The 72,089-nt window shown below is 40.6% G+C and overlaps 3 protein-coding genes across 4 annotated transcripts; 2 read left to right on the top strand and 1 right to left on the bottom strand.

Moving 5' to 3' along the window:
- The first annotated feature begins 5,942 nt into the window (after positions 1-5,942).
- Positions 5,943-9,706, top strand: LOC107822177 (uncharacterized). Its single transcript, XM_075220805.1, has 4 exons — positions 5,943-6,817; positions 6,877-6,972; positions 8,048-8,288; positions 8,879-9,706. The coding sequence occupies exons 1-4, from the start codon at positions 5,943-5,945 to the stop codon at positions 9,704-9,706; spliced, it is 2,040 nt and encodes a 679-aa protein (XP_075076906.1).
- A 13,555-nt stretch (positions 9,707-23,261) lies between these two features.
- On the bottom strand, positions 23,262-32,831 carry LOC107801218 (uncharacterized). Of its 2 annotated transcripts, none has more exons than XM_016624501.2 (14): positions 32,665-32,831; positions 32,215-32,337; positions 29,229-29,290; positions 29,011-29,098; positions 28,809-28,870; positions 28,637-28,733; positions 28,040-28,465; positions 26,938-27,525; positions 26,691-26,855; positions 26,393-26,497; positions 25,180-25,260; positions 24,333-24,480; positions 24,219-24,261; positions 23,262-23,913 (listed from the first exon to the last, which is right to left on the bottom strand). In XM_016624501.2, exons 2-14 carry the CDS (start codon positions 32,308-32,310, stop codon positions 23,781-23,783), a joined length of 2,094 nt encoding a protein of 697 aa, XP_016479987.1. In that variant the 5' UTR covers positions 32,311-32,337; positions 32,665-32,831; the 3' UTR covers positions 23,262-23,780. The 2 variants fall into 2 exon arrangements, with proteins under 2 accessions (XP_016479987.1, XP_016479988.1); XM_016624502.2 differs by having other exon boundaries at positions 26,691-26,852; positions 32,665-32,814.
- Positions 32,832-52,871: 20,040 nt separating this feature from the next.
- On the top strand, positions 52,872-53,814 carry LOC142163510 (uncharacterized). The gene is made up of 2 exons (XM_075220804.1): positions 52,872-53,689; positions 53,775-53,814. Exons 1-2 carry the CDS (start codon positions 52,872-52,874, stop codon positions 53,812-53,814), a joined length of 858 nt encoding a protein of 285 aa, XP_075076905.1.
- The last annotated feature ends 18,275 nt before the right edge of the window (positions 53,815-72,089 follow it).

Below are 72,089 nucleotides of genomic sequence, written 5' to 3'. Positions count from 1 at the left end.
ATGAGCTTGAAGTTTATTTGTCACAAGGAATTGAGAAAGTGAATCCTGACGGCTCCTTTAATATTTTGAAATGGTGGAAGGACAAAGAAAATACTTTCCGGTTCTTTCAAGGATGGCCCGAGATATTTTAACTATTCAAACTTCAACAGTGGCATCGGAGAGCGCTTTCAGTCAAGCAAGACTTCAACTCGGTGATTATAGAGTATCTATGAGGGAGAGCTTGGAAAAATCAGTACTTTTCAGAGATAGGATCCGTTCGGAAAGAGAAAATTTTGGACTTGCTGAATCACAACCAAAGGTAGATGAAGCTTACGAAGAAATGCTAGCTGAACTCGGAGGATTCTGCTTCGCCCGAAAGCGGTGATGATCAAGCTTCGTTTTTGCCACCACCAACTGAAATTCCTCCAGACCTTAATGGATTTATAAAGTTTGTAAGAGATACCATGTAACTTCTATGAACAAAAATTAGTATGTATTGTGTAACTTGTATTTTGGCACATCTTGATTAGTTTCTTTTTCTTCTCAATGGTGGTATTAGCATGTGACGACCCGACCAGTCGTCTCATGAGTTACCGCTCTATTTTCCCCATTTTTGCTTCTTTATGCTTTGTCTACCCGTTTTATGAGGTATCAAGTTGGTCGGATCGAATCCGAAATGATTTTGGTAAGGTTTGAGACACTTGGTCACTTTTAAAGAAAGTTAAGTTGGAAAAGTCATCTGGATGTTGACTTATGTGTTAGAGGGCTCGGATGTGAGTTCCGATGGTTCGGTTAGCTTTGGGAGGTTATTTGGGACTTAGGAATGTGATCGGAATGGGTTTTGGAGGGTAGGAGTAGAATTAGGCTTGAATTGACGAAGTTGATATTTGACGATTTTTGGTTGGTAGGTGAGATTTTGATATATGGATCGGAATGGAATTCCGAAGTTTCAGTAGCTTCATTATGTCATTTTGGACGTGTGTGCAAAATTTCAGATCATTCGGACGTGGTTTGGTTGGGTTTTTGATCAAAAGCGGAATTCGGAAGAATTTTAGAAAATTTGGCTTGAATCCGATGTGTTTTGGGTGATTTGATGTTATTTGAGGTGTTTTGATGATTGGAACAAGTTTGAATAAGGTTTTAGAATATGTTTGTGTCTTTGGTTGAGGTCCCGGGGGCCTCGGGTGAGTTTCGGGTGGTCGATCGGATCATTTTGAAGTTGAGAAAATTGTAGAAGTTGCAGGTTTAGCTGTTGCAGAATTTTGCCCTTCGCGATCGCGTAGGGAATCTCGCGATCGCGTAGAAGCTTTTGAGGAGGCCGTCCAGTTGTTCTTCGCATTCGCGAAGGTTGGCTTGCGATCGCATAGAGTGGAGAGGTTATTCATCGCGAACACGGGAAGGTGGTTGCGTTCGCATAGAGTTAAATGGACCTGGGGTCATGGCTGGATTTTTGTTCATTGCGAACGCAAAGGGATGTCCGCGATCGCGTAGAGTTAGTCTCCTGGGCATTGCGTTCGCAGGGCTTTTGATACGTTCGCGTAGAGTAATTTTGGGGAGCTGAGTTTTTGTGCTTCGCGATCGCGATGAAAGAATTAATGCCTGGGTAGAAGGTTTTTAAACTCGTCTTGTCCACGATTTTGGGACTTATTTCCTCCATAGTTGGCCATTTTTAGAGCTTTTTGAAGGAGATTGAAGAGGGATTCAAGGGGAAATAATTGGAGGTAAGATTCTCTAACTTAAAACTTGATTATTATGTGAATTCCACCTAGAAAATCATGGAACTTAAGCTAAATATTGAAGAAACTGGGGCTTGGAAATTTGGACTTTTGGTTGGGGATTTGGAGGACCATTTGGGGTCGGATTTGAGAACTTTTGATTTGTATGAACTCGCGGGGAGTTAAGGAATCTATTGATGTGAAAATTATTGAATTCTGAGACGTGGGCCCGGGGGTCAGGTTTTGGTAATTTCGGGATTTGTGCTAATTATTGATTGTTTTCGCTTGTACTTCGTTCCCTTAGCATATTTTGACGTCCTCGTTCTAACTTTTGATAGATTCGATGCGCGTGGAGGCCGATTCGAGGGGCAAAGGCATTGTGAGCTAGAGATCTGACCGGTTCGAGGTGAGTAATGATTGTAAATGATGTTAAACCCCGGATTTGCACATCGTAGTGCTATATTGAGGTGAGGCACACGCTGGATGACGAGCGTGAGGTCGTGTACTCTTGGGGATTGTGACTTAGTCCATCCCGAATGACTATTTTACTGCGTATTTGACTGAAATATATTTGCTATCATTATGATTTGGGCTGAATGCCATATTTGGGCTTCGTGCCAACTATTTGAACCCTTCGGCGATTTCTATTGACATTTCCTCACTGTTTTGACTATATACTTGAACTTAGTCATGTTATTTTCCATTGTTTTTGTACTTAGCCATGTTTACTCAGTTTTAATACTTAAATGATATTTTAAATGATGTTTTGGGCATAGAAACATTGTTTTACTATAACCCGAGTGGCTTGTGAGGATTTTTGACTGAGTAAGGCCGAGGGCCTATGTCGTGAGGAGACATTTGATACTGATTATGAGGCCGAGGGCCTGAGATATGTACGCCACGAGGTGACTTGATTGATATGAGGACGAGGGCCTAGTGATGATGCCACAAGGTGGCTTGATATTGCGCTTGGGCCGTAAAGGGCCCCTCCAGGAGTCTGTATACCCCCAGTGAGCGCGGGTACCTGATAGTAGGCTATATAGTTGATATTTACACCTTAATATGACCATACTTTGTTGTTGTTTTATAGATATATTTCCAACAAAATGCTCTAAATAGTGTTCTTTTGTTTAGCAAGGAATATTATATGAGAGGAAGCAACATGGAGTGTTTTGGGGGCGATAATGTGAAGAAAAACGCCCACTCAAGAAGTACCTGAACATCAAGAAGCATAAATGGTCCGGGCAAGAAGGTCACCGCGACTGCGGTGAACCGCGACAGATTAATTCAAGGAGGCAGAAAGCTCAGCGTTCACCGTGGTCGACCGTGGTTGGCCGCGACCGCGGTGAACTGTTCAATCGCTGGAAGTTGTGGACCAAAGTGTAATTTCGGGAAAACTTTTGTAAAACCCCTATAAGCTTTAGACATTCGCCCAACTGAAAAAAAGAGGCTAATTTTAGACTACTTTTGGAGGAAGAACAAGTGTGAGAAGATCAACCAAACATTAGAGTTCTTCTATCTCTTTTTGATTCTTGCAATTTTACATTATGAACAATTTAGTAGTTCTTCCTTATTTTGTTATGAGTAGCTAAAAAATTATCTAGGGTTGATGGAACCAATTGTTGGTTGAAGTTTTTTAGTCAAGTTGTTATAATCGAGCCGGATTTATGATATGATTGTTCAACTATGTTTTGTATAGTGATTAATTGAATGGGCCCTTGATTAATCGTGTCTAATCACCTTATATTGCTTGAGAAAGAATATTGGGTTAGATAGCTGTTGAACAACACCACTTTTGGGTAATTGAAGAGATTCATTACTTGAACTTAAAAGTGGGTTTAGAGATAACAAAACTTTGGTGGGATAATCTAGAGTTGTATTCCTATAGTCAGCTAGAGTAGTTCGAGAGAATGCTCTAGTAAATTATCGTAGTTGATCGAGAGGTAATTACGATAGCCCATAACTCTTAATCTTCATAGAGTATTACGACGAAATTATAGCGGAAGAGTCAAGACCTAAACTAGCAATTGGTGAAATCACTGCCCTAGACCTTTTTACCATTGAATTATCTTTGTTTTAGCTTATTGTTGTTTTTAATAAGTAGTTGAAGTCGTTAAACAAAAACCCATTCTTTATTGATCAAAAATCTTGCATCTAGAGATTGATTGAGTTGATAATAACATTGTTGGAAAGTGTAATAGATAGGTTAGTTCCCTGAGGATTCGATTCCGAACTTAAAACCGAATTATATTTGAAGCGACCGCTTTGTCTTTTAAAAGACATAGTTGGGCATTATCAAATTTTGGCGTCGTTGCCGGGGAACTAACGGTGTTATTTATTACAACTTAGAAGTAGTGTTAAAAATTATTAGTTCAAATCAAATTTCAAAGGTGCTAAACAAATTTTCATTGAAATTCTAACGTTTGAACTCTTGTGGAATTTATGTGTATGCCTAGAAATTCTTTGAGGACTGGATAACTGCTTGAAGGACTTTCAGACCCCGATAAAACATTCAGGGCATTAAACCGTGCCAATAGGAGGATCTAACAATCACAACAACCACCTCAGCTTGACCTTGACATGGGTGACGTAGAGAACGTCAACGGAAACATCAGGGACGAGCAAGCTGACCCAAAATGTCAGAGTGGTGGCACCTCTTGTGCCCGAAACTGCACTTTATGACTGGGCTCAACCCACAACTGACAACCTGGCAAAGTGGAGACATTCTAGATCACCAACAACATGCTGCATCTACTGCAAAATAAGGGATTGTTCTCCGGGTCACACATTGAAGACCCTAAGCAACATTTGAAAAATTTTCTGTCAATTTGTGTGACTCAAAGGTAGCCAAATGTGACCCCAAAAGCTATCAAGCTATTACTGTTCCCGTTCTCTGTGACTGGAGAAGCTTAGACTTGGCTGAATTCGCTCCCAGTCAATTCCATTGTCACATGGGAGGAATTAGTAAAGCAGTTTTTGAATAAATTCTACCCACCCAACAAGACTGCAAGGCAGATTGATGAAATATTACAGTACAAGAAGCAACCGATGGAGACCTTGCAAGAAACTTGGGAAAGATTTAAAGGGATGCTGGTGAAGTGTCCTCACCATGGCATTCAAGACCAGATGCTTGGCCAGAGATTCTACATGGGATTAGCTGACAATCTAAAGTCCAATGTGGATGATTCTGCTGGAAGTGCATTTTTGAGTAAGACATTCACTGAGTGCAAGGTCCTTCTGGACAAGATGTCCTAGAACTTAGGGTGGATGACTAGAGGTACAACACTGGCACCCATAGTGCATTCAGTGCCTCTTGACCCAAATAATTCGCAGACAGAGAACATGGCCACACTTCTAACACAGATGAGTATTTTGACAAAGAAGATAGATGAGATGGGTACCAAACAGGTGCATATTATTGATACGACAAATGGAGGACTGTGTACACCCTGTGTTAATCAGTCCTACGTGTGTTCATGGAGCGGAGAAGGCAAAAATCAAGGGGCAAGGGAAGATATGAATTATGTTAACAACTTTGGTGGTCAGAGATAAGGAGGACAACAGTGGAGACCTACACCAAATCAGCAATACAGACCCAACATGCCTCAGCCTGGGAGCATGCAAGCTCACGGCCAATTGGTGCCATACCACCAGAGACAACAAGGCTACCCACAAAAGAACCAGCAACAGTTGACATATCAGCCACCTTATCAATAGCAAGATAACAACATGGTAGAGATTAGGGGGATGCTCCAGCAACTCATTGTGACAAACGGTAAGATGCAAGAAAAGTTGGTAGTACATGATTCAACTATAAAGAACATTGAAACTCAGTTGGGGGCAGTTATCTATGGCTTTGAACAATGGCCCCCACAGAACATTGCCAGCGGATACAAACATTAACCCTAAGGAGCAAAACCCGAATCAGCTAATGGCAGTAAGTCTTTGGAATGGGAGAGATTTAGACAAAGAGCAGGAGGTTGCACAAGCCAACAAGGAGACTACACCAGCCACTCCAACTCCACTAGAGGTAGATGAACCAACAAATCTGGCTGAAGTGGTAGTTGAACAGGGTCAAGATGAAAAGAGTAAGGCTAAGGTAAATGAACAAGCTGCAGAACAGGTGGTGCCTCTTGTTCCATAGAACCCAACAGAGAGAAGCCAGCAAGCAGTTCACAAAGGGTGATACCTGCACCATTCCCTCAAAGATTGGTAAAACAAAAGAAGGAAGATCGATACAAGAATTTCATGGAGATGTTGTGTCAAATTCAGTTGAATATTCCTTTGATGGATGCCTTGAGGGAGATGCCAGGTTACGCAAAGATGATGAAAGACCTAATGTCACGGAAGTTTGATTTTCAGGATCTATCCACAGTGACTCTGACGCAGACCTGCAGCGCAGTAGTGACCAGACCAATGGCTCAAAAGATGTCCGACCCAAGTAGTTTCACTATTCCTTGCACAATTGGGAGTTACGCCTTTGCAAAGGCATTATGTGATTTGGGAGCCAGCATAAATTTGATGTCGTTGGCTGTATACACCAAACTGGGCATTGGCAGAGCTAGACCGACTTCGATACTGCTGCAGCTGGCCGACCGCATGGTAAAAAGACCTACTGGGATTCTTGATGAAGTATTGGTGCAAGTGGGGAAGTTCGTGTTCCCTGCAGACTTTGTTATTCTGGATTGTCAGGTAGATGAGGAGATACCTATCATTTTAGGTAGGCCATTTTTGGCCACTGGGAGAGCCCTGATTGATTGTGAGACTGGGGAATTAAAAATGAGACTGAACGATGAAGAAGTCATATTCAATGTTCAGCATTCCATGAGGAGACCCAGTGAGTATGCGAATTGCTCTCTAGTGGAGGTAGTGGATGTGATCCTGCAAGAAGATAATGTGACCCTGACTGCTAAGGATCCATTGGAGGCATGTCTAATAAATTTAAAAGAAATGGATGGTGAAGGGTTGGCTAGGTGGGTTATGGCACTGGAAGGACAAGAATTTTGGAAAAGGGAACCTCAGTTCGAGTCCCTTGAGTTAGAGAAAAGAGCTACACCCCCAGCAAAGCCATCGGTAGAGGAACCACCCAAGTTGGAGCTGAAGCTACTCCCAGCTCACCTCAGGTACGTTTTCTTAGGTCCCGATTCTACATTGCCTATGATTATATCATCCGGTTTGTTAGATATGCAGGTAGAACAGCTCTTACAGGTACTGCAGGAAAGCAAGACTACCATTGGCTGGACTATGGCAGATATAAAGGGTATCAGCCCAGCCTTCTGTATGCATAAGATTCTCTTGGAAGAAGGGCACAAACCTTCCAAAGAACATCAACGAAGGCTGAACCCGAACATGAAGGAGGTAGTAAAGAAGGAAGTGATCAAATGGTTAGATGCAGGAATCATCTTCCCCATCTCAGATAGCAATTGGGTTAGCCCTGTCCAATGTGTACCGAAAAAGGGGGGAATGACTGTTGTGCAAAACGAGAACAATGAGTTGATCTCAACTCGTACAGTCACGGGATGGCGGATTTGCATGGATTACCGAAAATTGAACACAACCACCCGGAAGGACCACTTTCCCTTACCTTTCATTGACCAAATGTTGGACAGGCTGGCCGGGCGCTCGCACTTCTGTTTCTTGGATGGTTATTTAGGGTACAACCAGATATCCATAGCCCCCGAAGATAGAGAGAAAACATCCTTCACTTGTCTATATGGCATCTTCGCCTTTCGGAGAATGCCTTTTGGGCTATGTAAAGCACCGGCGACAATTCAACGGTGCATGTTAGCCATTTTCACAGACATGGTGGAGGATATTATAGAGGTCTTTATGGATGATTTCTCCGTGGTGGGAGATTCATTCGAGGACTATCTTCACAACTTAAGAAGAATGCTCAAAAGATGTGTGGAGACAAATTTAGTGTTAAATTGGAAAAAGTGCCATTTTATGGTAGAGGAAGGGATAGTCCTGGGACACCGAGTGTCCGGTAAGGGAATTGAGGTCGACCATGCCAAGGTGGATGTGATTGAAAAACTACCACCGCCCACTTCGGTCAAGGCGGTGAGAAGTTTCCTTGGACACGCCGGGTTCTACAGGTGATTCATCAAAGATTTCTCCAAAATTGCTAACCCATTATGCAAACTCCTTGAAAAGGATCACCCTTTTGTGTTTTCTAATAAATGCAGGTTGGCATTTGAGGAGCTGAAGAAGAGATTGGTGACTACACCCATCATTGTTGCACCCAACTGGGAGCAACCGTTTGAGTTCATGTGCGACGCTAGTGACTACGCCATAGGAGCAGTCTTGGGGCAGCGACAGGGTAAACTGATGCACCCGATTTATTATGCAATCAGAACACTGAGCGGTGCACAACTCAATTACACTGTGACGGAAAAGGAGATGATGGCTGTTGTTTTTGCATTCGACAAATTCAGGTCATACTTGATTGGCTCGAAAGTTATTGTTTATACTGACCATGCAGCAATTAGGTATCTGATAGAAAAGAAAGAGTCAAAACCACGCTTGATTCGCTGGGTTCTTCTGTTACAAGAATTTGATCTGGAAATACGTGACCTAAAAGGGACAGAGAACCAAGTAGCTGACCACCTCTCAAGGTTGGAAGGAGCTGAAAAGAAGGTAGAGGTTGAGGATATAACAGTGACATTTCCGGATGAACAATTACTGGCAATGACAATGGAGGAGGCACCTTGGTATACTGATATTGCTAATTATTTAGCAAGTGGCATTGTACCTTATGAACTCTCCTCAATTCAAAAGAAAAAGTTCTTCCGTGATTGTTGATATTATTATTGGGATGAACCTCTATTGTTCAAAATATGTGTAGATAACATGATCCGGCGGTGTATCCCCGAGAGAGATCAACATTCTATTTTGCAGGCTTGCCATGCTTCACCATATGGTGGGCACTTTGGAGGAATTCGGACAGCAGCGAAGGTGTTGAAGTCAGGCTTATACTGACCTACTCTGTTCAAGGATGCTCATGTCTGGGTCAAAAGCTGCGATGAATGCCAAAGAACTGGCAACATATCTCGTAGACACGAGATGCCAATGACCACAATTCAAGAGGTGGAGATTTTTGACATGTGGGGGTTGACTTCATGGGACCATTCGTCAGCTCGTATGGTAATAAGTACATATTGGTAGCAGTTGACTATGTCTCCAAGTGGGTCGAAGCAGTGGCTCTCCCGACCAATGATGCTAAGGGGGTACTAGGCTTTTTAAAGAAGAATATTTTCACGCGTTTTGGTACCCCAAGAGCTATACTCAGTGATGGCGGGACCCATTTCTGCCATAGAGCATTCGCACGACTGCTGGAAAAATATGGAGTTCGGCATAAGGTGACCACCCCGTACCACCCACAATCAAGCGGGCAAGTTGAAGTGTTCAACATGGAGATTAAAAGTGTCCTTACAAAGACAGTGAATGCAACAAGGACTGACTGGGTAAAGAAATTGGATGACACATTGTGGGCATACCGCACAGCCTTCAAAACCCCTATTGGGATGTCACCGTACAAGTTGGTGTTTGGTAAGGCATGCCATCTCCCAGTTGAGCTAGAGCATAAAGCACTTTGGGCATTGCGACAGTTGAACTTAGACATGGAAACAACAGGCACTAACAGAGTCACAGGACTATATGAGCTCGAGGAATTCAGGTTCCAGGCCTTTGAGAGTGCTAGATTATACAAAGAAAGGATGAAGTTAATGCATGATAAGCACATCTTGGATCGAAACTTCAAACCCGGAGATCGAGTGTTGTTATACAACTCGAGATTGAGATTGTTCCCAGGTAAGTTAAAATCCCGATGGTCAGGGCCCTTCAAAGTGGTGCAATTATTTTTAAGTGGAGATGTAGAGATTGAATCAGAAGATAGGACAAACAAGTTCACAGTAAATGGGCAAAGGTTGAAACATTACCTTGGCATGTCTGATGAAAAAGGGGATAGAGTGGTAATCACTTTGGGAGAGCCCCAGTACGCGGATGAGGAGTGATGGTCAAATGCTGGCGTCGTGCCGCGACGTTAAATCAGGCGCTGTGTGGAAGGCAACCCACGAGTGTGTTAATTAGGTAATTAAAAAAAAATGCACCCAGCACCGCGACCGAGGCAAACCGCGGTGGGAGGTAAACATTCTGCCTCGGTTTTTTAATCCCACCACGACCGCGGTGGACCGCGGTAAACCGCAGTGAGGCGTAAACTTTCTGCCTCAGATTTTCCAACTCACCGCGACCGCGATGGACCGCGGTCGGTCCAGGTAAGTCCTTTTCTTTTTTATTTATTTATTTATTTTCCAACCCCAAACCCCCCCTTTTAACCCCAAAACCCATGACCCCCTCCCCCATATTACCACTTTCTCTCTCTCTAATCCCTGACCTCCCTAATCCCTAACCTCCCCAACTCCTCTCTTCTTCTTCTTCTTCTTCTTATTCTCCTTCACTCACACCACCCCTATCTTCCATTCCTCTCCTCCTTTCCCCCTTAAGGTAAGATTCTAACTCTTCTCTCTCTTTTCTTTGGCATTGTGTTGTATTGTGTTGTTATTATGTGATTTTATGTGGTGTTGAGATATAATTGTTGGTCTATATTTTTTTTCAATCTTCTTATTTTTGTTTTTCAATTTTGTCTTTGAGCTGATTGGTGAAGGGGCTGTAAATTGCATGTTTGAACGGTGTTATTGGTGGGTGATTGAATGAAGTAAGTATAGGGTGTGTTGGTGTGATAGTATACTTATTTGGGGAGGAGCTTGGATGTACCCATGAGGGCTAGATGTGTCTGGATGGCAATTTGCTCGCAAGGTGTTTGGGAAATTGCCCTAATGGGGATATAAGGAGATAGTGTGACATGGATATGGTGAAGTCTGAGTAACCATCCATAGTCACATATTTTGCAAACTCACTAATAGGAATTTCATTGTATGACAGGTACAATGAGCTCCTTCAGGAAAAGACGAAACACCAAACCTTCCATCAGTGCACCGGGCAACTCCTCACGTTCTAGGAGCCACACCAGTGCACCTTAGTTCGACAACACTCGGTTTGTCTCCAGCGCATCGGAGAATAGGTACAACCAAAAAGCAGCTAAGAAGTTACAACCAGAGGTACACATTGATCGAATGGCTTTGGAGGTGGAATGCCCCAATATGTTGGATGAGCTGCAGAGGTGTCAGCTGGACATTTTCTTCGAAGTACCGGAAAAAGCTAATGTTCAATTAGTAAGGGAGTTCTATGCAAACCTGCCAGAACATGAGAATGGGGTTGTGATGGTGCACAATACCCCGGTAAATGCATCCTTTGACGCCATACGCAGGGGTGACTTTGATCTTTATCGTACTTTTAGTGGAACAAGGGCCTTGTGGGGTACTCTTCTGGATACTATCTGTGGGCCGGACGGAGAGCACTTATGGATCAAGCACAGGATTACTCTCAACTCCCACTGTGTGAATTGGGAGGCCAAATGTTGGCTCACCATTGTCAACATTCGTTTGTTTCCATCCAGCAACACGATAGATGTTAATCTACCACGGGCGTTCGCAATCCACTGTTTTATGTCCCATACTGATTTTGATATGGCCCGGCTGATTCATGAAGAGATGTTCATTCGATCACCTGATCTTATCAAGGGTCACTACTTCCCTTCGCTAATCACCCGGCTGTGCCATTTTGCTCGAGTCCCTGAAGACCTTCGGGTTGATGGGAAATTGCCATTAAAAGCCCCATTTCGAGCGAGAAAAATTGGAATTAGACGAGAACCGGTGGTGAATGTTGATGACTCTGATGATGATTCGGCTGAGAATGATGATGATGATGATGATGAGGTAGCTGAGGTTCCCCCTCCTCCGAGAGTTGATGTGGCAGGCCCATCCCAGCCACGCCGGAGCACTCGTATGACAGCTTTAAAGTAGGATATGATTGGGTTGCGTACCTCAGTCACTGATTTGGGTGCCCGTGTTGATGCGCTGGCCGAGAGGCAAGTGAAATCGGAGAAGAAATTCTTGGGCTGGTTGAGAGCACTGGGAGGTGCATGCAACGTGAACCCAAACACTATCTCCGATCAGGAGTGAGCTTTCAGGGAAGTTCCTTAACCTCACTGTTCTTTAAATTTTAAGCCATGGGGACATGTCTTCATTTTAAGTGTGGGGTGGGGATACTTCATTGTATGTTGTAATTGTAATAATTAACTGTTGATTTTGCTTGTTTTGTCTTGCTTTGAGTGTTTTGATGAAGAGTAATAGTTTATTAGGAAAACTTAAATAGTAAATGACTTGTCCCGATGACGGATCTCTTTTGGCGGGTTCTTGAGGGACTAAGTTGGAAATGTTTTTTGGAATACGGAGACTCTTCCTGATGACGGATCCGTTAGACAATTTTCTTGAGGGAAGTAGTCTAGAGAAAAGACCAAAAAGATTTTTTATTTTATTTTTAGGTAGTGTAGTAACTCCCCCTTAGTTTTTCTTTTGGCCACGGTTCTTTTTCAAGGGTTTAGCTTGAACCGGGTATAGGTAGTTTTTATCTTTGATCCTTTTAGTTTAGGTTAGGATTAATGGGCCACGAGCGAAAAAACGATTTTGCTACACCTGAACACAATAGACACTAGAGTTCAACACCTAGCTTCATTAGTTAAATCCTGCTAGAGTGCCTTAAAATTGTACGTTTGCATCTAACTTGAACACTCAAAAGTGAATGTCTTGATAACCCAATCCGGAGTGAGTCATGTGCCATGTGTGTGTGAGTTTTACTGTGTTCCATGTTTCATATTTGATGCCTAGAACTTGCCTTGTATGTTTGCAAAGCAAAATGGTAGTCTCTTTCAGTTTTAGAAGTAATATAGGCATCTGTTGTTGAGCCAGATATATAAAGTGACCCACCTGAATACAATACATCGTAGTTAACCACGTTGAGCATATAAGCCTACTTCTTTGGAAACCACATTGCGAACCTTATCCAATTGTTTGAATAGCTGGCTGTTTGAACCCTTTTACCCCCAATAAGCACTTGAACGATAATGGAAATATGCAAAAGTAAAAGTGTGGGGTGGTGATTTGGTTTTTGAGTGGAACCATTGAAGAGAGAAAAGAGGTAGAATTGGATGCATAAAAGAAAAGGCACCACGAAGAAAATAATAATAATAATAATAATAATAATAATAATAATAATAATAATAATAATAATAATATTCTGAATGAGGGAGAAGTGGTGGCTTGTACAAATTGTACTTATTGGAAGGGGATGTGTTAAACAAATGCGGTGGAGTGCTGGTTGGCACAATTATGATCTTTAAGTTAATGTGATTGTATTAAAAAGTGCTTAGGTAGGTTAGTCACTATACCTAAATATATCATACCCGTCCCTTAGCCAACATTACAACCAAGTAAAGTCCTATTGATTTTATACTGAATGAGCTCAATTAGCGAAGTAGTACACTACGGGCAAGCCTGTGGTGCATCTTTGTGGCATGTGAACTTTCTATCTGAGAGTGAGCGAATTCCGTCTATCTCAGTTCCTACTTGTTTTAATTGTATTTATAAGTGGAACTACTCTCTTGTGTGATGTGAGGGCATGTGATTCGTAAAGGAAAGGTAAGTCTTGACTCTTGTATAGAGTAGTTTGAGTAAGTGTGGATGTGCATGGTACAAAAGATTTGACTCTTGGAGAAAAGGTTGTTCACTACTAAGTGCAAATTTTTATAAAATGTTCATGGTGTTAGTTGTTAAAGGAGAAGCTTAGGGAAGAAATCTTGATGGAGTATGGTGGATTGCTCGAGGACTAGCAATGATTTAAGTGTTGGGTGTTGATAGTAGGCTATATAGTTGATATTTACACCTTAATATGACCATACTTTGTTGTTGTTTTATAGATATATTGCCAACAAAATGCTCTAAATAGTGTTCTTTTGTTTAGCAGGGAATATTATATGAGAGGAAGCAACATGGAGTGTTTTGGGGGCGATAATGTGAAGAAAAACGCTCACTCGAGAAGTACCCGAACATCAAGAAGCATAAATGGTACGGGCAAGAAGGTCACCGCGACCGCGGCAGATTAATTCAAGGAGGCAGAAAGCTCAGCGTTCACCGCGGTTGGCCGCGACCACGGTGAACTGTTCAATCGCTGGAAGTTGTGGACCAAAGTGTAATTTTGGGGAAACTTTAGTAAAACCTTTATAAGCTTTAGACATTCGCCCAACTGAAAAAAAGAGAAGCTAATTTTATACTACTTTTGGAGAAAGAACAAGTGTGAGAAGATCAACCAAACATTAGGGTTCTTCTATCTCTTTTTGATTCTTGCAATTTTACATTATGAACAATTTAGTAGCTCTTCCTTATTTTGTTATGAGTAGCTAAACAATTATCTAGGGTTGATGGAACCAATTGTTAGTTGAAGTTTTGACTCAAGTTGTTATAATCGAGCCGGATTTATGATATGATTGTTCAACTATGTTTGTATGGTGATTAATTGAATGGGCCCTTGATTAATCGTGTCTAATCACCTTATATTGCTTGAGAAAGAATATTGGGTTAGATAGCTGTTGAACAACACCACTTTTGGGTAACTGAAGAGATTCATTACTTGAACTTAAAAGTGGGTTTAGAGATAACAAAACTTTGGTGGGATAATCTAGAGTTGTATACCTATAGTCAGCTAGAGTAGTTCGAGAGAATGCTCTAGTAAATTATCGTAGTTGATCGAGAGTTAATTACGATAGCCCATAACTCTTAATCCTCATAGAGTATTACGGCGAGATTATAGCGGAAGAGTCAAGACCTAAACTAGCAATTGGGGAAATCACTGTCCTAGACCTTTTTACCATTGAATTATCTTTGTTTAAGCTTATTGTTGTTTTTAATAAGTAGTTGAAGTTGTTAAACAAAAACCCATTCTTTATTGATCAAAAATCTTGCATCTAGAGATTGATTGAGTTGATAATAACATTGCTGGAAAGTGTAATAGATAGGTTAGTTCCCTGAGGTGAGATCAGTACTCACCTATTCTTTACCCCGTGCCTTTGTCATTTAAAAGGCATAGTTGGGCGTTATCAGTACCTATTGTGATGTGAGATTGAGCCTGATGGGCTAGTATTGTTCTATGTGATGGCCCGAGGGGCTGGTACTGTTATGAGATGTTGCCCGAGGGGCAAATTTGTTGATACTGTGCCCGAGGGGCGAACCTCTATTTGTTTACTTTACCTTAACTACCTGTCAATTACTTGTTTACTTGTTGGAAGAGGTTTCTACTTGACTTTTCACTGGTTTACTGTTTTTAAATGATTTTACTGCTTCATTATAAAATGTCTTGTGCCTTACGTGTTTTCTTACTTTCAGTCGTTATTTACATTTGTTACTCACTTAGTTGAAGTACTCACTTTACTCCCTGTACCCTGTGTGCAGAGTCAGGTGTAGCTGGTCCCGCTACCGAGTGTTGATTCATTCCAGCTTCAGGCGGATCTCGAGGAGTCTTTAGGTAGCTGTTAGCGTTCGCAGCCCGGAGCTCCTCCCTATCTCTTTTGCTTTATGTCCTTAGTTCAGTATTTAAAACTCTGTAGTTACGTTTGAGGATTTAGTGTTGTTAGATGCTCATGACTTGTGACACCCCGGTTAGGGCTGTTTTGGGTTGTTCTTTCGCGTATTTATGACATTATCTGCTACTTTGGATTATTTTATCATATTTTAGACTTATTTCTGCTAAGTAATTATAAAGAGATGTATTATTTTGTTGATTGGCTGGCATTGGCCTCACGAGAGGCGCCATCACGACCGGGTTGGGATTTTGGGTCGTGACAAGTTGGTATCAGAGCCTAGGTTACATAGGTCTCACGAGTCATGAGCAGGTTTAGTAGAGTCTCGCGGATCGGTACAGAGACGTCTGTATTTATCCTCGAGAGGCTGCAGAACCTTTAGGAAAAACTTCATATTCTTGAAATTCTTGTCGTGAGAACTTGTTTTAGCTTGAAAAGTAACTCTTTGAATTCCTTCCATGCATTCGTATGCGCACATGAGTGCTCAGTACCCGATGTGCATCGATGCCTTGTGATTCCCTAATCGAGGGGCGAGATGTGATCTCTATGCATTGATATTGGGCCAGTCTGGAGGACTCGTGGTCGGACTTTTGCCTATAGCTTGAGCCCTGAGCAGTTGATTTTGTGAGAGCGTGTTTCTGGATCCATATGTTCTGTTGTGTCCCTATTAAGGGAGGTGATGACTAGATAGTTACGTGATGAGTGTGATGTGACTGCGAGATGTATTCACATGATTTGTAAACAACGAGAAGAGTCTACTGGAGGATAGAAGGACTATTAAGTGCTCGATTTTCATCTTGATTTGAGGTATAGCCCTGAGTTATGGGTGTGTGAAGAATCTTTCCATGTTTCCTAGTTGAGAGTGTAGTAAATTTCATATTGTGGTCTGAGTTCAGACTCAGGAAGTTTAAGTGGCTGCATAATGTTTATGATGGTGGAAGGTATACAGAAATGTTAGTTTGAGGCAAAGCAGGTGGGGTTATCTCCTACGGATTGTTCGGAAGTTTGCGTAATCCCTTGTGTCATTTATTGGAACATCTCTGTTGCTAGGGAAATATATGTTTTACAATTTGAATTTGGGTTGCTCAAGAGAGTAGGCTTGACTACTACGAGAGTGAATGCGAGATTTGCAGAAGATATAAAGTACTAGATGGTCGGTGTTCCACGAGTTTATGAAGGATTGAGTTTAACCTCGCTATGGTATTATGGCAGCAATAAAGTATATGCGTTATGAGTTATTGTGTATGTTTTGGTCTATAGCTTCGAGCCAAGTGGGGGAGTCCACTATTAATTAGTCGATTGCAAGGTTATGTGCTATGTTGGTTCCAGTTTGAGGCATGCGGGTGAATCAGTCATCGGCTTCAGCGCCAATTACTTCACCTCCACCTACCCAGTTAGATAGGGGGAGGTCGATCAGGCGGTGGTCAAACCCGTTTCTATGCACTTCCGGGCAGACCCGATGCTATTGCTTCAGATGTTGTTATTACATGTATTATTTCAGTCTGCCACAGAGATGTCTCTGTATTATTTGATCCCGGTTCCACCTTTCTTATGTGTCATCATACTTTGCTTGTTATTTGGGTACACCCCGTGAGTTTCTTGCTTTACCTGTTCATGTATCTACCCCGGTGGGTGATATTGTTATTGTAGACCGTATGTACCGGCTGTGTGTGGTGACTATTGGGGGTCTGGAGACCCGAGTGGAACTATTACTATTGAGCATGGTGAATTTTGATGTCATTTTGGGCATGGATTGGTTATCTCCTTGTCGTGTTATTCTGGACTGTCATGCTAAGACAGTCATATTGGCTATACCGGGTGTGCCACGGATTGAATGGCGAGTTGTGACTGATTATGTTCCCAGTAGAGTGATCTCATTCTTGAAAGCCCAGCGTATGGTTGGGAAGGGTTGTCTTTCGTATCTAGCCTTTGTGAGGGATGCCGGTGCTCAGACTCCCAGTATTGATTCTGTTCCAGTTGTGAGGGATTTTCCCGATGTGTTTCCTATAGACCTGTCGGGCATGCCACCGGACAGGGATATTGATTTTGGTATTGACATGGTACTAGGCACTCATCCCATTTCTATTCCTCCGTATCGTATGGCACCAGCGGAGTTGAAGGAATTAAAAGAACAACTTCAGGAACTCCTTGATAAAGGGTTCATTCGGCCTAGTGTGTCACCTTGGGGTGCGCCGGTTCTATTTGTGCAGAAGAAGGATGGCACTATGAGAATGTGCATTGATTATAGGCAATTGAACAAAGTAACAATTAAGAACAAGTATCCTTTGCCTAACATTGATGATTTATTCGACCAGCTTTAGGGAGCGAGAGTGTTCTCCAAGATTGATCTCTATTCAGGTTATCACCAGTTGAAGATCAGGGACTCGGATATTCTTAAGACCGCTTTCAGGACCTAATATGGTCATTATGAGTTCTTGGTGATGTCTTTTGGGCTTACCAATGCCCTAGCAGTGTTCATGCATTTGATAAACAGTGTGTTCTAGCCTTATCTTGACTCATTTGTCATAGTCTTCATTGATGATATTCTGGTATATTCGCATAGTTAGGAGGAGCACGCGGAGCATTTGAGAGTTGTGTTGCAGAGATTGAGGGAGGAGAAACTTTATGCAAAATTCTCTAAGTGTGAGTTTTGGCTCAGTTCAGTGGCTTTCTTGGGGCACGTGGTGTCCAGCGAGGGTATTCAGGTTGATCCGAAGAAGATAGAGGCAGTTTAGAGTTGGCCCAGACTGTCCTCATCCACAGAGATTCGCAGTTTTCTTGGTTTGGCAAGCTATTATCGTCCATTTTGTTCAGGGATTCTCATCTATTGCATCACCCTTAACCAAGTTGACTCAGAAGGGTGCTTCAATTGTATTGTCGGACGAGTGTGAGGAGAGCTTTCAGAAGCTTAAGACAGCTTTGACCACAGCTTCAGTGTTGGTTTTGCCATCAGTTTCAGGTTCATATATCGTGTATTGTGATGCTTCGAGAGTTGGGATTTGTTATGTATTGATGCAGGAGGGTAGAGTTATTGCTTACGCTTCTCGTCAGCTGAAGCCCCATGAGAAGAACTACCCCGTTCATGATTTGGAGTTGGCTGCCATAGTTCATGCATTGAAGATTTGGAGGCACTACTTGTATGGCGTATCTTGTGAGGTGTTCACTGATCATCGTAGCCCCCAACACTTGTTCAAACAGAAGGATCTCAATTTGAGGAAGCGGAGATGGTTGGAGTTGCTTAAAAATTATGATATCACTATATTGTACCATCCGGAAAAGGCCAATGTAGTGGACGATGCTTTGAGCCGAAAGGCAGTAAGTATGGGAAGTTTGGCATATGTTCCAGTTGGGGAGAGACCTCTTGCAGTTGATGTTCAGGCCTTGGCCAATCGGTTCGTGAGGCTAGATATTTCGGAGCCCAATCGGGTATTGGCTTGTGTGGTTTCTCGGTCTTCTTTATATGATCATATCGGAGAGCGGCAATATGATGATACGTACTTGCGTGCTTGTGTCATTGATTTCGGAGGGTCATGGGATCAGTTTCTAACGCTTGCAGAGTTTGCTTATAACAACACCAGTCAAGTATCAAGATAGCTCCATATGAGGCTTTGTATAGGAGGCGGTGTAGATCTCCAGTTGGTTGGTTCGAGCCCGGTGAGGCTAGGTTAGTGGGGACTGATTTGGTGCAGGATGCATTGGGGAAGGTGAAGGTGATTTAGGAGAGGCTTCGTACAGGCAGTCAAGGCAAAAGAGTTATGCTGATAGGAAGGTTCGAGATGTGTCCTACATGGTTGGTGAGAAGGTTCTATTGAAGGTTTCGCCCATGAAGGGTGTTATGAGATTTGGGAAGAATGGAAAATTGAGTCCGCGATTCATTGGACCTTTTGAGGAGCTTCGGAGGATTGGGGAGGTGGCTTATGATCTTGCTTTGCCACCCAGCTTGTCGAGTGTGCATCCGGTATTTCATATTTCTATGCTCCAGAAGTATATTGGGGATCCGTCTCATGTTCTGGATTTCAGCACGGTTCAGTTGGATGATGATTCGACTTATGATGTGGAGCCAGTACCTATTTTGGGTCGTTAGGTTCAAAAGTTAAGGTCAAAGGATATAGCTTCAGTGAAAGTGCAGTGGAGAGGTTGGCCCGTGGAGAAGGATACCTGGGATATCGAGCGGGAGATGCGGAGATGATATCCTCACATGTTTGAGGCTTCAGGTACGTTTCTTGACTCGTTCAAGGACAAACATTTGTTTAAGTTGGGGAGGATGTGATGATCCAACCAGTTGTCTTATGAGTTACCGCTTTGTTTTCCCCATTTGTGCTTCTTTATGCTTTGTCTACCCGCTTTATGTGGTATCGGGTTGGTCGGATCAAATCCGGAATGATTTTGGTAAGGTTTGAGACACTTAGTCTCTTTTAAGGAAAGTTAAGTTGGAAAAGTCAATCGGATGTTGACTTATGTGTTAGAGGGATCGGATATGAGTTCCGATGGTTCAGTTAGCTTCGGAAGGTGATTTGGGACTTAGGAGTGTGATCGGAATGGGTTTTGGAGGGTCGGAGTAGAATTAGGCTTGAATTGGCGAAGTTTGTATTTTGGCGATTTCCGGTTAGTTGGCGAAATTTTGATATAGGGGTCGGAATGAAATTCCGAGAGTTTCAGTAGCTTCGTTATGTCATTTGGGATGTGTGTGCAAAATTTCAGGTCATTCAGACGTAGTTTGGTTGGGGTTTTTTATCAAAAGTGGAATTCGGAAGATTTTTAGAAAATTTGGCTTGAATACGATGTGTTTTGGGTGATTTGATATTATTTGAGGTGTTTTGATGATTGGAACAAGTTTGAATAAGGTTTTAGGATATGTTGGTGCCTTTGGTTGAGGTCCCGGGGGCCTCGGGTGAGTTTCGGGTGGTCGATCAGATCATTTTGAAGTTGAGAAAATTGCAGAAGTTGCAGGTTCAGCTGTTGCAGAGTTTTGCCCTTTGCGATCGCGTAGGCAGTCTCGCGATCGCGTAGAATCTTTTGAGGAGGCTGTCTAGTTGTTCTTCGCGTTCGCGAAGGTTGGCTTGCGATCGCATAGAGTGGAGAGGTTATTCATCGCGAACGCGGAAGGTGGTCGCGTTCGCATAGAGTTAAATGGACCTGGGGTCTTGGCTGGATTTTTGTTCATTGTGAACGTGGAGGGATGTCCGCGATCGTGTAGAGTTAGTCGCTTGGGCATCGCGTTCGCAGGGCTTTTGATGCGTGCGCTTAGAGTAATTTTGGGGAGCTGAGTTTTTGTGCTTCACGATCGCGATGAAGGAATTAATGCCTGAGCAGAAGGTTTTTAAACTCATCTTGTCCGCGATTTTGGAACTTATTTCCTCCATAGTTGGTCATTTTTAGAGCTTTTTGAAGGAGATTGAAGAGGGATTCAAGGGAAAACAATTGGAGGTAAGATTCTCGGACTTAAAACTCGATTATTATGTGAACTCCACCTAGAAAATCATGGAACTTAAGCTAAAAATTGAAGAAACTAGGGCTTGGAAATTTGGACTTTTGGTTGGGAATTTGAAGGACCATTTGGGGTCGGATTTGTGAACTTTTGATATGTATGAACTCGTGGGGAGAAAAGGAATCTATTGATGTGAAAATTATTGAATTCTGAGACGTGGGTCCGGGGGTCGGGTTTTGGTAATTTCGGGATTTGTGCCAATTATTGATTGTTTTCGCTTGTGCTTCATTCCCTTAGCATATTTTGACGTCCTCGTTCTGACTTTTGATAGATTCGATGCGCGTGGAGGCCGATTCGAGGGGAAAAGGCGTCGCGAGCTAGGGATTTGACTGGTTCGAGGTGAGTAATGATTGTAAATGATGTTAAACCCCGGATTTGCACATCGTAGTGCTATATTGAGGTGAGGCACACGTTGGATGACGAGCGTGGGGTCGTGTACTCTTGGGAATTGTGACTTAGTCCGTCCTGAATGACTATTTTACCGCGTATTTGACTAAAATCTATTTGCTATCATCATGATTTGGGTCGAATGCCATATTTGGGCTTCGTGCCAACTATTTGAACCCTTCGGGGATTTCTATTGACATTTCCTCACTGTTTTGACTATATACTTGAACTCAGTCATGTTATTTTCCATTCTTTTCGTACTCAGCCATGTTTATTCTGTTTTAATACTTAAATGATATTTTAAATGATGTTTTGGGCTGAGAAATACTATTTTACTATAACCCGAGTGGCTTGTGAGGATTTTTGACTGAGTAAGGCCGAGGGCCTAAGTTGTGAGGAGATATTTGATACTGATTATGAGGTCGAGGGTCTGAGATATGTACGCCATGAGGTGGCTTGATTGATATGAGGCCGAGGGCCTAGTGATGATGCCACGAGGTGGCTTGATATTGCGCTTAGGCCGTAAGGGGCCCCTCCAGGAGTCTGTACACCCCCAGTGAGCGCGTGTACCCATTGTGATGTGAGATTGAGCCCGAGGGGCTGGCATTATTCTATGTGATGGCCCGAGGGGCTGGTACTGTTCTAAGATGTTGCCCGAGGGGCGGATTTGTTGATACTATGCCCGAGGGGCGAACCTCTATTTGTTTACTTTATCTTAACTACCTGTCAATTACTTGTTTACTTGTCGGAAGAGGTTTTTACTTGACTTTCACTGGTTTATTGTTTTTAAATGATTTTACTGCTTCATTATATAATGCCTTGTGCCTTACGTGTTTTCTTACTTTCAGTCGTTATTTACATTTGTTACTCACTAAGTTGGAGTACTCACTTTACTCCCTGCACCATATGTGCAAATTCAAGCGTAGCTGGTCCCGCTCCCGAGTGTTGATTCATTCCAGATTCAGGCGGATCTCGAGGAGTCTTTAGGTAGTTGTTGGCGTTCGCAGCCCGGAGCTCTTCCCTATCTTTTTTCCTTTATATCCTTAGTTCAGTATTTAAAACTCTGTAGTTACGTTTGAGGATTTAGTGTTGTTAGATGCTCGTGACTTGTGACACCCCGGTTAGGGTTGTGTTGGACTGTTCTTCCGCGTATTTATGACATTATTTGCTACTTTGGATTATTTTATCATATTTTAGACTGTTTTCCTGTTGTTTAACTGGTTAACATTGAATTGGGGATAGTTGACTGACCTTGTCTTCACGAGAGGCACCATCACGACCGGGTCTGGGTTTAGAGTCGTGACATAGCACCTTGTTGTGCTCATTCCATACGGGGAGGAAGACTAAGAAAGATATTGTCATGTTTTTTTAATGCTATAATAAAATTATAACACATTGCTTTGAATATCTCTTTACAATATTTTTATCTTTAAATTTGAATTTAAAAATTTAGGTCACAATTCTATAATATAATTTATAAGGAAGTGCCTTAGATATTTTTATTTCCATCTTTTTTTCTCTAACTTCTATAAAAAAAAAATTAAAAAAAGTATCTGTTGGGCCCATGGCCCCGGGACCAGACCACTTAGCCTGGGACTATTACTTCGTGGGCCCAGCCCCGGGCCGGTTCCTACAAAAAAATCACCAAGACCGGGACCGCTAGGCCAGTTTAAATTGGGACCGACCCGAGACCGTGAGGACCAACCCACTTAAACCCGGGACCGGCCCACATGCCACCCTTAACTTCAGCACTTGTACCCAAACACGTAACTGCTTATTTATTAAATAAGTTTCAGCACTTAAAAATACTTTCCAGCACTTAATGTTTATCAACTACTTTAAATCAGCTAATCCAAACGGGCTCCTAGTGTACCCACACATCCACCTCAACATCCTCATTTCTGCTACTTTCATCTTTTGGATATGTCAGTTCATCTTTTCAAAATTTTCACTTCAAATTACTCACAAAAATTAAAAAACAACTCCAAGTTATATTTGTGCCCAAACACAACTCTATTTTCAAATACCATATTCACATGAATTTTTTTCACTTTTTATAAAATTTCGCAATTCTTATGTCCAAACGCACACTAAACTTCCTATGAAACTACAGGAACAAATTATGCCAATAATTCTGCATATTTGTTTGCCTCTTTCAAAATACTTGCACCGTATAAAACTGCACAGGTTTATTAATTATAATAAAAAAGAAATACAGATATTACATTACATCCTATTGTACTAGTAATACAAATTGTACAATACAGCTGGAATTCTTTAATGATAAACCACTGACCACAACAAGAGTAGCAAAAGCCAAAAATAAGTAAAACAATATAACTTCAAGGCAGCAAGGGAGGGATGAAAAAATAAGATTAATAAATGATTTAAAAAATAATAAAGAGAATAATACACATTTTAGGTGCAGCAGGCAAAATGCACGCAACAAGCATCAGTCTCATACGGAGGTTCCTTCTCATCGATAATTCTTTAGCTCCTTCCCGCATCTAACTACAGTTGGCAGCATCACATATAAAGAGGATCCGATGCTCGATGATGAATGTCATAACCCTTGGAAATATCTCGATCATAAAATTTTCCACAGCAAGCAGCTAATAACATATCTCCACTCAATGCTACCAGAGGAAGCAACAACACAATGCACATACGAGATGAATTTTCTTTAACCAAATGGGTTTCCTCCAGAAGAAGAGAAGGTGTTCTGGGAAGCGGGTGCAGAATATAATCCACCTGGCTGCTGATTCGAGTTTAGAGCTCCAAAAGCGTCGAAGCCAAAGCTTGCTACTCCTGGTGATCTGCATTTTGAAACGCAGTCATTGAAATTTACCTCTCAAATGTATAGATTCTACAAACTATGAAAGTAATTCATCTTGAGACGGATGAGTTGCAAGATTAAGCAATTACAAAAGGCAACCTTGGCTCAAAAGGCTACAAAATGATTTCCATATATACAGCTGAATGAAAACATGCTATACACAATAAAAAGCTAAAGAGTTTCAGTCAAAACTTCAATAATCAATCTCATGTCAGTCTAGCACTTCATTTGCTACTAATGTTCAACGATACAAGACCAAAAATGGAGCAGCAATCACAAAAGTACCTTTGTGGCATGCTACCAGCTACTTGATGCCCCATGTATGAGCCTAAAAATTAAGACATAATCAGCATCCAAATAATTGACCAGAGATCTAATACAGGGGACAAAGAATACTACCTGGTGGAACTGCTGATGCATAAGATGGTGACTGCTGAGGCATTGCCGGAGGATAAGAAGTTGGGGCACCGAGGCTGGATGTATGCAGCAATCCAGTTGGAGGGACCATGTTCGGTAATGCACCTTGTAATGATGCCATTGACGGAAACTGAACAATGAAAATCTCAATCAGATCAAGAGTGGAAAAAGTCAATTAACAAATATTCACACTAAATGAATGCTTTTTTCTCAGCCGAGCACAGGTTTTGGGGCTGTTTCAGCAAGTAGTACTCCCCAACTAATCAAATTAAACATGAATAAATAAGCAGAAAAAAGTAATTTTGAGATTTACACCTAAAAGATAAGCTCAAATGCATGTGATAAATAATACTCCCGCCGGTCCACAATAAGTGACCAATTTGCTTTTTTATTTGGGTCCAAAGTAAGTGTCCATTTATATAATCAAGACAAAATTCAATTTATTTTTACAAAATTACCCTTATGAACATATCCCTAAAAAAGTTTTCTTACTCCTCACACTAAATATTTAATTAAGGGTAGTTTAGTCATACTAGGTATTTTTGTATAGAATTTAGTATTTTGCCAAAAGTAAATTGGTCCCTTATTGTGGACCGGAGGGAGTAATTAACTAATATCACTCTAAGTTATCAATATCCCACTCTAAATCTGATTTTAATGCACAAATCCTTTTTCTTGCGAGTCAACACAAGTGGAAATCTCTTCAACAGAAGTCAACTTATCACAATAGTCACATAGGGCATAAAATCAAACACATCTGAATGCCTTGTGCATCGTAAATGATGATGAACAAATAAAACAGTCTAAAGTAATAGTATTATTTTCATACCGTTGAGGCTTGTGAAGATGGCTCGTTTATGACATCAAAAGGATTTGCTGATTTTGATGGCTGTGGCAAAGCATTTGTAGCCTGAAAAAAACTAGTGTATGAGCAAGATGCCACATAGTTAAGCATGCTGTGACCACAAACTAACAGTCAGGCATAAAATCTTCGGAAAAGGGCCAAATATAACCTTATAATATCAGAAATAGTTAAAAATTACCCTCCATTTGAGTATCCATTCACAGCTAGCCCTACCGTTATACTTTGGCCACTACTATACCCCTAATTTAAATGGAGAGACAAGTGGCATCACAATAAGTGAAGACCCATCCCCAATTTTAATACCCAATTTCAATTAAAAACGACCCTAATTTTTTTTTACCTGACCCGGCCCAAGAATTTGTACCAGATCTTTATTAAAAGGTTAACAGAGTAGGAAAGATGACTATTGGAGTTCCATAAGGTGACGAAACACTTCTGAAGATTTCCTTTTCTTTTTTCAAATTAAAAAGCTTTTTAAACAAGTTTTCTACAACTATTCAAAAAGAAAGAAATAAGTCTGGTCAGCTGCTACTGGAATACCCGCCGGTTTGCAGCCCAACATTTGAACGCACTGGAACAACCACCGGAAAGCTTTCGAGATGCGGCGGAAGAAGGAATTAGAAGAAAGCGGCCGTTGAAAACCTGATGCTTTGTCTTTTACTCTTAGACCTACAAATTGTAATTTTATAAATAAAAAAAAGACATACTACTTTGATTCACATTACCAATCATGGAGTAGTGTTCTTGGAATTGGGGAAATTGGCGTGGGTGGAAGCATTGGCAGGATGGAGGAAGTATTGGTGGTGGTGGTGGTGGTGGCAGTGAAGTATGTATTTCTGGAATGAGGAATTGGGCCACACGGAGTTTGGACGTCTTTTTTCTGATTTTAATGATGGTGAAATAAGTGTTTATACTTATGTGGGGGATTCGGTTGGATAATAGGTTAAAATTTAGGGGTAGGTTTTTTAATTGGAATTGGGTATTAAAATTGGGGATTGTTTTTGTTATTGTGATGCCATTAGTCCCGTTGTTTAAATTAAGGGTATATTAGTGCCAAAGTATAAAGGTAGGGCTACCTTGGACGGATACTCAAACGAAGGATAATTTTAACCTATTTCTGAAAGTACGAGGGTATATCCGACCCTTTTCCATAAAACTTTTGGGTTAGCACACATACCATAGACATGTTGTATTGCATTGCGAATCCATAGCCATGCTGTGGACCAGTATGCCAGCCCGGAAAAGCACCAGGAATTGAAGAATAATTTACAGCAAACAAATCCTGCACAGAAATGTACATACCTTTAAACTACAGAAAATTTTAAAATGCATCATTCTGCTGGAGAAAAAATATGAAGAACCATTACAAATTTTTTAGCCTAGACAAATGTTCATAATTTAGGCTAGAAAAATCTTCAAAATATATCAGGTGTACTAGAGTCAAAACATGAAAAAACCAATAGAAAAGAACTTACCTCAGGCAGTTGTTTCCTTCCACTAGATTTGATTTCAACAGGAGCAGCTTGAGATGCAACTGCAGAAGTGGCTCCCAGAAGGGCAGGGTTTACACCTTGAGACACTTGTGCAGTTCCCGTACTAGGAAACCCAGGTGTAGTTGCGGTAACCGAAGGATTCCACTGCTGAAAGATGATGATAATTAACAATAATCAGTAATGATACAACTAGTTGACCTCAAGGACAAGGGAAGCGCTAGGAAGCTACCTGATTTCCAGAAGGTCCACCAGCAGCTGGAGTAGAAAGCTGCGATATGGGCTGTGGGCCAGTCACAGGAAACAAGGAACTCTGCTGAGGTAGCATATTAGACCATTGTCCTCCGGGATTATTTGCGAAGCCATTACCACCACTAACCGGCGGTAGTGATGTCGGTCCAGTGGGTGCAGCTGAAGCACCACCAAATGGAAATGCTACTGAGTTTTCCACAGTTGCAGCTCCAGGAACAAAACTACTGAAGGGAGTGACTGGAGGTGCACTACCACCTGGAGGTGCTGCAGAGTGACCAGTTACAGTTGCTGGAGCAGCCAACTCTGAGAATATAGATTCCAGTAGATTGGTGTTTGAAGGAACTGGAGATGCTTTCACCTCTGCTAATGAATCAAAATTCGCCCAGTTGTCAGCAGCAGATTTTGTCGGTTGTGCAACGGGTATGGCTGTAGCAGATTGTTGTATTTGTGGGGCCAGTGCAGAAGCTGCAGGTTCAGGAACATCATCAAAATCGATTAATGAGGTTTCTGTCTTAAGTTCAACAGGGTTCCCGTTGGAGGACGTCAAGCTACTGGAAGATGCAGTCCTCTGCACAATATATTTAAAATAAGTTTAGCATCTTACTTAATTGGTAAGCATTGGGAAACGCGTAAAAGAAAGAGTATACTGGTGAAATTAATATGGTATATTTCACATATTTTGGATAAGGTGAACAATGGGAGTAGACGTAGAGAGGCATTTCAGGTAAAGCCCATGCAATTTGGAAATGCTAAGACTTATGAGAAATCTAGATGTACACTCTACTCTTCCTATTTGCTAAAGTTTTGAGAACAATCAAGAAAGAGTCTTTTATCAAATATCAAAGCCATCATTCTCCCAATATTTACTAAACTGCTAGAGGACAAATTGTCACCAAAAGATGTGTGACTAGATTCCACAACAAAGCATTGTACCATCATTCAAAAAAAAAATCAGATACCAAAGGATATCTTATGGGAAAGAATATCATAATGGACGTGTTACTAGCTAATAAAACAAAGTTTAATAGCATCATCCAAAATAATCAAATACCACATGATGCCGTATAGCATATAATCCACACCTGGGTTAGCACGGAGCCACCAGCAGCAGACCTACCACCATTGGTTTTTGGAGGTTCAATAACTCGAAGGGGAGATACACTATCTCCAAGAATCTCTCTAACAGGTCGAACCATTGGGGGACTGGATGAGTCAAGGTCGCTTTGACGATCAGGTGACATGCTTTCAAACTTGGATCCTCCATCCGAAATTCTACCATCATCAGATCTCCTTCCATTCCCGAATCTATCCTCTCGTCGCCAGTCATTGATTACTTCAGCACGTGCAGGACTTCTTTGATCATATCCAGGACTTCTCCCACCACTACTCCCACCAGGACTAGGCCTGTTGCTGTATCGTCGCTCATATACTTCCTCATTTGGTGGGCTTCGAGACCCACTTTGGTAGGTATCTGTCTTCCTGTTTTCGCTTAGGTTCTCAGCTTCAGCCTGCAGATATTAAATATTTTATATGATGGAATGTGTTCAACCAGCAGATCTCGCAAGTTTAGAAGACAGAGATCTACTAAGTGACGACATCACAGAAATTCTTCTCCTGTAAGGAGCACAATGAGCTATTATAAAATTCAAAATTGAGGATGAGCAGGATAGGATAGGCACCATTTTCCCCCTTGGTGGCTTCTCAAAGCTCCTTTCACCAGTGTATCTTCTATCCACATAGACATGCTTAATAAAATCACGAAGCCTCTCTACATTACTGAACACAACGACAATCAGAACTGTATTTTGGGTTAATAAGTATCATATACATATATTTATTAAGATCACAAACCTGCCGTCTGGAAGAGAATTACGCTGCGTGTCCCAATCCTTCAAATATATTACCTTTGCACTCTGTGAAAATGCAACCCCCACCCCCAAAAAAAGGCCACAAAAGCAGAAAAAAACAAATGAGTTGGCAACCAGCGAGGAAAGAAATATGAACATGACATCAGAAGTAGGTGTGGCTCTTATAGCAAAAGGAGCATGCATACCGCATTTCCTCCTCCTTGGAGGGCACTAACTTCTTGTGAGGTAAATTTAGCCATGGATACTGACTTCACTCTATGAGTGAACTCCCGACTGCCAGTATTTTCAAATGTAGAACAGGAAGCAATAAATTAGAGATTAAAAGGAGTTTCTAGTGCTAGGAAACATTTTAAGCACCACAGAGGAATGATGGTTGCATCATTTTATGAAAGACAGCACTTACTGTATACCGCTGCATGTTGTGCAAACAAATGTCCAGAAATTAGTGCAAACATATTGCGGGCCCTGTCAGACAGTAAAATATGAGATATAGTACTATACATCTACCTACAAAAAATATGAGATCTATTACCATACATCTGTGTTACTTTCACTAAATAAGAAGAGTAGAAGACTGTTGATAATATTTTAAAGAACCTGCCATGCAACTAAATTTAGACAAATAAGGCTACCAACTAAAGTGAAGAAGCATCCGAGAAATAACACAGGGCCCTGTACTGTATATACAATAATAAGTCATTTAGTTTGCAGCCAGTTATACAAGAATTATAATAGAAAGATTGTAATGTTGTGAATAATAATCAATGGATTACTAGATTTACTGTATTTGTTATCGGATGATAAGTTCATCCAAATAAAATCTGGATACACGGTGCAGCACTTAAAACATTCCTTTGGTTTAAAGTGGATAATGATTTGTTTCCAATAATACATTAGATCACTTAATCTAATATTAGTTTTATTAACATACACGACAAAAAGTAATTTCGTTTAATATAAATGAAATTAAATTGAGTTACACTAATTACAATTACAACTACTACTACAACGTCTCTAGGCAGTCGATTTTTTTTTAATTTCATTTTTTTGGATTCCACAAGAATTTGTCGATAATTCCGATTAAATCTTCTTGTAAGCAGATTTTCCATAGGATAAATTATAGGAATAAATGTGTGGCTCATTTAAGAATCTAAGTCGAATTGCTTTATAAAAAGAAGATACCAATGAACTTCTATGAAACGGTTTCACGGGATTCAGCCAATTCTCTTGATCATTGTATATCAATGAGAAATAGGAATCGGGATCTTTAGCATCTTGAATTCGATTCTTTATTTTGATGGTAGAAAAAAGCTTTGCTTTTGGTTTTAATTGATGTCTTTATAGTTCCAAACAAGTTGGGGTCGGCAATGTGATTCCCCATACTCCATTTAAGCTCAACCCATGTCATTATCATTACTAAAAAAAATTAATTATATCAAGGACAAAATATTTCTAAGAGGAAAACTAAAAAGAGGTATACCAAAATGTGGTATAATAAACAAATTTTGGAATCTGCTTTTGAGCATGAAACTTTTGTTATAAGAACTTTCTTTAAGTTTAATTCCAATTAAGTTTAAGCAATCATTAACTAAACAAGTAATGGTTATAGGGAATTTTTGACATTTACGTGATCTAATACATGTATTGCTAATAGGTGTTGTAATTCCACAATGAATTCAGCTTAAAATAATATTCCAATTGCAAAATAACTAATGCAAGGAATTTTTTTTGATAGGCAATGTTAATGCAATCATTATCAATATATTGCAATTAAAACTAGCACTAAATCTTCATAGTAATGTAGAATTTACTGCCAGAATTATTTCCAATAATACATCTAATCAAACGAAATGAAAGGAGAAGTGGCCGTCTTAATCTAAAATGACACCGGATATCTAGTTAAATGGGTTTCTTCTTTCTATATATGTGTGTCATACACAGACAAGTAAATTCAAACCAAAATCAAAGTGAGAATTCTCTCATCGTCAGTAAGGCATATTCAATACTTTCCAAATACAAATCATGTCTAATTATCAGCCTAACGATCTATCATAACCAGTAGAAAAAACCTTGACTTCGTTACAGATAAAGGTCAATGAACTGATGAAGAGGAATATGGAGTAAAAGCATATTAAAAACTTTCCAAATGCAAATCATGTCTATTATCAGCCCAAAGATCTATCATACATGTAGAGATTACCTACTTTAAGGACATTTGTTATTTAAACAAATTTATTCTCGACATTGCTAATCACCTAGAACCTCATTGGTGAATTCATATATTCCACATACAATAATACAAATTCCATATAACTAGATACAAGTATTACATAATACGGCCAACCAAACACTACATTAGTTTGCAAGATTATTTTTCCTATCTGTCTAACCAAGCATTTTATCATCTTATGTGGGATTTCACATTGCAATAATTTTTTTTGGCCTTCCAATGTAACGACCCCCAAGAGTCAAGAAAAGTATCTTGTCAAAAACATGCAAGGATAAGAAGAGAGTAAGGGAAAGCAGTTTCTAAAGTTAAGATAAAGCAGTGAAAGCACCATAGAGATGTATGTGTTCTGTTAAGCGGGCAATATAGGGACACAGAATATTGTGATCTTACTATATGGTTGAAGCTACTCTTCTTTAAGATAAGAAATATCTCTTCCGTCCAGATTTTTTCCCTTGGATGCATTGCATTCCTCAAACTTCATAAAATATATCCAATAATAAGTTTTGTCTCATAAATGCTTTCCTCCAAATTTATACTTGACAAGGAAATTTCTAAGGAAAACAAATCTTGAAGTATAAATAGTAAACTCTTCCTCTTAATACACTCCTTCCACATAAAGAGCATCCTCTTATTAACTGCACCTCTAGATTTCAGGAGGTTGATAACTTTCTCTTATATTAGTTATTGGAACCCACTAGATAGTTAATCGCTCCGATTACCATTTGAAGATGTCAAACACCGTCAGTGCATATAATTTAAACTCATTCCTATAATCATTGCAAACTAATTCTGGATTGAGACGTAGTTAATTGATTTATTCAACATAACAAAATTCCTATGTCATTTTTTATGTGACAATTACTATTTGACTAGTCAAAAAAAAAAATTCTCTTATTACCATGATTTTTCCAAACATTTTTTGAAATTTAACTAGGGTGACTTACAAAATTCTTTATGCAACTTCCAAAAATGTAACTTTTATTTCCAAACACTTGAAGAATCTATATTCGAATTTACAAAAAAGTTAGGTACTTTAACCCTCCCATGCACATAAAATGGGACAGAGCGAATATTAAATAGACCAGAACAGGACAGATATAGAGGATTCATATAACCGACCGTACTAATTTGAACTAAACGTGTAATTAATCAAACTTACCAAACTATTACAGTTCATACACCGTCGATTATCAGGAAGCTTAAGCAGATTCCGTATAATCCTTTCATTCTTCTCATCCTCCTTTCGATTTGCCATCTCACCAGTAATCAAAGCCCAAACTAACTGCCAAATAATCACACAAAAATTCAAACTCACTGCCAAAACTCACACAAAAAATCATCAATTCCAGTAAAAATGATCAATCGAATACATAATCATCACACAAAACTTAAAAAATTCAAACTCAATGCCAAAAATCACACAAAATCTCAAACTCAAGTAAAATGATCAAATAAATTCAAAAATTCAAAGTTATACATCATCAGATCTGGTAAAATTTACAGTCATAAAAGTTAACAACTGAAACTAAATTCAAACAGATATTCGAATATACGCTTAAAAATACGCAAAATACACATAGTTTTGATGAAAATTACGAATTTGAGTTACCTGATCGGTGGAGGAATTGGAGGAAACTAACAGCTTTCGTACAGCTCAGAATGCTTTTTTGTGTGAAAAATGTAGAGAGAGAAAGTTTAAGGGACGGAGGAAATATAGGGTGATTCGCGGATACAAGGGAGAAATTGTGAGGACTAGTCTGCTGGAAAAAAACTGAACTATAGTTTGATTTTGACCGGTTGTGGACTTGGAATGTTGTATGGGGACAGGTCATACAAGGCGGCTGTGAAATGATATAAATGCCCCTCCAAGTTATGAAATAAGCTCCCGCTGAAAAAAGATCGAACTATAAGGGTTTATTGTATGCGGTCTTACTTTGTACTTCTATATGAGACTGTTTACACGGCTCGAACTCGTAACTTCCTTGTCACATGACAACAAACTCAGAGGCGTATTCAGAATTTCAAAAGCATTAATACACTATGAGCAACAGAGACCCGAATTTTCGAGAGAGTGTTTGAGAGATATATTTTGGGTTTATAATTTTAAAGGTCAAAATGAAGACTACAAAAAGAGAAGGGAAAAAAATGTGTAACCAATATAAAAGGGAAAAATGAAATAAAAAAAGTGTATTTAATTAGAAAAAGCGGCGGAGCATGGGTATTTAACCCTATTTTTTAGTTAAAATATAATTTAAAAGAAGAAAGAGTACGGGAGCGAACCCCTGATTAAAAGATAGAAGGTGCACCTCCTTATCGATGCACTAAAATATTCACTTGAGTTTGGGTTCACCCATGTTAATTTAAGTATTTGAGCTGAAATTTACTAGTGTTATACATGATTTGGGGGAGGAGGATGGGTTATTGTGAACCTGTCCCTTCTCATATGTATTCGCTCTTGGCAGCAACTTTATCAGTTACGCCAAGGCTCCAAACTACTACGAGAGAAAAAAATATCTTTTTGTTTGTGTGATATATTTGATTCATCTTTAAATTTAGAAAATATTTGAATTTTTTTAATTGATGATATTTAACATGAATTTAGGCGTATGATTATAGAAGTTTTCCATTATGAAAAATAAGAAAATAATGACAAACAAATTAAAATGGAGAGAGTAACCTTATGGCTATTTTTCCTCTTGTATCCTGTGTGATTATTATCTTTTTAAAAACATTATTCGCTCTGTATTATTTTATATGAAAGTGTCACCATTTAGAATGCTAACAGTTATTTTTTACTGCAATTTTGTCAAACTCTTCTAAATATTTTGAATCTTTAACTATGTTGCTTATAATATTTTTATTTGGTCTTAAAAGATATACCTTTTTTTTTTTTTTTGAAAACCTTGAAGATCGAATTTATATCCCAAATTACATTGAAAATTATTAAGTGATTTATCCTCGAATTTCTTTATATAAATTGGGACTAATGGAATATACCAATATTATAGCAAAGACCCTATTTCTTTGCATTGCGTAAGGCGTTAATTTATGACTATGAATGCGTAGTTATTTGGCTCTTTCAACCATGAATTTAATGTTTTCTTAAGAGTAATAACATTAATTAGGTTGAGTTTTCATAGTTAAATGTATTAAAAACCTTGATTGTAAGTAAACTTATTACCACTAAATGCAAATTAACCCGAGGAATAGTTGGTGTTAAAATACTAGTAACAAGAATAACAGCCAAGAAGTAATACGTATTAAACACAAGACTTTTCAGCTAGGAAATACTCCAACATTTCACAATGAATATTATTTTCTTATGATGTTGGTGTTGAGAGCCGAGGCTCTGCTGGAAATCGTCTCTCTATATTCACGAGGTAGGGATAAGGTTTGTATACACATTATCTTTCTCATATTTCATTTGTAGAATTATATTGGATATGTTATTATTATTGTTATTGTTGTTGTTGTTATTGTTGTTGTTATGACGTTAATGTTGGGACCAGTGTGCGCTTACCTCAATTAATTCTATTAAATACTTGTTATCTCCCAAAAAAAATTAGTACCGAATAACTTGATACTCAAACTTAGATAGATTGGAAGAATATATACGGGGTCGTTTGGTACAATAGTGGTAAATCCTAGAACATCTCATGGGGTGGGATATCTCGTGGGATTAGCTATCCCGCCTTTTATGTGGGATAACTAACCATTTAGGGGTGGCTTGGTACACGATTCAATTATCCGAGATTATATAGTACAGGAATTATAATCCCTAGATCAATTTATCCGGCCTGGAAGGTAGGATAAAATAATATCAAGTTTGATAGGATAATGTGGGATAAGATGGGATATTTAAGATTAAGTCTTGTACTAAGTTAATACTATGTTTGGTTGACGGTATTAATTTATCTCGGAAAAAATTTATACTTGATAATTTATCTCGGATAAATTTTAAAGGAGATCTTTGATAATTTTTGAAAGAGATCATGCTTGACGTGGGTCCCATGACAGTGGAAACCGGAAAACTACGGACATTAATAATTTAATTTTTGACCTTGTAGAATCATGAAAAGTAAAAAAAGAAGAATTTTCCACAGCCAATTTTTTATTAAAAATATTGCAAAGTTATAATTAGCCACCATTACAAAGACAGCTATCTGTATTACTTGATGCTAAACTTTGTGCTTAGAAAAACTAAAAAATACTTACAATGATTGACTGACGGCACATGGACTAACTGATCAACGTTAAAATAGCAAGTATTATACTATGTAGTAATATTTTTTTTAGTTAAAACTAGTAAATTGTCATTTTAAATGAATCTCACTTTCCTGTGTTTATATTTTTATGCTTAGTACTCAACTACTCACATGCATTGCTGTCATTTGATGTCTCATTTCATGAGGATTTATCGTTATTGTGTTAAAGCTGCCAAACTTTTGAATATTTCTAGTCATCGGTATTATTCCACTGAATATCATCTAATTAATTAAATTATATCTGTATGCGGGTAAAATCGAGTCCATGATGCACCTCGGCCTCCGATAGAATAAGCCAGGCTCGAGACATGATGATAAGGGGCCGGCATCGAGGCGAAAGTCTCGTCGAGTCAGAATCTGGGGGCATGACGCCTGCCCCAAAAATTATCGGGGTCATGGTTCCAGATTGGTCTTAACCTCGAACAATTTCGAGGAGCATTATTGGACACTCAAGCATAGACAATAGAAGGCCGAAATATCCGTGACTGGCCGGATATCACGGTGGGGATCTCGGAACGTACTGATAAGGAGCCGGCAATCAGTTAATCAGAAGATTTTTTCGCCTTTACAGAGTTGTACCTAAAGTAGGACTCCTCTACTATATATAGAGGGTATGATAATTCATTTGAAATACATTGTAACACGCACTCGAAAGCAATATATTATTAGTTTATCTGTTATCAATTCATTCTCTTGTTCTTTAGTGCTGGCCGTGGTGAGCCCTGATCGAGGGTGACTACTTCACTAATGTTGGAACCACCCTACTTGTGTGGTTTGAATTTATTCTATCTTTGTTTGTTCAGTATTGACTTAATCTATCGCTTTGTATCGAATTAATCCGCGTATCCTTAAAACCACTTATAAATTTATTTGTTATCGATTTTGAGGGTAAACAGTTTGGCGCCCACCGTGGGGCTAAGGATAATAATGGCTATTTGATACAAACTTCTATAACATACCCTATTTTACACTTGTTCTTTGAAGTATCCCTAATTTCAGGCAAAAGTTCAAAATGTCGAACTCCCAGTCAGCCCCTCTGAACGTGGATGCTGAATGCGGCCACCATGGCGAGAACAACAATGTAGCGCCAAGTAGTGAGGTGCCCCCGGTTGACCTCAACAGAGTTTCAGTTGTAGACCCGATCGATGCTAGCTCGCATGTGGCCATCAATGCAAATTTGCCCACCGATTCCGCGAACAACATCCATAGGGAAGCCCGATTGGTTGCACGAAATATGCACGGTGGCGAAGATGATGAGATTAACTTGCATGTGATCTTCGAGATGTTATAGGCCCTACAGGCAGCAATAGCCTAGCTCCAGAACCAAAGCCACGTCCAAAGCAGAATTGAGCCCGAGCCATCCCGGGAAGTCATCGGCAGAAATGAATTGATCACGGAGAGGTCGAACAAAATTGAATTGGGGACCAACCCCGAGATCATAAAGATGCTCGAGGAACTAATTAAATGGATAGAAGATCGAAGCCAATGACAAAAAGGTGGAAACCTACAACTCCAGGGTCGACCAAAACCCAGGAGCAGCACCAATATTAAAGGGCATGGATTCCAAGAAGTTTGTTTAGAAACCTTTTCCTCCAAGCGCATCTCCGCAGCCGATCCCTAAGAAGTTCCGCATGCCCGAGATTCCTAAGTATAATGGAACGACCGGCCCAAATGAGCATGTGACCTCCTACACATGCGCCATCAAAGGGAATGACTTGGAGGATGATAAGATTGAGTCTGTCATGCTGAAAAAGTTCGGGGAAACTCTGTCAAAGGGAGCTATGATATGGTATCACAACCTGCCTCCTAATTCTATTGACTCGTTTGCTATGCTTGCAGATTCCTTTGTAAAAGCACGCGTCAGGGCTATTAAGATTGAGACCATGAAGTCAGACCTTTTCAAAGTGAAACAGAAGGATAATGAGATGCTCAGAGAATTCGTATTCTGGTTTCAAATGGAACGGATGGACCTACCTCCGGTCGCGGATGATTGGGTCGTTCAGTACTTCACCCAGTTACTCAATGTTCGAAGCTCATTAGCTTCACAACAGTTGAAACAAAATTTGGTAGAATACCCCGTTGTTACTTGGGCCGACGTGCACACCCGGTATCAATCAAAAATCAAGGTTAAAGATGATCAACTTGGGGCCCATTCCGGGTCCATTTATCCAGTCAGGGGGATCAAGATCAACACTGATAAAACCAAGGTCATAGAGGACATTAACGTAGTGGACAACATCAAGGTCGTACAAAGATTAACCGGGTGCATAGCCGTTTTAGGTCGATTCATTTCGAGATCCTCCGACAAGAGCCATCGGTTCTTGTCACTATTAAAGAAGAAGAAGAATTTCTCATGGACTCCGGAGTACCAACAAGCCTTTAAGGAACTCAAACGGTACCTCTCGAGCACACTTTGCTTCATACTCCGAAGGTACACGAACAGTTGTACCTATAATAGTATCTGAGGTGGCGGTAAGTGGAGTCCTGGTCCGGGAAGAGGAAGGTACGCAATATCCAATTTATTATGTTAGCAGAACTCTAGGCGAGGCCGAAACTAGATATCCTCACCTGGGGAAATTGGCGTTCGCTTTGTTAAGCACCTCTAGGAAGCTGAAACCATACTTCTAATGCCACCCCATATGTGTCGTAACTTTTTACCCATTGAGAAACATAATACATAAACCCGAACTCTCGGGAAGACTGGACAAATGGTTAGTGGAAATTAGTGGGTCGATATTGAATATCGACCCCGGACCGCCATTAAATATCAAATTTTGGCAGACTTCGTGTCTGACTTTACGTCGGCACTAATACCCGAAGTCGAAAAAGAGTTTTTGTTGAACTCGGGGACTTCGTCGGGGATCTGGACCTCTTTACGGACGGTGCTTCGAACGCAAAGGGGTATGGACTTGACATCGTGTTCAAGCCGCAGATAGGTAATGTAGTTAGACAATCTATCAGGACTGTAAAATTGACTAACAACGAGGCCGAGTATGAGGCTATGATTATAGGTCTTGAATTAGCTAAAAACTTGGGGCAGAGGTGATCGAAGCTGAGTGCGACTCCCTCCTTGTGGTGAACCAAGTCAACGACCCATTCAAGGTCAGAGAGGAACGAATGCAAAGATACCTGGATAAATTGCAAGTACATTACATGGGTTCAAGTAGTGGACTCTACAACATGTACCTCGGGATCAAAACAGCAAGGCCGACTCTCTCGCTAACTTAGGATCATCGGTCGATGATGATGAGTTCTATTTGGGGGCGGTCGTACAACTCATGAGATTGGTAGTGGAGGAAGGTCAAGCCAAGATAAACTCAATGAGCCTAAATTGGGACTATAGAAACAAATATATGGAGTATCTGAAGACCGGAAAACTGCCCCCGAATCCTAAGGAATTGAGGGCTCTGCGCACAAAGGTGGCCCAATTTAGCTTGTCTGAAGATGGTACCCTATTCAGGAGAATGTTCGATGGACCACACGAAATATGTCTAGGATCGAGAGATACCGAGTATGTTCTGAGGGAGGTCCACGAAGGCACCTGCGGAAATCATTCGGGCATCGAATCATTAGTTTGGAAAGTAATTAGAGCCGGCTACTACTGGATCGACATAAAAAAGGACGTGAAAGAGTTCGTACGAAAATGCAACGGATGTTAAAGGCACACTCTAATGATTCATCAGTCTAGGGAACTGCTATATTCGGTCTTGTCACCCTGGACTTTCATGAAATGGTGGGCGGACATCGTCGGTCCCCTTCCATGGGCACCCGGTAAGGCTCAATTTATATTGTTCATGACTGATTATTTTTCTAAATGGGTGGAAGCCCAGGCATTTGAGAAAGTCAGGGAGAAGGAAGTCATTGATTTCTTCTGGAACCACATAATATGCCGGTTCGGAATGTCGGCCGAGATCATGTGCGATAATGGGAAGCAGTTCATCGGCAGCAAAGTAAACAAGTTGTTCGAAGACCATAAAATCAAAAGGATCCTCTCAATACCCTATCACCCTAGTGGGAATGGGAAAGCAAAGTCCACAAACAAAACCATACTCCAAAACCTCAGAAATAGATTGACCGACACCAAAGGAAAATGGAAAGAAATCTTGCCCGAAGTCTTATGGGCATACCGTACGACCTCAAAGTCCAGTACCGGGGCCACCCCATTCTCGTTGGTTTATGACACCGGAGCTCTAATACTAGCAGAAGTGGGAGAATCGAGTCTTAGGTTCCGATATGCGACCAAAGAGTCAAACGACGAGGCCATGAATACGAGCCTGGAACTGTAGATGAAAGGCGTGAGGCCGCTCTCGTCTGGTTGGCCGCCCAAAAACAAAGAATCAAAAAGTATTACAATCGAATAGCCAACCTTCGGCACTTCAATGTCGGGGATTTAGTGTTAAGGAAGGTCACACTAAGCACCCAGAACCCGAGCGAAGGGAAGATGGGACTGAACTGGGAAGTTCCATATCAAATCATTAAGATCACCGGAAAAGGATCGTACAAACTCGGAGCAATGAATGGTGAGCGACTACCGAACAACTGGAACATAACTCACTTGAAGCGATACTACTGCTAAGGTATGACTCCATTCATTTCTTTTATTTTACATTTTGGACTAAAACTTACAGGTAACCATCAAGGAATGATACAATTTTTAGGCCTAAAAGCACGCGTTGCACTCTTTTTCCCTTGAACAGGTTTTGTCCCAAATAGGGTTTTCGGCAAGGTTTTTAACGAGGCAACAGTGGATCGTGCTAACTTAGAATCGAAGACCGGTTATGAACCGATGTCAAGGATCACGTCAACAGTATCTGAGGCTTCTATATGATCGGTTGCGAACACTAGGGGGCATCACCCACGGATAATGATGTTAAAAAAGGAAGAAACTTTATGCTCAAATAGTCTAAGCTCGGTCGATAGGATTCACTGTAAGGGCCAAACAGTCAAACGACCGTGCCTACATAGACCGCTCGAGCCCTGACACAAAACTTATATGCATGTGTAACCTTGTATATTGTGCACAGAAATGAAAGGGAGTTTCTACGTTGCGGATAAATATATTGTCCCTTAGAAATTTTATATTTCTTACATTTGGTCCCCTAAAGACATCAAACCCAAGGGCGACCTCACTCGAGGACTGTCTTCCAAGGTAGGTTCGGACAGTTCGGGATAACGAGGCCCGGGAGCATAAAGCCTATTAGGCAGTGCCCGAACTTTAAAGGCTATGACCATCCCAATTTGGGATGTTATCTTGGGTAAGCCCGGATGACTTGGGGTAACAAGCCCATCGGGAAACACCCAAACAAAAAAAGGCTATGGCCGTCCTAGAACGGCTTAGAGACGTCCGAGATCCGTAATCAAAACATAAGGCGTTTAAGATTTCTGAACCGGTTCAAAAGGCTACCCTCGGCAAATTATAATATAAAATATTGTAAGTACTTTGAGGATAGCTTCCAGTCATACCAAGCCCCCTATGAGTTTTAAGCGAAATAATATCAAGAACAAGGCTTATTCGAACCTCCTAACAAGACCTAATTATCACGTGCTAAGGCATTTGATATCTTTGCAATCGTAAAGGAAAAAAGCTTGAAATTATTGAAGGGAAAAAACCTTGTATATATATCAAAAGATTTTTACAAGGGCCAAACAGCCTCGATAAGAATTTTTACAAAGGCCAAACGTCCTCATAAAAAAACCAAATATAAAAAAGCAAAAACATCTGCAAATGCATCTAAGTAGCCTGGTCAACACGGAGCCCGCCTCATTACCAGGACCATCAGGGTCTTCTCCACCCCTGGATCCGCCAGAACCCTCGGAGTCTTCTTTGTCCTCAGGATAAGCCAACTTCTTGGCCTCGGCCTCAAGCCCCTTAGTTTTTTCAATCTCGGTCGATAAGTCAAAACCCTGAGCATGAACCTCCTCGAGGGCCTCCCTTCGGGACTGCCGCTTCTTGTATTCAACAATGTCTTTCAAGTGGTCCTGGGTTGCCATCTCATCGGCATCGGCCTTGGTTATTTCTGCCACCGACTTAGCCGTTTTAAGCTCCTTGGCGAGGGTCTCCCAATCGGCAACAACCGAGCTTAGTTGAGATCGGAGCTCCTTGATATTTTGGGACCGTGCCTCAGCCTTCTCCCTCGTCACTCGAAGTTGAGCTTACGACGAGGCCAATTGCGCCCGAGCGATTTTGTTTTTTGAGGCCAAGCAGTCTATTTTTCCTTTTCACTCTTCGGCCTCGACCTTGATAACATCCATCTCGGCCCTGAGCTGGTCGATCCGATCAATCTTCTGTTGTACCTATGAGTTCTGACTATTAATCACCGTGTCTAGATCATCGTCTCTAACTTCAAAGATTTTTACTTGTTCCAGGTCAGTGTGTTCTTTCTGAGCCGCGTCCAACTCGTCTCGAAGGCTCTTAGCCTCTTCTTCATGTTGCTCACTGAGAAGATTGTACATGTCTCTCTTCTTAGTGAACTCTTTGGCTTCGGCCTTGAGTTGGCTCAGCTCATCTCGATACCGGAGGAAGGTCTCGTGGTGAAGCACCGAGGCCTGAAAATATGAGAAGAAATATTAAGATCACCAATAGCCAAAGCTGAAAAATGAAAAGGTTTGGTAACACTTTACTCGGTTCACCGCCTGTTGTGCTTTGTTGGGAATCCACCTCATTCATTTTTGCCTGGTCTTCTTCGGTTACCAGGGACTAGAGGTAACTAACTACCCTAACGGGTGCGGAAAGAACCCGGGCATCCTCCGGAACAGTGATGATGATAATTGACCGCTTCCTACCAGGATCCGTACTCGGGGCAAGGAACCGATTGACCAGTCTCGGGCTCAAATTGGACCCACCTGCCCCCCAGGACAGACTTTTTCTCTATACTTCTAAGTTACCCAATTCGGTGACATCCTCCGTGGTGGTGGATTCCACGCCATCAAAATAGCTTTAGAGGGGATCGTTCGCTTAATGGACTCCCTCATTCGATCGCACCTTCGTCATTTTAGCTTCACCTAACATCGATTCTGTCAACTAAGGCAATCCTGTTATGTCAATTACACCGGACGGGGCAGAACCGGCATCTTGAGGGTTCTCAACCCTCACTACTGCACCAGCCTCTTGAACTTGAGAGGGATTGGCCTCCGTTGTTTCCCCCTTGGCTATTACCCGTTCCTCAGGGACTGATGGCTCTTGGCCCACTAAAAGTCCGTCCTCCTCAGGCTCGTCTCTAAGTTAGAGGTGTGAGTCCGAGTCAAGCACTCGGGAGTTAGAGGTTTCTTTGGACATGCAAACCAGCCTCCTTCTCGGTTTCTTTTCTCTGAGCTCGAGGAGCTTGGAGCCCTCCTACTTTCCTCTCTCCGACCTGCCCCAGAGTATGAGACTCGGCAGGAAAGTTCTCGCCACCGACTAGGGGCCTAAGCTCGACATCCCTAGGCAAGCCTGCAAAAAGAAGTAAAGGAAGTGAGAACTTTATGTTAAAAGAGGAACCTAACGCAACCTACTCGGGAAATAAATATCACCACAGGAACGGGCCTCCCACCGGCCCTTCGAAAGTTTACGCTATATGCACCCGGAGTAGGGCATCTATGAAAGATTCCCTCGACCCACTCTTTGAGTCTAGGGACAACATTTGGGACTCGATGAAGGCTGCACCACCATAAGTATCAGTGAGGAAAAGAAAGGTAAACGTAAAACTAAACATTCGAAGAAAAAGTCTACTTACGTGACATATTCCACTTATTAGTCTATAGCCAGCATTCAGCCGGAATCAAGTCTGAAGTCCTCATTCGGACAAAACGGTCTTGCCAGCCTTGATTCCGGTCATCATTGTTACTTGAGAATGGGTCTTTGTTGGCCCGGCGCACGAGCTTTATCAGCTCTCCTCGGAATAGTCGGGGACTATACAGACGAAGTAGGTGATCCACAGTGAAATAGCGGGAGTCAATTTTGCTCACAAAGAACCAGAGGAGGATCACAATCCTCCACATAGAAAGATGGATCTGATCAAGGCATACCTCGTATCTCTTGCAGAAATCTATGATGACTGGGTTCACTAGTCCCAATGTGAAGGAATAAGTGTTAACACTCAAATATCCCTCGACATGGGTGGTAATGGCCTCCTCAGGGTTGGGGACCACTATGTGTTTTTCAGCCTAATTGCAATCTTTCCGGACAGTAAGGAGGACCTCTTCAGTGATCGAGCATATTTATCTCGAGACCTCCTCACACCGATCCTACATGGAAGAAGTCTTTTCAATCTTGAAATCATCATTTACTGAGCACCCGCTGGGGACAAACATTTTTAAGGAGGGTTCAGCTACTAGTTCATAAACGGCCATGCCTGAAGCGGTTTCTTTGACCTCAATAGTCGACCTCGAAGTAGAAGGAGTTTCTTTTTGGGGAACGATTTTGGAAGTCTTTGCCATTCTTTTAGAAAGTAAAAGCGGAGGAAGATCTAGAAAAGATGAAGAATGAAAAGAAGTTGAAGGATTAGACTTGTTGGTTTGAGAGGAAGATGGGTGATAACAAAATTCTTTGCAAAAGGCCTCGAGTAACGGGTTAAAAGTGCTAAAGAGTAGTGTAATTCTAAGGGTACAACAGTCAAAGGTTTGATGTAAAGTGAAAATGAACAAAGGAGGGGATATTTATATTAGTTAGACAACGTTTCATGTCCACGGACGGCCAACCGGCGGTCGACATGCTTTTAATACCATGATGACATGACTGACGAGACGTTTTGCATTTTTTGTCATTTCTGACATGACGTATCGAAGAAGGAATCGGGGAGCTCATGTCGTTTCTCGTCAACTTAGTCTTCGAAAAATGAGGGGACTATCTGTATACGGGTAAAATTGAGCCCATGGTGCACCCCGGCGTACGACAAGATAAGCCAGGCTCGAGAAATGATGACAAGGGGCCGACATCGAGGCGAAAGTCTCGTCGAGTCAGAATTCGGGGGCATGACGCCTGCCCCCAGACTATCAGTGTCATTGTTCTGGATTGGTCTTAACATCGGACACTCAAGCATAGCCAATAGAAGGCCGAAATATTCGTGACCGGTTAGATATCATGGCGAGGATCTCGGCACGTACCGATGAGGAGCCGACAATCAGTTAATCAGAAGAATTTTTACTTTTTACAGAGTTGTACCTAAAGTAGGACTCCCATACTATATAGTGAGTTATGATAATTCATTTGGAATACATTGTAGCTTGCACTACAAAGCAATATATTATAATTTTATCTGTTATTGGTTCATTCTCTTGTTCTTTAGTGTTGGCTGTGGTGAGCCCTGATCGAGGGCGACTACTTTACTAAGGCTGGAACTACCCTACTCGTGTAGTTTGAATTTGTTCTATGACCAAATTAACTAGTTTGTTGCACATGCAGTCTGAAATGACCTTTAGGCTTACTGTGTTTACTTCAAATAGCCTGATAGAAGTGCACCATTAATTCGTTGAAAAGCCACCTGCATATTAATTTCATTAACTAGTACTGTGTAGCTTTTTAAGTTTCCTTGCAACTATATAGCTTCCCTTGAATTGTTTCATTTCTATCTTAGCAAAAACAAAAAGAACAACTTTCTTTTCTACAGTAACTACCTCTCCTTAATCGGCAGCCATGAAAAAGGTCTCTCCAAAGAAGCCTCATTTTTTCAAACCAAATCTGCCAGGTTTCAAGAATGGCCTTGTGGCTTATATACTTTTAAGAATTTCATCTTTATATATATTATATATATCTGCTATATGTATGGTTATAAAGGTGAAGGAGGGGGAATGTGAGAAACCTTGTAATAGTATATTGTCATGTCCGAAAAAAAGATATGAATCATACTTAATGACATGGCTATTTTAATTATACATATTTGTTTTACTGCAGAAAACTCTTATAGGTTTCTTGAAGTATCTGAAGGGACAAAAGAATGAACATGCAATACTTAGAAGGGGTAGTAAGAAGTAGTAGGTGAAGGTGAACGGTCGTCGATTCGAAGTGGGTTGGGCTAAATTTGCAAAAAGGATAGTTTGCAATTAGGAGATATGTTAATTTTCAGACATGAAGGAAACATGGAGTTTGAAGTTACCATATTCGAATCAAGGGACAACATTAGGGACTCGAGCGACGGCTGCACCACCACACGTATTAGTGAGAAAAAGAAAGGTAAACATAAAACTTAATATTCAAAGAAAAAGTCTACTTACGTGGCGTATTCCACTTCTCAGGGAATAGCCAGCATTCACCCAGAATCAAGTCTAAAGTCCTCACTCGGACAAAACAGTCTTGTCAGCCTCGATCCCGATCTTCATTGATACTTGAGAATGGGGCTTTGCTGGCCCGGCGCACTAGCTTTATCAGCCCCCCTTGGAATAGTCAGGGACTGTACGTACGAAGTAGGTGATCCATAGTAAAACGGCAGGAGTCAATTTTAATCACAAAGAACCGAAGGTTCACTGGTCATAATGTGAAGGGATAAGTGTAAACACTCATATATCCCTCGACATGGGTGGTAATGGCCTCCTCAAGGTTGGGGACCAATATGTGTTTATCGATCTAGTTGTAGTCTTTCCAGACAGTAGGGAGGACCTCTTTGGTGATCGAGAAGATGTATATCGATACCTCCTCACACCGACCCTGCACGGAGGAAAGCTTTTCAACCTTGAAATCATCGTTGACCGAGCACCCGCCAGGGACTAATATTTTCAAGGAAGGTTAAGCTACTACTTCATCAACGGCCACGTCCGGAGCGGTCTCTTCAACCTTAGTGGTCAGCCTCGAAGTACAAGGAGTTTCTTTATAAGGAATGGTTTTGGAAGTCTTTGCCATTTTTTATAAAGTAAAACTTGTGGAAGATCTGGAAAGGATGAAGAAAGAAAGGAAGTCGAAGGATTAGACTTATTGGCTTGAGAGGGAAATGGGTAAAAAAAAAATCTTTGCAAAAGGCCTCGAGTAACAGGGGTAAAAGTGCTAAAAGTGTTGTAACTCTAAGGGTACGACGGTAGAGGGTTTGATGTAAAGTGAAAATAAACAAACAAGGGGATATTTACAGTAGTTAGGCGACATTTCATGTCTACGGACGGCCAACCTGCTGCCGACATGCATTTAATGCCATTATGACATGACTGACGAGACGTTTCACATTTTTTGTCGTTTCTGACACGACGTATCGAAGAAGTTATCGGGGAGCTCATGTCGTTTCTCGTCAACTTAGCCTCCGAGAAACAAGGAGACTATTTGTATACCGGTAAAATCCAGCCTATGGTGCACCTCGGCGTTCGACAAGATAAGCCAGGCATGAGACATGATGACAAAGGGCCTACATCGAGGCGAAAGTCTCATCGAGTCGGAATCTGGGGGCATGATGCCTGCCCCGAGACTATCAGGGTCATGGTTCTGGATTGGTTTTAACCTCGAACAACTTCGAGGAACATTATTAGACAATCAAGCATAGCCAACAGAAGGCCGAAATATCCATGACCGGTTGGATATCACGGTGGGGATCTTGACACGTACCGATTAGGAGCCGATAATTTGTTAATCGGAAGATTTTTTTACCTTGTACAGATTTCTACCTAAAGTAGGACTCCCTTACTATATAGGGGGAGGGTATGATAATTCATTTGGAATTCATTGTAACATGCACTCCAAAGCAATAAATTATAATTTTATCTGTTATTAGTTCATTCTCTTATTCTTTAGTGCTGGCCGTGGTGAGCCCTGATCGAGGGCGACTACTTTACTAAGGCTGGAACTACCCTACTCGTGTGGTTTGAATTTATTCTATAACCAAATGAACAAATATGTTGCACATGCATTCTGAAATGACCTTTAGGCTTACTGTGGTTACATCAAATAGCCTTATAGAAGTGCACCATTAATTCTTTGAAAAACCACTTGCATATTAATTCCATTAACTAGTACTGTGCAGCTTTTTCAGTTTCTTTACAACTCTATAGCTTCCCCTGAATTGTTTCATTTCTATCTTAGCAAAAACAAAAAGAACACTTTTCTTTTCTACAGTAACTACATCTCCTAAATCAACAGCCATGAAAAAAGTCTCTCCAAAGAAGCCTCTTTTTTTCAAACCAATTTTGCCAGGTTTCTGGAATGGCCTTGTGACTTATTATACTTTTAAAATTTTCATCTTTCTATATATTATATATATATATATGCTATATGTATGGTTATAAAGGTGAAAGAGGGGGAATGTGAGAGACCTTGTAATAGTATATTGTCTCGTCCGAAAAAAGATACGAATCATACTTAATGACATGGCTATTTTAGTTATACATATTTGTTTTACTGCAGAAAATTCTAATAGATTTCTTGAATTATCTGAAGGGACAAAAGAATGAACATGCAATACTTAGAAGGGGTAGTAAGAAGTGGTAGGTGAAGGTGAACGGTCGTCGATTCGAAGCGGGTTGGGCTAAATTTGCAGAAAAGGATGGTTTGCAATTAGGAGATATGTTGATTTCCAGACATGAAGGAAACATGGAGTTTGAGGTTACCATACTCGAATCAAGGGACAACATTTGGGACTCGAGCGACGGCTGCACCACCACAAGTATTAGTGAGAAAAAGAAAGGTAAACGTAAAACTTAATATTCAAAGAAAAAGTCTACTTATGTGGCGTATTCCACTTCTCAGGGAATAGCCAGCATTCAGCCAGAATCAAGTCTAAAGTCCTCACTCGGACAAAACAGTCTTGCCAGCCTCGATCCCGTTCTTCGTTGATACTTTAGAACGGGGTTTTGCTGGCCCGGTGTACGAGCTTTATCATCCCCTATCGGAATAGTCGAGGACTGTACATACAAAGTAGGTGATCCACAGTGAATCGGTAGGAGTCAATTTTGCTCACAAAGAACCAGAGGAGGATCACAATCCTCTACATAGAAGTATGGATCTGACCGAGGCATACCTCATATCTCTTGCATAAATACATGATGACCAGGTTCGCTAGTCCCACTATGAAGGGATAAGTGTAAACACTCAGATATCCCTCTACATGGGTGGTAATGGCCTCCTCAGGGTCGGGGACCACTATGTGTTTATCGGCCTAGGGCAGTCTTTCCGTACTATAGGGAGGACCTCTCCGGTGATCAACAAGATGTATCTTGAGTTTTCCTGACATCGACCCTGCATGGAGGAAGGCTTTTCAACCTTGAAATCATCATTGACCAAGCACCCGTCGGGGACAAATATTTTCAAGGAGGGTTCAACTACTGGTTCATCAACGGCCATGCCTGGAGCGGTCTCTTCGACCTCAGTGGTCAGCCTCGAAGTAGAAGGAGTTTCTTTTTGAGGAACAGTTTTGGATGTCTTTGCCATTATTTTAGAAAATAAAAATGGAGGAAGATCTGGATAGGAGGAAGTAATAAAGGAATTTGAAGGATTAGACTTGTTGGCTTGAGAGAGAGATGGGTAAAAAAATATTCTTTGCAAAAGACCTCGAGTAACAGGGGTAAAAATGCTAAAGAGTATTGTAATTCTAAGGGTACGACTATAGAAGGTTTGTTGTAAAGTGAAAATGAACAAAAGAGAAGATATTTTTAGTAGTTAGGTGACATTTCATGTCCATGGACGACCAACCAGCGGCCGACATGCATTTAATGCCATTATGACATGACTGACGAGATGTTTCGCATTTTGTGTCGTTTCTGACACGAAGTATTGAAGAAGGAATCGGGGAGCTCATGTCGTTTCTTTTCAACTTAGTCTCCGAGAAACGAGGGAACTATCTGTATATGGGTAAAATCGGGCTCATGGAACACTCCGATCTCCGACAAAATGAGCCAAGCTCGAGACATAATAACAAGGGATCAAAACCGAGGTAAGAGTCTCATCGAGTCAGAATTCGGGGGCATGACACCCGCCCCCGAGAATATTGGGGTTATGGTTCGGGATCAGTCCTAGCCTTGAATGACTTCGAAGAACATTATCGGGCAATCAAGCACGGCCAACAGAAAGACGTAATATCCGTGACCGGCCAGATATCACGGTGGGGATCTCGGCACGTATCGATGAAGGAACCGGCAATCAGTTAATCAGAAGATTTTTTTACCTTTGATATAGTTGTACCTAAAGTAGGACTCCCCTACTATATAAGGGGGAGGGTATGATAATTCATTTGGAATACATTGTAACACGCATACCAAAAGAATATATTATTATTTTATCTATTATTAGTTCATTCTCTTGTTCTTTAGTGCTGGCCGTGGTGAGCCCTGATCGAGGGCGACTACTTCACTAAGGCTGGAACTACACTACTCGTGTGATCTGAATTTATTGTATAACCAAATTAACTAGTCTGTTGCATATGCAGTCTGAAATGACCTTTAGGCTTACTGTGATTACATCAAATAGCCTGATAGAAGTGCACCATTGATAATAGGCTAGATTTATGTAATATGGCGATTGCTTATGCCCTAGCTTGATTATGTTTCACTGTGATAATATAGTTAAATTATGATAAATTGGCTCTAATTGTGAATTTCACACGTTGCAGGAGTGAGTAGCACGTATGAGGACTTAAAGCTGTGATTGGAGCTAAATTGAAGCAAGAAAAGCCTCTAGGAGCGGAGTACGTTGGAACACGAGAAAAAGAAGAGATGAAATGAAGACCTGGACTAGCGCGACCATGCTAGCCCAGATGGTCGAGGCAGAATGATAGGGCGTATGCGCGGTCACTAGCGTGTCCATTAGCGCGACCGCGCTAGCCTAGTTCTGGAAAAGTAAAATTTAGGGGTAAAATTGGAATTTCGGGGGCAAATCCACTTAACCTATAGAATGTCTAGCTCGCCCAAAAGATTCATTATCAAGGTTTTCATAGCTTAGTTGAAAAAAAAGGAGAGGCAAGAGGCAGGAGGATAACTCAACATCGAGTTCTTCCTTTCTTTTTTTTGTTTTTATGATTTGTGATGAATTTGAATGTTGTTCTGATGAACACTAGTATGAGTAGCTAAATATTTAGTCTAAGGTTTTGATGGAACCTATTGAAGGATGAATGTCTTGTTATGTTAATATAGTTTGCCTGGTTTAATCTCTATTTGTTCAACTACGTTCTTGTTGTAGTTAATTGATAGGATCCTCAATTAGCTGTGCCTATTTAGTGTGCATAACTTGGGAGAGAGTGCATATTTAGGTAATTGTTGAACAACACCACTCCCAAAGTATATGAGGGATCAATAACCGAGGGTTTATAGGCGGGATTAGGGATAACGAAGCCTTGGGTGCAATCTAAAGTGAGCGGTAATAAACAAAGCTAGTTAGCGTGTCTCGGGAGAGTGTGTCTAGTAAATTATCGTGATTACTCGGGAGATATTTACGGTAATATGAGTGCTCATGATTGATAGAGATGATTAGGCAATTCTATGTGAAACATAACCGGAATGGATTCCATCAATAGGGGAAATCATAACCTTAGAACCTTCTCTTAATTGTTTACAACTTAATCATAGTTAGTTTTCAGTTGCTTATTTACATTCATTCTAAGTTAGTACAAACATCTTCAATTGTTACTCACAATATTTGGGAAGTTGATTTCGTGGAATTTAGTAAGTCTAACGAGAGTAATTGATAGGTTAATTCTTTGTGGGTTCGACTCTGGGCTAAATACTCAGATTATATTTGCAACGTCCGTGTGTCCTTTTTATAAGGCATAGTTGGGCGTGATCAAATTTTGTTGCCATTACCAGGGAATTAACGGTGTTATCAATTACAATTGAAAGAAGTACAAAAATTCTTAGTGTAGTCAGTTTTCTCTATACCCAATCTTTACATTGGAATTTTAACATTTGTTGACTAGGTTGTACAGGTGCATGCCTAGAAACTCATCGAGAACTGGTGAAGTATTTGAAACATTATCAGATCCTGAGAGAGTTCTCAAGGACTTGAACCGGGCCAACCAGAAAAACAAAAAACAACAAACAACTGAACAATTCGAAGCAGACACGGGAGATCACGAAGAAGATCCAGCTGTACCAATAGCGTCAGTGGCACCTCTTGTGCCAGAGGTTGCTCTCTATGACTGGGCACAACCCACAGCCGAAAATCTAGCCATAGCAATTGTAGTCCTGCAGATACATGCTGAATCATTCCAAATCACGAATAACATGCTGCACTTGTTGCAAAACAAGGGACTATTTTCGGGGTCACAAGTCGAAGATCCTCAACAACACTTGAAGAATTTCCTGTCAATCTGTAAAACCCAAAGGCAGCCCAACGTAACTCCGGAAGCAATCAAGCTGTTATTGTTTCCATTCTCAGTGACAGGAGCTGCACAGACCTGGCTAAACTCACTCCCCTTAAATTCCATAACAACTTGGGAGGAGTTAGTCAAGCAATTCGTGAACAAGTTCCACCCACCCAACAAGACTGCTCAACAAATTGATGAAATTTTGAGTTTTAAACAGAGACCAATGGAGACACTGCATGAAACATGGTAACGTTTCAAAGGGATGTTGGTTATGTTTTCTTGACAAGATGGCATAGAATTCAGGATGGACAACTAGGAATGCACCTATCACTCCAGTGGTTCACTCAGTGCCCTTAGATCCATCCAACTCTATGGCTGAAAATATGGCCACCTTATTGACACAGATGAGTATCCTCACCAAAAAGGTGAAAGAGTCAGGGTAGAAGCAGCAGGTACACATCATAGATACTACCAATGGGGGATTGTCCACATCTTGCATTAGTCAGCCAATTGGTAACTAGTGGAATGCAGAACATGATCATCATCACTACCCTGAAGACATGAACTATGTGTCCAATTATGGAGGTCAGAGACAGGGTGGTCAGAATTGGGGCCAACAAAATCAGCCGTATAGGCCAGTCCAGCCACAGTTTAACAATGGGAACATGGGAGGTATGAGACCTCCTAACAATATGGCACCTTACCCAAGGCCACAGGGATATAACAATCAAAATCAGTAGTAGGGGTATCACCCTCCTCAGTAGAAGCATGGTGGACCGGAGGAAGATGAGTTTGCTAGACTTGAGGCAATGATACAACAGGTTATTGGGTCTAATGCAAAAATTAGTGAAAGAGTAGATGCATATGATTCAGCTATCAAGAATATTGAAGTGCAGATGGGCCAAATTTCAATGTCTCTAAAAAATCGTACTCATGGGACATTACCTGCAGGCACCCAAATAAATCCAAAAGATCAAGGCCTGAAGCAGCTGATGGCAGTGAGTCTACGTAATGGCAGAGATTTGGATGTGGAGCAAGAGAGGGAGCGAGAAAGCAGACAAGCTGAGACATTCATACTAGTGCCCATTGAGCTAGATGAGTCAATGAAACTGACAGAGGTCACAGTCCAGCCTGCCCAGGAAGAACATAACATTCATATTGAGACTGAGAAAGAAGCTAAGACAGCCCAAGAACAAGTAGTTGAGGTGGCAACTGATAAAGAGCAGTCCTAAATCATTGGGAAGAAGAGACCTCCTGCACCATTCCCTCAGAGGCTGGCTAAGTACCAAAAGGAGGAGCAATACAAGAAATTCTTGGAAATACTGAAACAAATCTAGGTAAATATTTCATTGATAGATGCTTTGAAAGAGATGTCTGGGTATGCAAAAATGATGAAGGACTTAATATCCCGAAAATTCGATTTCCAAGACTTGGCCACGGTGACTCTTACTCAAACCTGCAGTGCAGTGGTGACTAGACCAATTGCGGAGAAGCTATCTGACCCAGGGAGCTTTACAATTCCCTGCACTATTGGTAATTTTGCTTTTGCTAAGGCACTTTGTGATCTAGGGGCCAGCATAAATCTTATGCCCCTAGCGATTTATAAGAGGCTGGGGATTGGAAGAGCTAAACCCGCATCTATGTTGTTGCAGCTAGCTGACAGGACTGTAAAAAGACCCTCTGGTATCCTGGATGATGTGTTGATTCAGGTGGGGAAATTTGTGTTCCCTGCAAATTTTGTGATCTTAGACTACAAGGTGGACGAAGAAATTCCCATAATTTTGGGAAGGCCGTTCTTAGCCACTAGGAGAGCTCTCATTGATTGTGAGACTGGGGAGCTTAAGATGAGATTGAATGATGAAGATATAACATTCAATATGCAAAAATCTATGAGGCGACCAAGTGAATTCGCCAATTGCTCTCCTATTGATGTCGTGGATGTAATTGTAGAAACTGATGATGAGATGCTGACTATTGAGGACCCTCTTGTTACATGTCTGATGAATTTAGATGAGGTGAATGGAGAAGAGTTGGCAGAATGGGTATTGGCATTAGAGGGCAGATGGTTCTGGGATAGAACTCTTGAATTTGAGCTCTTGCACTTAGAAAATAGAGAAACTCCTCCAGCCATGCCGTCCATCGAAGAACCACCAAAGCTGGAATTGAAGCCACTTCCCGCCCATCTCAGGTATGAGTTCCTTGGACCTGACTCCACATTACCTGTTATTATCTCATCTAGTTTGTTAGATGTGCAAGCACAACAACTATTGCAGGTACTCAAGGAGTGTAAGACTGCCATTGGGTGGACCATGACAGACATTAAGGGGATCAGCCCCGCCTATTGTATGTATAAAATTCTGCTAGAAGAGGGACACAAACCTTACAGGGAACACCAAAGAAGGCTGAACTCAAACATGAAGGAAGTGGTGAAGAAAGAAGTGATAAAGTGGTTAGATGCGGGAATCATTTTCCCAATCTCTGACAGCAGCTGGGTTAGCCCAGTGCAATGTGTGCCTAAGAAGGGTGTCATGACGGTGATAAAAAACGATAACAATGAACTGATTTCAACAAGAACCGTCACGGGCTGGAGAATTCGCATGGATTATAGAAAGTTAAATCTGGCCACTAGGAAAGACCACTTCCCACTTCCCTTCATTGATCAGATGCTAGACAGATTGGCAGGGAGGTCACACTTTTATTTTTTGGATGGGTACTCAGGGTACAATCAGATCTCCATTGCACTAGAGGACAGAGAGAAGACCTCTTTCACTTGCCCATATGGCATTTATGCCTTTCGGAGGATGCCCTTTGGCCTATGCAATACACCCGCCACATTCCAAAGGTGCATGATGGCCATATTCACTGATATGGTAGAGGACATAATGGAGGTATTCATGGATGATTTCTCAGTGGTGGGGAACCCATTTGATGAGTGCCTTATAAATCTGACTCGTGTGCTGAAACGGTGTATTGAGACTAACCTGGTTCTTAATTGGGAGAAGTGCCATTTTATGGTACAAGAGGGCATAGTCTTGGGACACCGGGTGTCAAGTAAAGGAATTGAGGTGGATCAATCTAAAGTTGAAGTGATAGCAAAGTTGCCACCTCCAACTTCAGTCAAGGCAATCAGGAGCTTCCTCGGGCATGCCGGTTTCTACCGGAGATTCATAAGAGACTTCTCAAAATTTGCCAACCCTCTCTGTAAGTTGTTAGAAAATGATCACCCTTTCTTGTTTTCTAATGATTGCAGAGTAGCATTCGAGGAGTTGAAAAAGAGGCTAGTCAGAACACCCATCGTTGTTGCCCCCCGACGCAGTGGGGGCAGTGTTGGGACTACGGAAAGACAAGCTAATGCATCCAATCTACTATGCTAGTAGAACACTGAGTGGAGCCCAGTTGAACTATAGTGTGACTAAGAAGGAGATGTTGGCTGTGATGTTTGCTTTCGACAAATTCAGATCGTACCTGATTGGCTCTAAGGTAATTGCATACACTGATCATGCAGCTCTCAGGTACTTGATTGAGAAGAAGAAGTCTAAGCCGCGCCTGATTCATTGGGTGTTGTTGCTGCAAGAATTCGACCTCGAAATTTATGACCGTAAGGGCACAGAAAACCAAGTCGCTGACCATCTATCACGACTTGAGGGAGATGAAAACTCAGTTGAGGTTGAGGACATTCTGGAAACCTTTCCAAATGAGCAGCTGCTCGCTACTAGTCTTGAGGAAGTGCCATGGTATGCAGACTTTGCAAATTACCTGGCCAGCGGTATAGTTCCCTATGACCTTTCCTCTGTACAAAAGAAAAAGTTTTATCATGACTGCCGCATGTATGATTGGGATGAACCTTACTTGTTTCAAATATGTGTTGACAATATGATCCGGAGGTGTGTCCCCGAGATAAAATAATCTTCTATTTTACAGGCATGTCATGCATCGTCATATGGAGGGCATTTTGGAGGAGTCAGGACAGCTGCAAAAGTGCTAGAGGCTGGTTTTTTTGGGCAAAGAGTGTTTAAAGGTGCGCACTAATGGGTGAAAGGTTGCAATGAATGTCAACGAACCGGGAACATTTTCCGTCGCCATGAGATGCCCATGAACCCGATTCAAGAGGTGGAAGTGTTTGATGTTTGGGGGATTGACTTCATGGGACCCTTCGTCAGCTCCTTTGGAAATAAGTACATACTTGTTGCTGTGGATTACGTGTCCAAATGGGTAGAAGCTGCAGCGTTGCCCACTAATGATGTAAGAGTGGTGGTGGGATTTTTGAAGAAGAACATATTCACCCGTTTTGGGACCCCGAGAGTGATTATCAATGACGGAGGCACCCACTTCTGTAATAGAGCCTTCGAGAAGTTGCTAGCAAAGTATGATGTACGCCACAAGGTGGCTACCCTTATCACCCGTAGAGTAGTGGACAGACGGAAATGTCTAATAGAGAAATAAAGAGTGTATTGACCAAGACTGTAAATGCCACAAGAACTGATTGGGCGAAAAAGCTAGATGATGCACTCTGGGCTTATAGAACTGCTTTTAAAACACCAATTGGTATGTCACCATATAAGTTGGTGTTCGGGAAGGCCTGCCACTTGCCAGTGGAACTTGAACATAAAGCTTGGTGGGCACTGAAACAGCTGAACCTAGACATTAAGGCTGCGGGCACAACGAGAATCACTAAATTGCATGAGCTTGACGAGTTTCGACATCTTGCTTTTGAGAGCACAAGGTTGTACAAGGAAAGAATGTAGAGATTGCATGACCAGAACATTGTTGAGTGACATTTCAAACTCGGGGACATGGTATTGCTCTATAACTCAAGATTACGGTTGTTCCCTGGTAAGCTTAAGTCACGATGGTCTGGTCCATTTCGAGTGGTTGAAGTATTCCCTTCAGGTGCTGTAGAGATTGCCTCAGAGAAAGACTCTCACACATTTAGAGTCAATGGGCAGAGATTGAATTTATACATAGGCATGAAAGACCAAAGGAAGTGTTAGAGATCTACCTGACGAAACCTCAGAGGTTGAACAAGCCTTAAATGCGCTTGTTTGCGTCATGCCACGACGTTAAATCAGGTGCTGCATGGGAGGCAACCCATTGAATTGTTGTAATCGTCGTGCCACGACATTAACTAAGGCACTGGTTGGGAGGCAACCCAACAATAGTAGTAGTTGTTAATTATGAGTTTTTAGGAAGTGCTAACCAATGAAGGTGACAATGGGCGGGTGATAAGGCCATCGAAAGTGATAAGAACAGGTGAAAAATGTGAAAAAATTGTGCCCAGGAGCGTGCCCGTGCTACAGGCCGCGCTATGGGCCACGCATATGGGCAAGTATTCTGCCTGGGCTCAAAATTATTAGCGTGCCCGTGCTATTGAACGCGCTACTGACCGCGCTACTAGCGCGATCATGCTAGTGGATGCGCAAATCAATGAGTTTTCTGCCTGGGCTAGCCGGTCACGCTTGTACCGCGTTACGACCGCGCTAGTCCTGCCCACATCTGTACATTTTGTGTTGTTTTTTTTTGTTTTTTTTCATGTTAATTTTTAATATAGCATAAAACTACCCCCTTTTTCTAATAACCCCTCATCTAATAAACCCCTCTTAAATCACAAATTCCTCTCATCGATACAACCATCTTCAACAGCCCTCCCTAACCCTTTCTTCTTCAAAGAACTATCCTCTTCTCCAACATATTCCCCATCCTCATTCTCTCAAGTATCAAGCCTCCTTCACTTCTACTTTTCTTCTCCCCCCCCCACTCTATCACTACAGGTATGAGTCCCTTGTTCTATTTTTCCTTTTTCTTTTTATATTTTTTTAGAATTTCATATGTTTTTAGTGTTGCATTTATGTAGTTGTTGTTTTTTTGTTTTTGAGTAGTAAAATTGGTAACATATGTTGTAGTGTTTGTGGGTGGTGAGATTGGTTGGGTGTTGTTTCACTTGGTTTGTGATTTTGGAAGATATTGTGGTAGGTTGAGGTTGTAACATGTGTGAAATGGGGTATGAGTGTAGAATGCCCACAAGGTGTTTGTGTAAATGCCTCAACGAACGTAATTGTGTAGTTGTGACCCCTTATGCATGTGAAGTCTGAGTAACCGCATTGCGTCACAATTTTGTGTTGGGTTGTGCTTATGTGCTCCCGTTTTTAGGTACTATGGCTCCATCTCGGACACACCGCGCCACAGGTGTCTCTTCTAGCAGCCAAGCTGGCTCGGCCAGGAAGCGCGGGGCAACCCCTGCCCGCCCCTTTGATAGCAACAGATTTGTCTTTGCCAAGGCTCAGGACGGCTTTGAGGATAAGGCCTCTAAAAAGTCGATTCTGTAGAAGGGAATTGACATAGGATCGGTTCCGCTACACTGCCCTCACATGTACACTGGGCTGGTGAGGCGGGGGTTGCAAACTTTCATTGACGAGTCGGGCGAGGGCAATGTAATAGTTGTTAGAGAATTTTATGCCAATGTGAAGGAGCATGTCAACAGTATAGTCACTTTGCGCAGAAAACCGGTGGATGCTTCTCTGTTGAGGCTATACGGATGATGTACCAGATGCCCCCTCCTGTGGACCCATATGAAGACTTTTATGAGATGTATGGTAGAAAATACACGCAGTGGACGATTTTCTTTGAAACGATCTGTGTACCAGGGAAGGAGGTGATCTGGATGAAGTTTGGTGAGAAATTTCACTCCTTAGCACTAACCTTTGAAGGGAAGTGCTGGTTGTATATTATCAACAATCGTCTGATCCCGTCCCTCAACACTACGGAAGTGAATGACCCCCGAGCGGCCTTGATTTGGTGCTTCATCAATGGTCACAACTTTGACGTGGCCAAAGTGATTCAGGAGGAGATGTTCATCCGCTGTCCAGTCAAAAGGTATGGATTCTTTTTCCCTTCTTTGGTCAATAAACTTTGCAGGCAAGCTCGAGTGCTGGAAAATCTGGCAGTGGATAGGCTGGTGCCAAAAGACCGCAAGTTTTGGGCTGACAAAGTAACCACGGGTAAGGAGCCGGTGGCAGCAGGTAGGGAGGATAGTAATGGCTCTGATGACTCGGAGGAAAAGGAGGCCGAGAAGGATGACGTGGGGGCTGAACCACAGGCCCATGAGCAAAGTGTCGCAGTTGTAGCACCATCTGGGACTGCAACATCTTCTGGAGCTGCCCGGGTGTCCCGTCTCACTGCTTTGAAGCAGGAGGTGGCTGGGTTGCGTACCTCAGTCACTGATTTGGGTGTCCGCGTAGATGCGGTGGTTGACCGACAGGTGAAGTCGGAGAAGAAATTCTTAGGCTAGCTGAGAGCTCTGGGTCGTGCTTGCAATGTGAACCCAGACACCGTCTCCGATCAGGAGTGATATTTCAGGGGAGTTCCTTTACCTCACTGTTCTTTAAATTTTTATGCCATAAGGACATATCTGCATTTTAAGCGTGGGATGGGGGATACTTCAATGTATATATGTATATGTAGCAATTTGACTGGTTGATGTTTCTTTGTTTCTCTTTGATTGTTTGAGGTGTCATTAGGTTATTTTAAAGTAGGTAAGTGACTTGTCCCGACGACGGATCTCTTTCGGCGGGGTTCTTGAATGACTAAGTCGATAAAGAAAAAAAGGAATATGGAGACTCTTCCTGATGACGGATCCTTTAGATAATTTTCTTGAGGGAAGTAAGTCTAGAGAAAAGACCAAAAAGATTTTTTTTTAGGTAGTGTAGTAACTCCCTCTTGGTTTTTCTTTGGGCCACGGTTCTTTTCCAAGGGTTTAGCTTGAACCAGGTGTAGGTAGTTTTTGTTTAGTTTGTTTTTTTAGTTTTAGTTAGGATTGATGGGCTGCGAGCTAAATTCGAAAGAGAAACCTCTAGCGTTGATACACCTGAACACAATAGACACTAGAGTGTAACGCTTAGTCTCAGTGGTTGATTCTTGCTAAAGTGCCTTAAATTGTATGTTTGTCACTGACTTGAATACTCAGAAGAGAGTGTCTTGATAAGCCAATCTGGAATGAGTCATATGCTATGTGTATATGAGTTTTACTGTATTCCATGATTCACATTTGATGCCTAGAACTTGCCCAGTGTGTTTGCAAAGCGAAATAGTAGTTTAATTCAGTCTTAGAAGTGTTATAGGCATTTCTTTGTTAAGCTACACATATAGAGTAAACCTACCTAATTGTAATACATCGTAGTCCACCCCGTTGAGCCTATAAGCCTGTTTCTTTGGCAACCACATTGCAAACCTTACCCAATTTTTTGAATGGACATCTGTTTGAACCCCTTTACCTCCCATAAAGCACTTGAATGGTATTAAAATTATGTAAAAGCAAAAGTGTGGGGTGGTGGTTTGGTTTTTGAGTGGAACCGTTGAAATAGAGAAAAGGTGCAGTGTTTGAAAAAGTAAAAGAATAAGCACCACTGAAAAAAAAGAGTAAATGTAGTAATCGATAAGTGGTAGTTGTTACAATTGCACCTAATGGATGAGGATGTTGTAAATAAAAAGTGGTGGAGTGTTTGGTTGACATAAGTATGATTTTGAAGGTTAATGCAATTGTATTAAAAGTGCTTAGGGAGGTTAGTCACTATATCCAAAAATATCTTACCCGTCTCTTAGCCAACATTACAACCAAGTGAAGTCCTATTGATCTTAGACTGAGTGGGCTCGATTAGTAGAGTAGTACACTATGGGCAAGCCTACGGTGCATCTTTGTGGCATGTGAATGTTCTTTTTGAGAGTGAGAGAATTTTGTCTATCTAAGTTCCTAATTGTTCTAAATATCATTATATGTGGAACTACTCTCTTGTGTGATGTGAGGGCATGTGATTCACGAAGGAAAGACAAGTCTTGACTTTTGTGGAGAGTAATTTGAGTAAGTATGAATAATGCACGACACGTGATAGTCGATTTTTTAGGTGAAGATTGTTCACTACTAGGCGTAATTTATGTGATATGTTCTTGGTGTGATGTGTTAGGGAATAATGCTTAGTGAAGGAACCTCTATAGAGTGTGGTGGATTGCTCGAGGACTAGCAATGATTTAAGTGTGGGGTGTTGATAATAGGCTAGATTTATGTAATATGGCGATTGTTTATGCCCAGCTTGATTATGTTTCACTGTGATAATATAGTTAAATGATGATAAATTGGCTCTAATTGTGAATTTCACACGTTGCAGGAGTGAGTAGCACGTATGATGACTTAAAGCTGTGATTGGAGCTAAATTGAAGCAAGAAAAGCCCCTAGGAACGGAGTACGTGGAAGACGAGAAAAAGAAGAGATGAAATGAAGACCTGGACTAGGGCGTCCACTAGCGCGACCGCGCTAGCCTAGATGGTCGAGGCAGAATGATAGGGCATATGCGCGGTCACTAGCGCGTCCATTAGTGCGACCGCGCTAGCCCAGTTCTGGAAAAGTAAAATTCAGGGGTAAAATTAGAAGTTCGGGGGCAAATCCACTTAACATATAGAAGGTCTAGCTCGCCCAAAAGATTCATTATCAAGGTTTTCATAGCTTAGTTGAAAAAAAGGAGAGGCAGAAAGGATAATTCAACATCGAGTTCTTCCTTTCTTCCTTTTGTTTTTACGATTTGTGATGAATTTGAATGTTGTTCTGATGAACACTAATATGAGTAGCTAAATATTTAGTCTAAGGTTTTGATGGAACCTATTGAAGGATGAACGTCTTGTTATGTTAATATAGTTTGCCTGGTTTAATCTCTATTTGTTCAACTACGTTCTTGTTGTAGTTAATTGATAGGATCCTCAATTAGTTGTGCTTATTTAGTGTGCATAACTCGAGAGAGAGTGAATATTTAGGTAATTGTTGAACAACACCACTCCCAAAGTATATGAGGGATCAATAACCGAGAGTTTAAAGGCGGGATTAGGGATAACGAAGCCTTGGGTACAATCTAAAGTGAGCGGTAATAAACAATGTCAGCTAGCGTGTCTCGGGAGAGTGTGTCTAGTAAATTATCGTGATTACTCGGGAGAGATTTACGGTAATATGAGTGCTCATGATTGATAGAGATGATTAGGCAATTCTATGTGAAACATAACCGGAATGGATTACATCAATAGGGGAAATCATAACCTTAGAACCTTCTCTTAACTGTTTACAACTTAATCATAGTTAGTTTTCAGTTGCTTATTTACATTCATTCTTAGTTAGTAGAAACATCTTCAATTGTTATTCACAACGTTTGGGAAGTTGATTCCGTGGAATTTAGTAAGTCTAACGAGAGTAATTGATAGGTTAATTCCTTGTGGGTTCGACTCTGGGCTAAATACTCAGATTATATTTGCAACATCCGCACTATAGTTTCCCCTGAATTGTTTCATTTCTATCTTAGCAAAAACAAAAAGAACACCTTTCTTTTCTACAGTAACTACGTCTTCTTAATCGCAGCCATGAAAAAAGTCTCTCCAAAGAAGCCTCGTTTTTTCAAACCAATTCTGCCAGGTTTCAAGAATGGCCTTGTGAGTTATTATACTTTTAATATTTTCATCTTTCTATATATTATATATATCTGCTATATGTATTATTATAAAGGTGAAAGAGGGGGAATGTGAGAGACCTTGTAATAGTATACTGTCACGTCCGAAAAAAAGATATGAATCATACTTTATGACATGACTATTTTAATTATACATATTTGTTTTACTGCAGAAAATTCCTATAGGTTTCTTAAAGTATCTGAAGGGACAAAATAATGAACGTGCAATACTTAGAAAGGGTAGTAAGAAGTGGCGGGTGAAGGTGAACGGTCGTCGATTCGAAGCGAGTTGGGCTGAATTTGCACAAAATCATGGTTTGCAATTAGGAGATATGTTGATTTTCAGACATGAAGGAAACATGGAGTTTGAGGTTACCATGTTTGAATCAAGGGACAACATTTGGGACTCGAGCGACGGTTGCACCACCACAAGCATCAGTGAGGAAAAGAAAGGTAATCATAAAACCAAACATTCAAAGAAAACGTCTACTTACATGGCGTATTCCTCTTCTCAGGGAATAGCCAGCATTCAACAGGAATCAAGACCGAAGTCCTCACTCGGACAAAATGGTGTTGCTGGCCTGTATCCAGGTTTTCATTGATACTTGAGAATAGGGCTTTGTTGGCCCAGTGCACGAGCTTTATTTGCCTCTCTTGGAATAGTTGGGGACTGTACAGACAAAGTAGGTGATACACAATGAACCGGCAGGAGTCAATTTTGCTCACAAAGAACCGGAGGAGGATCACAATCCTCCACGTAGAAGTATGGATCTGACCGAGGCATACCTCGTATCTCTTGCAGAAGTTTATGATGACCAGGTTCACTAGTCCCAATGTAAAGGGATAAGTATAAACACTTAGATATCCCTCGATATGGGTGGTGATGGCCTCTTTAGGGTCGGGGGCCACTATATATTTATCGGCCTAGTTGCAGTCTTTTTGGACTGTAGGGAGGACCTCTTCGGTGATCGAGCAGATTTATCTCGAGACCTCCTCACACCAACCCTGCATGGAGGAAGACTTTTCAACCTTGAAATCATCGTTGACCGAGCACCCGTCGGGGACAAATATTTTTAAGGAGGGTTCAACTACTGATTCATTAATGGTCACGCCCGAAGCGGTCTTTTCGACCTCAGTGGTCGGCCTCGAAGTAGAAGGAGTTTCTTTCTGATGAACAGTTTTGGAAGTCTTTGCCATTCTTTTAGAAAGTAAAAATGGAGGAAGATCTGGAAAGGAGGAAGAAAGAAAGGAATTTGAAGGATTAGACTTGTTGGCTTGAGAAGGAGATGGGTAAAAAAATTCTTTGCAAAAGGCCTCGAGTAACGGGGGTTAAAGTGCTAAAGAGTATTGTAATTCTAAGGGTATGACGGTAGAAGGTTTGATGTTAAGTGAAAATGAACAAAGGAAGGGATACTTATAGTAGTTAGGTTACATTTCATTTCCACGGATGGCCAACCAGCGGCTGACATGCATTTAATGCGATTATGACATGACTGACGAGACGTATTACGTTTTTTTCGTTTCTGACATGACGTATCGAAGAAGGAATCGGGGAGCTCATATTGTTTCTCATCAACTTAGTCTCCGAGAAACGAGGAGACTATTTATATGCGGGTAAAATCGAGCCCATGGTGCACCTGGTGTCCGACAAGATAAGCCAGGCTCGAGACATGATGACAAGGGGCCGACATCGAGGCGAAAGTCTCGTCGAGTCGAAATCCAGGGGCATGACGCCTGCGCTCAAGACAATCAGGGTCATGATTCTAGATTGGTCTTAACCTCGAACAACTTCGAGGAACATTATCGGACACTCAAACATAGCCAACAAAAGGCCAAAATATCCGTGTCCGACTGTATATCATGGCGGGGATCTCGGCACGTACCGATAAGGATCCGGCAATTAGTTAATCAGAAGATTTTTTTTACTTTTTACAAATTGTGCCTAAAGTAGGACTCCCCTACTATATAAGGGGTTATGATAATTCATTTGGAATACATTGTAACACGCACTCCAAAGAAATATATTATTATTTTATCTATTATCAATTCATTCTTTTGTTCTTTAGTGTTGGCCGTGGTGATCCCTGATCGAGGACGACTACTTCACTAAGGCTGGAACTACCCTACTCGTGTGGTTTGAATTTATTCTATGACCAAATTAACCAGTTTGTTGCACATGCATACTGAAATGACCTTTAGATCAAATAGCCTGATTGAATATTGAAGTGCACCATTAATTCTTTGAAAAGCCACTTGCATATTAATTACATTAATAAGTATTGTGCAGCTTTTTAAGTTTCCTTGCAACTCTATAGCTTCCCCTAAATTGTTTCATTTCTATCTTAGCAAAATAAAAAAGAACACCTGTCTTTTCTACACTAACTACATCTCCTTAATCGGCAACCGTGAAAAAAGTCTCTCCAAAGAAGCCTTATTTTTTCAAACCAATTCCGCCATGTTTCAAGAATGGCCTTGTGAGTTATTATAATTTTAATATTTTAATATTTCTATATATTATATATATCTGCTATATGTATGGTTATAAAGGTGAAGGAGAGGGAATGTGAGAAACCTTGTAATAGTATATTGTCAAAAGAGATATGAATCATGCTTTATGACATGCCTATTTTAATTATACATATTTTTTTTACTACAGAAAATTCCTATAGGTTTCTTGAAGTATCTGAAGGGACAAAAGAATGAACATGCAATATTTAGATGGGGTAGTAAGAAATGGCGGGTGAAGGTGAACGGTCGTTGATTCGAAGCGGGTTGGGGTGAATTTGAACAAAAGCATGGTTTGTAGTTAGGAGATATGTTGATTTTCAGACATGAAGGAAACATGGAGTTTGAGGTTACTATATTTGAATCAAGGGACAACATTTGGGACTCGAGCGATGGCTGCACTACCACAACTATCAGTGAGGTAAAGAAAGATAAACGTAAAACTAAACATTCGAAGAAAAAGTCTACTTACGTGGCGCATTCCACTTCTCAGGGAATAGCCAACATTCAACCGGAATCAAGTCCGAAGTCCTCACTCGGACAAAACGGTCTTGCTGGCCTCGATCCCGGTCTTTATAGATACTTGATAATAGGGGTTTGCTGACCGGCACACGAGCTTTATCAGCCTCCCTCGGAAGAGTCGGGGATTATACAGACGAAGTAGATGATCCACAGCGAACCGACAAGAGTCAATTTTTCTCACAAAGAATCGGAGTAGGATCACAATCCTCCACATAGAAGTATGGATCTGACCGAGTAATACCTCGTATCTTTTGCAGAAGTCTATGATGACCGGGTTCAGTGGTCCCAATGTGAAGGTATAGTGTAAACACTCATATATCCCTCGACATGGGTGGTAATGGCCTCCTCGGGGTCGGGTACCACTATGTGTTTATTGGCCTGGTTGTATTTTTCCCGGACTGTAGGGAGGACCTCTTCAATGATCGATTAGATGTATCTCGAGACTTCCTCACACCGACCCTGTGCGAAGGAAGGCTTTTTAACCTTGAAATCATTGTTGACCGAGCACTCGCCAGGGACAAACATTTTCAATGAGGGTTGAGCTACTGGTTCATCAACAGCCATGCCCTGAGCAGTCTCTTCGACCTTAGTGGTCGGCGTCAAAGTAGAAGGAGTTTCTTTCTGAGGAACGGTTTTGGAAGTCTTTGCCATTCTTTTAGAAAGTAAAAATGGAGGAAGATATGGAGAGGATGAAGAAAGAAAGGAAGTTGAAGGATTAGACTTGTTTGCTTGAGAGAAAAATAGGTAAAAAATAAATTCTTTTGAAAATGGCCTCGAGTAATGGGGGTTAAAGTGCTAAAGAGTATTGTAATTCTAAGGGTACGACGGTAGAAGGTTTGATGTAAAGTGAAAATGAACAAAGGAGGGGATATTTATAGTAATTAGGCGACGTTTCATATCCACGGATGGCCAACCGGCGGCCGACATGCATTTAATGCCATTATGACATGACTGCCGAGACGTTTCACATTTTTTGTCGTTTCTGACACAGCGTATCGAAGAAGGAATCGGGGAGCTCATGTCGTTTCTCGTCAACTTAGTTTCTAAAAACCGAGACTATTTGCATACAGGTAAAATCTAGTCCACGGTGCACCCCGGCGTCCGAAAAGATAAGCCAGGCTCGAGATATGATGACAAGGGGCCGACATCGAGGTGAAAGTTTCGTCAAGTCGGAATCTGGGGCATGACGCCTGCCCCCGAGACTATTATGGTCATGGTTCCGGATTGGTCTTAACCTCGAACAACTTCGAGAAATATTATTGGACACTCAAGCAAAGCCAATAGAAGGCCGAAATATCTGTGACCGGCCGGATATCGCGTCGGGGATCTCGGGACGTACCAATAAGGAGCCGGCAATCAGTTAATCAGAAGATTTTTGTACCTTTTATAGTGTTGTACCTAAAGTAGGACTCCCCTACTATATAGGGAGTCTAATAATTCATTTGGAATATGTTGTAACATTCACTCTAAAGTAATATATTATTATTCTAACTGTTATCAGTTCATTCTCTTATTCTTTAGTGCTGGTTTTGGTGAGCCCGGATCGAGGGCGACTACTTCTCTAAGGCTGGAGCTACCCTAATCATGTGATTTGAATTTATTTTATCTTTGTTTGTTCAATATTATCTTAATCTATCGCTTTGTATCGAATTAATCCGCATATCCTTAAAATTCACTTATAAATTTAATTATTATCCGATTTTGAGGGTAAACAATATCTGATATCAACATGAAAACAAGCTTCCACTGGTGCCACCAGTTTATATAGAGTTTAACTACCTATCACTTGGGGAAAAAAACTATCACGTTATTTAAATGATATTTACAGATAATGGTCGATGAAAATGAGATTAGTAACCTGGTCAATAAGGTATTATTTCTTGTTATGACAGATTAAGAGACATTAATCATCTAAACATTCTTTCATTTACACTTTGAATGAATGTAGTTTAATTCATTTAGATGTGATTGTAAATAAAGGGATGAATGCCTAATACGAGGGAAGTACACAAACAACCATTCTTAGGACTGTTGTTTAGGGATTAGCAATACTTATTTTGTCCTGAAAATTTGAATAAAAATCTTAATTTCAGGATAATTTAGGACATATGTTTCCCGAAAAATTAAACTAAAAAAACTAAAATTCAGAATACAGTGACTAATTCTTAAATATTAACCCTTTAGAGTGACTACCTAGTGTCATTTCTACTGCCTAATACAGACGGACAATGCCCAATGGTCACTGGGCACAAAAAAGTTTGAACCTGTAAATGATGAGGCCCATAATAGGTTGAGCTTGATAGGGCAAGTGCACATATAGTCATTCTCAGAATGCTATTTAGATATTAATCAATATTTATTTTGTCCTGAAATCTTAAACTAAAAATATTAATTTCAGGACATTTTTGTCCGAAAAGTTAAACTGAAAAACTGAAATTCAGGATTCACTGACTAATTAGCCGCTCTTTAAAGTGATTACCTGATGTCATTTCTACAGATATGATTGGGCAAAGGGATATGGACCGAATCTCTTTGTAAAAATAGCACGGTTTAGCCAGTTTTCGGACTGGTCATTCAAAAATAGTCAGCGTTTATCAAGTCAATGAAAAATAGCCACTATTTTGCTGCAGCAGAGACCGGTCCAGCAAAATATATTGGAGTTCGGTGCACCTGTGTATGAACTTCAGCATATTATGCTGGACCGGTATACTTTGCTGGCTCCAGTATAATATACTGGAGACTGGAGCACCGGTGCTCCAAACTCCAATATATTATGCTGGACTGGTATACTTGCTGGAACTCCAGTATATTATGCTAGAGTTCTAGTGTGCTTATGATGGAACTCCATCATATTATGCTGGAGTTCCAACATACTAATCTTGGAACTCCAGTATAATATGCTGGAGTTCAAGTATACTTATGCTGGAACTCCAGCATAATATATTGGCGTATTTTTCGGGTTTTGAACAGTGTTTTCACTCATATTTATCTTTATATGAAAAGTGGCTAAAATTCGATTACTTTTGAAACTGTGCTATTTTTGAACCACCAGTTATAAATCTGGCTATTTTTGAATTTCACCCAATCTCTTTGGGTTGGCCATGCACCAAAAATCGAGAAAATCTAGTCCTTACTACTTCTCTGGGCTCAAACATTCTACAATACAACCAACCCAAAAGCCAGTTGAATATAGAGAAAACTACCATCTATAGCCCCTCAAAATTTTAATAGCCTATGTTTTGGCTCATTTACAGAAAATGGCCCTTCGGCCCAAACATATTGCATATAGTAGCCGAAAGGAATGAGAATTACAACACAAGCGCTTGTAGCTCAGTGGATAGAGCATCGCTTTCCAAGCTGAAAGTCGTAGGTTCGATCCTCCCTCGCGCGATAAAGCATCCTTTTTTTTGCCTTTTTAAATTGTATTTTTTACTTCTGGATATGATAAGTATTAGCTAAGAATTAAATGAAATATGTAATGCAGGTCATATACGAAATGTCTATTTTTGTATATTTTTTGCATAATAACAGTCTATTTTTGTATATTTTTTGCTAGTGACAGTCTATTTTGTATATTTTTTGTATAGTAACAGTCTATTTTGTATAGTAACCATCTATTTTGTATATATTTTGTATAGTGAGAGCTAATTGTATATAAATTGTATAGTGGCAGTCTATTTAGTATATTTTTATATAGTGATAGTCTATTTTGTACATATTTTGTATAATAACAGTCTATTTTAGTATATTTTTTGTATAATGACATTCTATTTTTGTATATATTTTGTATAGTGACACTGTATTTGTATATAAATTGTATAGTGACAGTCTGTTTTGTATATTTTTTGTATAGGAACAGTCTATTTAATATATATATATATATATATATATATATATATATATATATATATATATATATATATATTGTATAGTGACAGTCTAATTTGTATATTTTTTTGTATAGTGACAGTCTATTGTATATAAATTATACAATGACAATTTATTTTATATATTTTTGTATAGTGACAATTTATTTTGTATATATTTTGTATAGTGACAGTCTATTTAGTATATTTTTTGTATAATGAAAGTCTATTTTATATAGTGAAGGCTATGCATGAGATAAAAAATTAAAGACAATTGAGACCTAAAGTTAGACTATGCATTAGTTTCTGTCATCTTTGTTTCTCCCACAAAACGCAATAAATCAAAAACCTTCAGCTTCATTACTGCTGCTATGACCACAACAGCACAAAGAAACCTCTCAATTTTCTACACTAGAAAAGAAAAAGCAACGAAAACAAGAGCTAGAACCTAACGCCTCTTCTTCAGATTTTGGACCCTCTCTCTTTCTCTCAAATGAAAAACCAGCAGACACATACAAAAAAAAGATCCATTTTCCCTTCTTCGAGGATGTCTCCCCTCCTTCTGACTTCACCTTCTTTGTGTTCTCAACTGAAAAGAAACACACACACACACACAAAGTTTAAAGAGCACAAGATTGGGGGTGGGGAAAAACAGAGGGAGCACACGAAAAATAGAGGCTAAAGCGAGTGAGTAAGAGAGATCAAAATCACCACTGTTGGCCACCATTATTCGCCGAAACTGTTTGATTTCAATTGGAAACCTTCAGATCTGCTTAAACTGACTAGAGAAAGGAAAGAAAAAAAGAAGACCTCACCTCTGTGTAAAGATTGGGTTTGAAATGTAAGGAAGGATTGTGTTTCGGTAATAGTTGGATCAGTGGCTAGCCTTTTAATTAGTTTTGGGCTACAAAAGGTATACTGTAATTTTGTGGCTAGCGGTTGATATTAGTTTCTAGCTGCTGGCCATAAATAAAGTTTGCTCTTGAATATAATGATCATTCTCCTACACAAATGAAAAAAGAAAGAAAGAGGATTTTCAGTAATATTAGGGGGAGATTGATTTTATGGCTCATTATGAACGTTCTTTTAGTTATATGAAAATTTCAGTTTCTAACTACCGCAAAGACAATTCATAATTTGCAACTGAGCGGCAGACCCAACTCGATTGATAGATAAACCGACGTTATTAGCATGTCTAATTATGCGATAAAAGACCTCTCACTACTAGAAATTCGGGCAAAATCGTCCAAAAAAATCGACCAAAATTGGTCGGTAATGGCCAATAACCGTCCAAAACGCGACCATTTACGTGTGGACGGTATTTTGAAGGTCAGAATGGCATACCGATCAAAGTTGGTCGGAATTACCGACCAACTTTGGTCGTTCAATTAAATTTTTTTAAAAAAATATTGCCGAAAAATCGACCAAAGTTGGTCGGTATTTTAATTATGTAATTAAAAAATGCACCATCTGAGAATCGAACTGGGGTTTGTACTATGGCAGGATACTATTCTACCACTAGATCATTGGTGCATTTTATTTTAAGATTGTCTTTTATTTGATTTATACTCTTTTATTGTATTTTCGCACGAAAATAACCGACCAAAGTTGGTCGGTTTTATTAAAAAATAAAATTACCGATCAAAGTTGGTCGGTTTTTTAAAATGATCAGCTGAATTAACCGACCAATTTCGATCAGGTTTTTTAATATTTATTTTAAATGAAAAACCGACTAAAGTTGGTCTATTTCTTGAAAAATAAAATTCACGGGACTCAAAAATAGTTTTTCGCATTTTTGCGCCAAAGAAAACCGACCAAAGTTGGCCGATTTCTAAAAAAAATTAAAAAATAAAATATTTTGATAAACCGACCAACTTTGGTCGGTTTTTTGGCAGGTTTTTTGACCGACCAAAGTTGATCGATCGATCTTAGTCGATTTTTGTCGAATTTCTAGTAGTGTCTGCTTCCAAACAGATTTGTCCATCATTAATGAAGATCACATTAGTGGAAATATAGACCAATATGTCTCCAGCTTGTGTTTTAAAGACCTTCTTTCTATAGGAAATCAATAAATATAATATAAGAGATCAGTAAATGAAATACATGAGATCTTTGTTGGGAATTTCTCTTGCACGAGGAGGAGAACAAGCTAGTAAATTGGCTTGTTAGATATAGAAATTGCCCATGAAGTACTTCAATAGACTTAGTATAATTTTTAATTTGCTTGCATATAAATTCAATACATTGGTATTCTGTAAATCTCAATTTTAATTTTGCTCTGTAAATATAATACATTGAAAACAGAAGTGTGTAGCATAAGAAGAAGTACAATACAACTGGTAATCAATGGGCCCTGTCGTGAAACTGTGCTTAATTCCCATTTTATAAATGGGCCTGTCGTGTTACTGCTTGTTGCTATTGTTATTGCTACAGCTTTCTTCCATTTATTCTTCTCCGGTTCTTACATTGTTGATATCATTTTCTTGGCATTGTTGTTGTTATTTATTTGTTCCTATTCTTCATCTCGAGCCAAGGGTCTTTCGCAAAAAGTCTCTATGTCCCCAGACTCCACTTGTAGGATTCCACTAGATTATTGTTATTGTAGTAGACAGCTAAACTCTTCTAGCTTCTAAAGGGACACTTGCTTTTGGCTGGCAGAGCTAGAAGTTTAAATACAGGTTCGATTGAACCCAATAACTCAATAGCTTTTGTTTAAATAGTGTATTTGTGTTAAAGAATTTTTAATTTAGAATCCAATTATTAAAACTTGAAAGCGTCATTTCTAAAATTCAGAACTCATAAAGCTGAAATCTTGGCTCCGACTCTATGTTGGTAGATGATGATATGCCATTTTTAGAAAAACAAAAGACTGAAAATGAAAAAAGGGCAGCCCACCAGGGACCCGCATTTACGCAGTATCCGAAGAAGAGTCGTACCTCAAGGGATGTAATATAGACAATCTACCCTAAAATAACTGAAAAAGTGAACACTTCCAAAAATTCCAGCTTTATTTTGGTAGCTCATGTGAGAGACATTTGTATAACATGAATTACAATGAATATTTTCTTGAATAAGTTTGTCTTCTTCCTCTCAAAGAACCATTATCACATGGACCAAATTAGCTGTAGAAACTAGACCCACTAAACTTGATGAGATAATAAAACTACATACTCTTAAGTTTTAATGAACCAATAATAGAGGTTTAATGGCCCCTTCAATA

The sequence above is a fragment of the Nicotiana tabacum genome, chromosome 8, assembly GCF_000715075.1.
Source record: "Nicotiana tabacum cultivar K326 chromosome 8, ASM71507v2, whole genome shotgun sequence".
Lineage (NCBI taxonomy): Eukaryota > Viridiplantae > Streptophyta > Magnoliopsida > Solanales > Solanaceae > Nicotiana > Nicotiana tabacum.
Note: the sequence above shows the minus strand (reverse complement) of the source record. Positions and strands in the feature narration are given on the sequence as shown.

Coding starts and splice junctions, on each gene's coding strand:
- LOC107822177 (XM_075220805.1), top strand. CDS start 5,943: ATGGAGATGTTGTGTCAAATTCAGTTGAATATTCCTTTGATGGATGCC. Junction 6,818..6,876: donor CTACTCCCAGCTCACCTCAG/GTACGTTTTCTT, acceptor CCGGTTTGTTAG/ATATGCAGGTAGAACAGCTC. Junction 6,973..8,047: donor GGGTATCAGCCCAGCCTTCT/GTATGCATAAGA, acceptor TTATGCAATCAG/AACACTGAGCGGTGCACAAC.
- LOC142163510 (XM_075220804.1), top strand. CDS start 52,872: ATGTCTGGGTATGCAAAAATGATGAAGGACTTAATATCCCGAAAATTC. Junction 53,690..53,774: donor CCACTTCCCGCCCATCTCAG/GTATGAGTTCCT, acceptor CAACTATTGCAG/GTACTCAAGGAGTGTAAGAC.
- LOC107801218 (XM_016624501.2), bottom strand. CDS start 32,310: ATGGCAAATCGAAAGGAGGATGAGAAGAATGAAAGGATTATACGGAAT. Junction 28,466..28,636: donor AGCCACCAAGGGGGAAAATG/GTGCCTATCCTA, acceptor TAATATCTGCAG/GCTGAAGCTGAGAACCTAAG. Junction 24,262..24,332: donor TGCATCAGCAGTTCCACCAG/GTAGTATTCTTT, acceptor CTTAATTTTTAG/GCTCATACATGGGGCATCAA.